We start from the raw sequence: 72,089 nt of genomic DNA, 5'->3' as shown, positions 1-72,089 counted from the left end.
ACGGAGTCAAAAGGTGCAGCAACATGTCATAATTACTAAACTGCACTTAACAAAGTGTGAGCTTTTCTAGAAATGCGGTCCCCGGATGCTAATAAAACATGAAAAAGAAACCTGTTTACTTAAAACGGGAAGAATAAAGACAACTTCGGATCTATCTTTATGCGCGCGCTCAAAACCTCGTACTGCGCGCATGTAAAGGGAAGGCATCCTTATAGACTGAAAAGATTGGTGTCTGTTTCTTATAAAGAAGACATTGCCCTAGAGGTGTCTCACATTCAGGGAGAAGACTTTTCTCACTATCAAAGGAAATTCAATGACAAAGGTGACTGTCCTGTGGAAACTTTTAGAACAATAACAATCTATAAATGGTTCATTAAAAAAGGTTCATAGATAATAAGGAGATCCAGGTCAGCTAGGTATTGTTCTCAACATAAATGATGCCACTATACCAGGTGACACAATATACACATAACAGCAAGATCTCAAAGAAGAAATTGAAAAGAGATCCTTCCCTCCCTGTCGACAGAGTGGTACAGAGGACTTTTGCGGGCATCCCATTCTTTACTAGCTAAATTCATTTTTCCTAGCATAGTTTTACCTCCTCATGTGTGTCACCCAAGCAGCGGATTTAAACCCTCTAATATTATATTCTATGCATATTCAGTAAAAAAGAAGTGGCTCAACTAAGCAGCAGAGGGACTTGGTTTGGGGCTGAGTAAAAATTACGCAACCCATCTACATTGTTACTTTTAATTTGAATTGAGATTTATATTGACTAGTATCATTATTGTAATTTAGGAAACATGCATTAAAAATAAGAGCAAGAAACTTTAATTTACTCGTGATAAACAACAAGTTAGCTAAACCATATTAAACTAAACAAAACCCATTAACCTGCACAAAAGTATTTCTAAATCCACAAGAACTAATCAATCTCGAGAAAACAAAGCATCAAAATCTTTACAACATCAACAAGGAGAATACGTTTAAATGCAAACACCTGAACGTAAAAGTGGAAAGTATTACTAAAATCAGTCTTTCGATCAAATCACATAATATTTTCACATTTCTGCGAGGGAAAGGTCTGGAATCTAAGGGGAATCACCAAAGCCCTACCACCTAACATTTCTGCACTTCACCCAATACAACGGGTACGCCACTTAAGTGGATGGACATTTCATCCAGACTCGGATTGGTACTTCATTAGGTTTTAATTGTCCTTTAAAAAAAATAATCCACTGGGGAAACTCACCAACTCCACAAAATTTCGAACACAGAGGAGTCCCCTGTGTTGAGACGTTTTGAGTATCCCACTACAATTTTCTTACCCAGAATTCACTTCAACACATGAAAATGTGGGTCAAATCACATAATTTCCACATATTTTTGTATTGGGAAAATTCTGGAATTTGTGAGGAACCTACAATGTTCTAACACTCAACATTTCTTCACTTTGTCCAATAAAAATGGTGCACTGATTTTGTGGGTTGGCTTATTGCTCTTGACAGTAAAGGCCCAGAAACTGCAAACGTCAAGAATTGTGCTTTGAACTTACGTCAGTTCTTGGGATCTGGATAGCTGCAAGATTTGGCTCCGGGGTATCCAGGCTACCAATTATAGCCTTATGTGAACATTGGAGACTGAGGGAAGCTAAGCTAGTGTGATTTGCATTAATAACCACAACAAGATGATGTGTGGAGTGCTGAAACTTTTTAAATACTCACCCCCAGTTAAGAGATCTGGGTTAAAATCCATCATTTTTTTGCTCACAATAACACCCCAGTTCGGACCCAGGCATATACAAATCAGCCTTGACTCTGTTCTTCATGCGAACAGTCAAGCCCAAACTGCCGGCCAGGGCCTCCCTGGACGAGAAACAAGCATCCTGGTATCAGTTTCTGGGTATCACTCCTCATCAGCCAGGCTAGCTTGAATCTAGTGGCACAGTGAGCAAGGGACCCACGTCAAATTACAATAATTTTGATACACCTAAAGGGCTTAGAGGGTGCGGAGATGTGAATCACATTTCTGTAAGGAATATCATTCTTGTAGAATGGTCCATTCATTGTAAGAATTTAACTTTTTTATGTTTTATTCAGGTTTCTCTTGGAAAATCAAGTCCTTTGTGTGTCTGCTTCCATAAGTGCAAGTCAGTATATTGTTGTTCACATATAGTAACTAGAGGATTCTTCCGAGACAACATATTTAAGGGACAGAGATAGGTGGTTTAGGGAATCCATTTTCAATTACGTAAGAAGGGGGTGTTGTACATTGTTTTTTGCATTCTGCAACTATGACAAAGTGGGAAAGAATGTAATAATTGTGTTATGTCTGCTACTGACTTCACTTTATTTTTTATTAGGTTAATCCTATTACTCAGCTGCTCTTCATTTTTAGGGAGTTGGTATTCTCCAGGATTATGATACAGTTGTTGGAAAACCATACCTTGATAAGCCCTTGGAGCTGAAGTTTGCTTTTTCTATTATTGTGTGCACTGTACAGAATGATTTGGCTCCTGGTTTGAACGTTTTGATGTGGGTAGTAGATAATAGTAGGCATGATTTGTTACAAATGAGTCAGGATTTGAAAGGGGCTGCCAGCCAGTGAGATGAGCTGTACCATAAATTCACACATTTTGGGTGGTGATCAGGTCACTGCTCTTGTGTGGAATCTGCAGGATGCCCATTTTGAGGAATATTCTTAGATAAGAGGATCACACACTTTGTGCATCTGTCAGTTATAGGGTTATCCTCCTGACTGGTTTCAACTAGGAGTGTGTAGCATAGATTATGGCATTTTGCCACGTTTGAATAAGGCATGTTGATTCTGAAGGACAGATTTTACGTAATGAGTATTTACTTATTCTCAGCCGGCGCATTGTTACCATTAATAAGAGTAAGCTGGCTTACTAGCATTGCTAGACCCAAGTGTAGAATTCGATACACTGGAATATATACTCATTCTTCTTAGAAGGCTGAGTTTTATAACAGCAGTAATTTTAAAATTAGGGCACAATTTTGCTGCTTTAATGACGTGCACCAGACACAAACAAGGGCAGCAATCCATATGATATATAATGTGCTGCCCTCAGGACAGTTGTGAACTCATGGCTTCCCTGTGGACAGTGAATTAATGAAAGGCAGAATAGCAGTTTGAAGCTGCCTCTCTGTTTTTCACAGTTCAAATTGGACCTGGCCTGAACTTCACAGGTGACTGCACCCACCTGCAGGAAAATGTCTGGAGATCCAGGAGAAACAACTTTCAGAATGTGCCCTAAGGGGGCGCACTGGCTGTGTGCCACTTCTTTTTGGCGCAACCTCGCAACCATATTATGATGTGGAAGCAAAGGCAAAATGTTTCTTTCATTAGCATGGGCCCCTTAAGAAAGTGAAATATGTGCACGAGAGCTATCTGTTTTGCAGAAGCGCCTGGACAAGCTTCTGTAGCCCCTTGTGTAATGATACTCTGCCCCTGGGGCACAGAAAATTGATGTGCATTCCGTTTACGACACCGGGTGCTGTATGTAATGAAGCCCCGGGTATATCGCTTATTCCACGAACCCCCACCCCTATTACACCAACCCCCTCACAAATCCAACCTCACCCCTCCCCCCTATCATCACTCCCCCGCCGAACACCAACCTCCTCACTAACACCACCAACACTCCAGTACTCTTGTCACTTATTCACCCTCAGTGTCCGTCCTCAACTCCCCATCTAATCCCACACTGGACAAGATTATGTCCACCCTCCTCCAAATAAAAGAGTATCTTCACACCTTCAAAGAGTTACTCCTTAGACACCCCAGACACCCCCCACTCACAACTATTTCCTCTTCTAACAAGTCCCCCACCCTTCCTACTCACCCTCTCACACAAAACACCCCACACTGGACCTCAATCCCTGCTTGCAATCCCACCAACCGCGCTCGACATACCATCAACACACATTTGGAATACGACATACGCACCCTCCTCCGCTCATATGACCCAGTCCCCCAAAACCACATATCCACCTCACACCTTTCCATCCCCACGATTCACTCAAAACCCCTTAGGACCTCCAAACACAACAACAGAGGCTCCGTCCCTAATAACCTTAAAAAAGTCCCCCTCACTCTAGAACCCTCTACCTCCCTCATCACCCCTCGGCTTAAGTGCACTCTACTCAACTGCAGATCTGCCCATAGACACTCCTCTGACATTGCTGATCTCATCAAAACACTGGACCTTGACCTGACCATTCTCACTGAAACCTGGCTAACAGAATCTTCTACACCAATCATTGACATTCTAGTTCCCCCCAACTATCACATCATTAGACTTGACAGGACCGGTAAGACAGGCGGTGGAATCGCATGCATTTATAGGAGCAATCTCTCGGTGTCTAGGGTCACTTCCCCCCCTGTCCTCCTGTGAATACATCTGCCTAGATATCATCAGCGAGGGCAAACCTGTATGCTCTCTACACATCATTTACCATCCACCTGGGGACAACCTCATCTTCACCCAACAACTCATGGACACGATCACAACCAACTCTGGACGGCAAAACACCCAAATTTTCCTTGGAGATTTTAATCTACATTGGAACGATCACAATGACGCGTTGGTAAATAGTCTCAAAAACTTCCTTGACGCTCTTGACCTCACCCAAATCTGCAATAGCCCCACCCATGACAAAGGCTCGATCCTCGACCTTATCATCTCCAAGGAGGACTCTACCTAACTTGAGTCAATCCAACCCTGTGACTGGTCAGACCACCACATTGTCACTTTCTTCATCAATGAAAAAGTTAAATGTAACCCTGTTCAACCCACCAGTTCCAAGGTCTGGAAAAGGGACCTGAAGAAACTCAACCCCAACTCTTTACCTTCGCCAAGTCGCAATCTCCTCCTTCCCCCCATGGGCGCCTCAGACGTTCAAGTTCTAACCGACTACTACCTCAACTCCATAACCTCAATAATCGATGAGGCCGTCCCCCTGCAGCTGAAGAGAGTTTCCACTAAGAACTCTAACCCTTGGTATGATGGTAGACTCAACAAAGAGAGACGTGCCATGCGTCTGGCAGATCGCACCTGGAGATCAGCCCCCTCGGCATTGCACCTTAAAGCTCTTAAGAAAAAGAGAAATGCCTACTTTAGGAAAATCAAACGCTCAAAAACCGATTTCTTTAGCCTCCAGCTCCACCAAGCAAAAAACCGGCCAAGAAAACTGTTTGAGTTAATCAAAACACAATCCAAGGAACAACCCCAACAATCACATAACACAATGGGCGATATACCATCCAGTGAAGACTTCTCTGCTTTCTTTAACCTAAAGTCTGATAACATCAGGAGCGATCTCCTCAATGACTTAAGACTTTACTCTAGCCCCCACAGCACAATACCCACTTAACCAAAAAACAATGCCACATGGTCGTCCTTTGACACCTACTCAGAAGAAACAATCGGCAAACTGCTCAGCACATTGAAACCTTCTAATCACCTCACAGACCCCCTTCCTTCTAACGCTGTAAAGGACCTCTCCCCACTGCTCCTCCCACTTTGGACCAAAATTATTAACAGTTCACTTCAACAAGGACTCATACCCGACTCCCTCAAAGTGGGACAAGTCACGCCTATACTCAAGAAACCAACAGCCGACCCTACTGACCTAAACAATTACCGTCCCATTACCAATATCCCCACCCTGGCCAAACTGCTGGAAAAATGCGTACAACTCCAATTGACAGAACACATTGATCAGTTTGACCTCCTCAACCCTCATCAATCAGGCTTCCGTGCAGGACACAGTACGGAAACAGCCATGACACACATAATTGACAACGCCCTCCAAATTCTAGATCAAAACGATAGCTGCCTCCTCATCCTACTTGATCTCTCCTCAGCATTTGACACCGTCAAACACGAGAACTTACTCGAGCTGTTAAATATCAGAATGGGTCTATCAGGGACTGTACTCAGATGGTTTACTTCCTTTCTACATAACCGGTCCCAGAAATTCAAGAGTAACAATTTGATGTCCCCACCTGTGCCTGTAACATTAGGCGTACCACAAGGATCTTTCCTTTCCCCAACACTGTTCAACCTAGTCATGGAGCCACTCACCACATTGTTACAGGCATCTAATGTACACTTTCACATGTATGCTGACGACACCCAACTCTATCTCAAATTACAATCCCCCGAAGACATCGAACTTCTGAACTCAATGCTCAGAAACACCCAATCATGGCTGGCCAAAAATCACCTCAAACTCAATGCACTGAAAATCGAGTTCCTTCTGATTTCACCTCCCGCGAAAACCTCCACCACTCAAACATGGCTTAAGCACCTTACTGCACTCAATGTCCAACCTACCATTGTGGACTCCGCGAAATCCTTAAGCATAACCCTTGATACCAATCTCAATATGCAACTTCATATCAGCAAAGCAACTAAGGGAGCTAATCTCCAAATCAATACCTTGAGGAAACTTAAACCCTTCCTCCCAGCTGAGGACTTCCAAACTGCAGTACAAGCCCTAGTCATTCCTCGGATAGACTACGGAAGCGTCGCCCTCTGCGGACTCCCCCTATCAACAACCGCACCCCTAAAAGCCTCCTTGAATGCTGCAGCGAGACTCATCACTGGATCAAAAAAACGTTCGCACATTTCCCCTGACATTAAATCCCTGACCTGGCTACCTTTTGAAGCCAGAATCCATCTGAAAATCGCCTGCATGACACACATGGCTGTACACCACAATTCGCCCAGCTATCTCACTCAGAATCTCTCTATCTCAGGTGGCTCAAGAGCCACTAGAAGCACAAAAAATCTTCTCCTGAAACCTCGAAGATTCCGGAAGGAAAAAACTTAGAAACGCTCCTTCTCAGGAATGGCACCCAGGATCTGGATCGCACTCCCTCCAGAAACCAGACTTATCTCCTCCACTGCATTTTTCAAGAAGGAAGTAAAAGCTATCCTCATGGGTAAATTCACCTGAACATTTACTTTGGATTTATTTGAGACTGTGCACCTACTTGTACCATTCATTTTGTCTGACCGACTATGCTCTATGATGTTCCTATCCTAATCTGCTACCCTCTTATTTTCTACAACTCTTTGATGTACCTACCCTCTTATTTTCTACAACTCTTCGATGTACCTACCCTATTTTGCTACCCACTTATTATCTACAGCTACTCTGTGCTCAAAAGACTGATTATCACTCTTATGTTTTCCTTCCGCTTGTTTTTGTAAAGCGCTCTGATATCTGTAAAGATCTTGTTCGCGCTATATAAAACTTTCAAAATAAAAATAAAAGTAAAATCCCACTGTCCTGTTCCATGCTATGTCTTGCACACAAATCCATAAGGATGATAATTTAAACATTCACCTCCATGTAAAATCTGACCTTGGCTCACATGTGCTGCAATACTTGGCACTCTATAAATAGGTCTTGAAAAAGAACTAGTTGAGACATATGGAGTCCATATTTCATGCCCATGCATATGTGGCGATGTATAATGAGTAGGGGTGGGCGATACATTTTTCTTCACTGGTGGAATTGGTGGACTTGTGGCCTCTCTGCATTATGCAGGTAGCACAGAGTTTCAGGCAAATTCCGTCAACCGCCTCATGGCAGAGGTTTTTTTTTGCACGCGGCAGGCAACAGTAAGTTGGCGAGTGAGTGAGATTTGGCTTCCCCTAACGTGATTTTTTGGGCACTAAGAGGGCACCTGACGAAATGTTACCAACATGGGCGGCCACGACCGCTCGCAGTGGAAAAAGAGGCAGTTCGAGTACAAAACCCGCTCAAGCTGCACCAAAACCAATTCGAGTAACAGTGCCCTCTGGGTCCGAGTGGTGCCCTTCATGCTGATTTTTCAGTGCAGAACAAGCTCATGATGCTAATCCCTAATAATAAGGTAATGCATACATCAAATCTTTAAAAAATGTCCAATGTGACATTTATTTGAATGTATGAATGCAAGTCTTCAAGGACCACGCTTGTGGGTCTGCTACCTTAGTTATAAAAGTGGCCATTATGGAAAGTCAAAGTATAACCACCCTCTATTAAAAGCCAAAGTTAAATCCTAAAAAGCAAATTCCATGGCTAGGATATAAGCTAATAATAACTGGTCAGACTGTGGTAATTCAAGTAGATAGTTAAATAAATTGAGTCATCCATACTATAAGGGGCTGTTTGGAACACATGTTGAAGAGAACAGATGCACAAGATGACATGTAAATTGTGCGCTATTAAAAGAAATGTTCATCAGCAGTTCGGATAGGCATACAGTGGATCTGTTTAAATTATAGATAATGTTAAGTGTATTGAATAGATGGATGCATTAAGAAATCAAAATGGCATGTGCATTTCCTTCCTACTAAGTGAATCTTAGTATCAATGCTACGGAGTAGATTCTAGAAAGATTCTAGAGTTCACAGATTTTTCGATTTAAGGCATTCTTACAATGGATTAAAGAGTTTGTAATTCTACTTAAGAAACACTTTGCTCCACTATTTGCATTTATGCAGGACTACCGATTAAAGATATCCCTATGTGAAATAGGAGAAAAAATGTGAAATTCTTAGTACATGCACTTAGTAGAAAACGGCAGGTTATGGCATCTGAGTAGTATGCTGCCTTCTAGTTGTACTTTTACTAGAGTGAATGACGACATTAGTGAAAAGAAGATTACATTATATTTTTCACTTTTTGCAAAAATGCAGCAGGCTCTGTGTAATTGTCGTGAAAGCATAACTTTAATTGTTAATATTAGCAAATTTTCTATTTTCAATTTTGATGTTATAGACATATGTATAGTAGCAGTCTCTGTCCTGTGTGTTTTATTCGTTTTAGACTTAAATGTAATATCACTTTATGATAATATGTTAACCTCAAGGGAAAAGTTAATAATGAAGTCATTGCTAAATGTGTCTTTATGTATTTGTGTATTCTATATGTATTTTAATCTTACAAAAATGTTACTGCTATATTTATTTTGTGCCCATGCACAACATTAAAGTCTTGGATCTGAGTATCAATAAAGGTCCCTTCCCGAGGGTTGCACCAATCATTTTTCTGGTCGTTCTGTGGCACTCTCACAGGACTCCTCAGAATAACAACGTCAAATGTCATGTCGCTCTTAGTGAAACATCAGTATAGCCTGTCATTGCCAAAAAAGCCTGAAACACTTAATAGCTAGGCTAGTCGTATACATGTATTACTCGCCTCTTAATGGGAGACATTTTCTTAGAGAATACTTAGTCAAATATTGGTGGAATAATTTGTAGGAAAGCAGGATCTGCTTCTTATGGTTACCCCCATTTTTTCTTCATGTGATGCTATTTTGACTAGTCTGACTGAGATCCTGTTAATCAGGACCCCAGTCTGCTGTCTCCCTAAACTGTTGTGTTAGTACCTAAGTACAATCCCAGATTGGATACTGGGGTGCTGTTATCGGTCCCCAGTATATGGTACCAATGAACCCAGGGCATGGGTACCCCAGAGGTCTCCCATTGGCTGAAGCATCCATTTTGCCACCTATGAGAGACCATTCAAAATGGTACTACAGGCATGCCATTGCAGCCTGTGTAAGTTGGTGCATGCACTACTTACTAAAGATAAAGGACTATTATATCTAAGGGTCACTGCACTTAAAACGTATAAGTCACCCCTATAGCAGGCCTTTACAATCCTGAAGGCATGGTGCTTGGTTCTAAGTGAGAGAGAGCCCCTGCATGAGTAGGACACCCCTGCTGTCTATGGAGTCCATTCTCCTGGTTTGTCAGTGAAGCAGCCATGTACTATATAGGGGGACACCAAGTAATTACGCGATGACCATCTTGAAACTGGCTGCAACTAATCATATCATGTTTGGTATCAAATATGTTAGAATCATACCCCCACACAGTAAGCAGAGTGGGAGATATGATTCTAAGCACTGGAAGAGCCCTCCGTTAGGCTCTCAGTGTTTCCAGTACCATCCTTCTTGACCGGACAGCACAAAATGGTTGCTGCCAGCCAGAGACACATTTCTACCCTCCTGCTATTGAGCCAAGCTCGAGCAGAGGAAGGTGGAACAATAGGCAGCCGATCACAGGGAGTTTGGTCACCCCCAGACAGGATTTACTGTATTAGGGCCAGGTGGGTGCGCTCGGCAGTGCCAGAAAGTCTGCATGAGGGGCACATTTTGTGTCCCTGTGCTTAGTCCAGTTCAAACAAGTCCTGGGAGATGCTGGCTCCCACTCTAGTGTGAAACTGGACAAAGGAGATAGAGTAACCGCCCCCCTGTCCAGTCTCTCCCCTGGGAGGGTTCCCTGAATCTTCCCTACCCTTTCCATAGGGTACTTAAGGCTTACCTGGGTGTAGGTCCTAGATTCATCATGGGATAAGATTCCTATCGGACACCATTGCACTTCTACCGTCTGGGCACTCTGGACTTCATTTGGGCTTCACTTAGCCTCCCTTCCAGTCTGCTGCATCGTCTGTGCCTGTACATAATACAGGAACCTTCCAAGACCTGTAAAGCATCAAGGACAATCAAAGTAATCTCCCTTGGAGTGAAGTAGTCACTCCCCTGCATTCGCAGGCACCAGAACTAAGTCGACTGGTCTGTAGATCCTGAGCTCCTCCGGAATCCGTGAGCTCTGAAATCCAGGTGGTAGTTTTCCACATCTTGGCTTGTTGTCATCTCTGTAAGAAGATCTTCTGGCTGCAAGTAACTCCAACCTCGAGCATCTCCAGTGACCAGAATCTTCAGCCACAACGCATTGCGTGCAAAGAGGCTTGCATCTTTTGGTGAGGTGCTTGAGGTCCTCTCGCGACTCCAGTGTCTCCCGCCTGTGGGTCCACTTGAGGGTCACTTTTGTTTTCTTCAGGGTCCCCTGCTTGCTTGGGGCCTGCTCTGACTCCCCTGCTTGTGGTGAGTCCTCTGGAGCTTGCTGGTCCTCAGCGAGTATATTTTTGACTTCCTGCATCGGTTGCATTTGCCAAGGCTTATTTGTGCTCCTACTGGACACCGACACCTCAGCACTCGATATCATTTGTGCAACAGCTTGTAACTGGCTCCTGGTTGCCCTAAGCATCGCCTGGTCCTCGCAGCTGCAGAATCAAGGTCATCAACATCTCTCCTGAAGCACCTGACATTGGTGGGCATTCGTCTACCAAGCTCCTGGTCACTCCTAAGTGACACAGACTCTGTCTCCTCAGCTTTCAGGTACTCTTCTTCAGGAATCCACATTTGGATTCCTACGGACACTTTCTCCTCTTCCAGCAGCTGCAGTTTCCTGAAGTCCTCCATTGGGTTTGACAGCATTTTCCGATGCCACTTCACATGTATGCACCCGGCTTCCCTGGCATAGGTAACTTGGGTCCCATTGCATCCACTGGTGGGGTGGCTCTCCAATATTTTGTCTTCCATAGGATTTCTTCAAGGTCCACTGGGAAGGCTCCGTAAACTTTAAAAATCCAACTGCGACTTACACGTAGAGTTGTACAGAGCCCGCAGTAGTGTTCCCACACTGCACACATCCTCCGTGGGTTCCCTATCTACTCACCTTTGGTGGTTCCTTGAGTTACAGTGATTCTACTTCCTCTCAACATTGTCCTGACTCGAGTTGTGGTTCTTATACCCCTTTCTTAGTATGTGATTTGGTGCCCCCTGCGGCCCACTTTGTATTAGTGCTATTTACTGTGAGTTCTTAGATGAAGTATTGTGTGCTTTGTGTCTATCTCTGTGTAGGAGATAATCTAACGTACTAGATAATGTTATATAATAAATGCGTATTTCTATAAATACTTTGTGCAGTTCTTTTTAATTTAATCTATACTACTAGATTGCATTCTGGTTAAACAAGCTGCTTTACACTCATTTAAGACTAAACCTAAAGCCTGCACTCCACAGCTACCACTTGGAAAGCTTTCTAAGGTTGTCTGAGACCTCCTAAAACACCATAAGGGTTGTCTGGACTGGTGCAAGATGCCTACTTACATTATTGGACAGCATATACCAGGCCAGCTTCTCACAGAAATCCATCCCAAATTTACAGCTAATTATCAGACACAAGATATCACTTAAATTTGAAAAGTAAGAATGCCATTTCCGAGGCCAAATTACAGTGTCATTTCTGTCAAGAATATACCGACTAGTCATCAGCACTGCCAGTTTCACTAATTTTTTCAGATAAGCACATATATACATTGCCATACTTATTCTTTGATCTGTAGTAGATATGGGACTTAGAGGTAAAACATATAAACTTAAGGAATTTGAACAGGAGCTTCCCTGGTTTGATTTTTAGGGTTTATCTCTGACAATGCTGTAAGTAATGGGACTCGATCTACATATTGAAATTGTATCGTAAATTAGTTTCAAGCTAAAACCGGCGGCATAGGGAATTGGTACAAGAGGCTCCATTGTGATGGGCAAGTAGTTATGATAGATTCCCATCTAGAGAAAATAAGTAGCCTAACGCAATGTAACTTAACACGTAAAGATTGGGAAACCATAAGCTTGTTGGGTTATAAATCATTAAGGGCCGCTAATTTTAAGAGGATGGCTTTCTTGTCCCGCTGGCTAGCATATTGGACTCCGGAGGCACTGGAGAAAAGGTTCCCGGAGGTTAGGAACAAGTGCTTCAGATGCCAAGCTGATGGTCAGGGTGGATGGCTTCATATTTTCTTCACCTGCCCTCAACTGAAATCCTTTTGGGAGGCCATTCTCTCAGATATTGAGGCAGCTATAGGGAAAACACTTATGCCTTCAGACGAATTGGCCCTCTTTGGTATATGCAATGACAGAGGGTTTCTCAAAGATGTGGAGGAAATGTTTGTATTTATTTCTTGTGCTGTTGCCCGCTCTCTAATACTCCAAAATTGGAAATCAAAGGAACTTCCTTCCCAGTTGAAATAGCTTAACAAAATGAGGAGGTCATGGAATTTTGAAAAAGCTTATGCAAGTAGAGTGGGAGCAGTAAGGAGATTTGATAGGAACCGGAAGTATTTTGAGAATTTGCAGGAAATAAGGGGAGGTTAAGTTAGTAATTAGATTGAATACAGATAAGAGGCCTATATTATGCTTAAGCAGTCTTGAAATGTTGATAGGTTTTATCAATAAGTCACAAGCGCACTTTTTTCTGTGGTATTTGCACTTATAGTAGTTTTTGAAGCACTAGCACTTTATTTCAGGTTGGATTGTACTGTATCGCATATGCACTTTATGACCGAACTTTGCTGGATGTTGCACATTGCGTGTATTTGAAAATTTATATATGTAGTTTTATTAACATTGACTGCTTACGGCTTTTAAGTATTCAGAATCCTCCCTTTTAATTAGCTTTTAATAGAAGAAGCTTTTAAATATTTTGTATTCATTTCCACTGTTCAAATTGTTCATATATGTATTGTACCTTATCTATGCTCTGCTCAATAAAATAAAAAATAAAAAAATAAAAAATAAATGTTTCAATTTGGTGGAACTTTCTTATCATTGCCAAAGAGTAGGAAACAGACTGCTGTGAATGAACTGTTTACTTAAAATAGTATAGTTCTCTTCACATACTATATGTTGTCTTTTAAAAAGTATCTGATTTTTGCTAAAGAAACTTATCTAAATTGGTGTTGATCAAAAATTGTTCTTGTGTTTGCTCTCTAAAATCACCTTTTTTCTTCTTGCTTGTTGGTTGACTCCAGACAATTCTCTGTGTTACTGTGTGCTTCTCAGTCTAATATTGCTTTGCCTTTAATTGCAGGTAGCATGATAACAATGCCTCGCATTATTGTTTTTTAATGAATTATTCCGTATTTAAATCACCTTTTTACCTGAGTACTGGACTGGTGTTGTCTTATATTGGCCTTCTAGGCCGCCTAGTTGTATCGTGCAACTTGTGCAGTAATGGCTGTAATGGGCAGAGCAGAGCTGGTGAATTTCGAAGGGGTGTTGAGTCATCGACACCGATACTGGAACCTGGTTCTTTTTTGTGGCTGAATTACAAAACTTTGTAAAGTTATTTTAGCAAATCGTGCACTTTAGAATATAAGACTTATACCAGTTTTAATAGCCTCATTTAATGAAATTGACATCCATAAAAACTCAGCAAACTGAGGTGATGATCCTTTACCGCACAGAGGCCAGTGCGCTAAACACAGCAAAGCCTATGTTCCTTTTGTGTTTATTTATACACATCTTGTTTTAATCAGACCGCGGGGCTGAAATTATGCATGGAAAATGGGCTCCATCTCCGAGTGCCGTCTGAGCATGTTGGCAGGACGAGAGCCCCAGAACTTGAAGGGACTGTGGGGAGGGGCATTCCACTTCTAGGAAGAAAGCTTCCAAGAGGCAGCAGATGTAAGGTTAATGTTCAATGACAGTTTTAAATCGCTGTAACTTTCGGGTGTGTTTCTTCTTTTATTCTCCGATTCACGTGCCGGGGCTGGTAGGTGAGAGTATATCTGCTCCGAGTCCGACGCATTGTCTCTGACATCACCACGACCCATGCAGTTGCCAGGAAACCTTGATGGACTAATGGTGGGCAATCAGTCAATTAAGGCAGGGTTCATCAGCTCTGTTTCTTAGTTAATAGGCAGAACTGTGGGTACAACTAGAACTATGACTGTGGATTGTGCATAACCTCATAAGGCTCGGATTGCTAAGGACATTAAAAAGTATTATTTTCAACAAGTAAAAATGACAAAATCACAAAATAAAAAAAATAAATAAAAAAACACTGCAAGCCTGGTGTGAATCTTTTGCAGACTGGCTAGACAGCATTCTGCGTAACATTCAACACGAAAAGGTTGCACAATAGGCCATGTTCTAAATTCTGCAATAGTTTGGCTTTTATAGATGAATGTGTGTCACTGTTCATATTCCATCTTTATGAGGCATTTCATGGCATCAAACTAGTATGACCATAGTGAATACATACAACATAAAAATGACAACCAAGTGGATTCGGTTGATTAACTTGGCAGTGTCAAGTCAAGTCAAGTCAAAGATAGCTTTATTTGATTTTACACTTTAAAAATCATAAAAGCAGTAACAAAAAGCAATAATAAATACATTACAATTGATTCCACATGAGTTTACCAAAAAAGGTACAAAACAGGGCAGTTTGTAGTTAAATACGTAGTTGGTCAGTTCATGGTTTGCCTACATCTAATCACATTTTTCAGAAAATTGGACATAAGATACATAGACATTTCGTCTTCCAACATCTGAATTTTCAGAAAAGCCGGTCTGCACTGTCTCAGACCCCATTTTTTCAATAATAACATCAAATATTTATTCCGGGCGAAAGAGTAAAATTTACAAAACAAAACACAATGAATTGTGGATTGTTGTGAAATATTGTCGCATGGGCACGGCGGTAGGTCTTTTGACCATGAATTTATTTCTGGGAAGGTTACCAGTCTATAAAAGCTCTCCCCTCTAAAACGCGCTAAGAGCATCCTAGAGAAGCTGCTCTGCACCAGGATTAAATACTTTTGTAAACCACACCCCTGCACCATTAAATGATTCTGAATTACAGACCTCTTTTTTCCGTCTATCTGCCACCGTTTGGATTCTAATAGTTCCAAGCACAGTTCTTTCAGCTTTTTTCTGGAAATGGAACTTAAAGTGTTGGGGTAAACAAAGTATTCAGGATGTCCAATCTCTTCTAAAAAGGACTTTACATAAGCAAACCATTGAATAAGCAATCCTGTATAATCTCTCTATTAAGGCCAGTTTCTTCTGAATTCCAGACTTTGTGCCAAAGTAAAACCGGGCTTACTTTAATTAGGCCAGTCACATAAGTCAAACCTAATTCTTTATGACATACATAGCTTGATGTCGAATTTGGGAGTGCTAACAAAAATCTCAGGAAATCATTTTCACAGATTTGGATGTCTCTAATGTCAGCAATTCCCCATATCCCCCCACCGTACGTTGCGGTGGAGACACATTTCGATTTATAAATGTCAATGAGAATATGCACCGGGCGGCCACCCAATTTATTAGCAAATTTTTTAACGGCTCCGATAGCGCGAGAGAAGGCTAATTTCCTCGCATCGGCTGCCGATGCCCATGTTCCCTTTTTATTAAAAACTATTCCTACATAGGAAAAATTATCAGTTGACGCTATCTTAGACTTTTTTTTAAAAGTGTTGCATGAGACATTTTTCTTTGAAGTACAACACATATTAAAAGTTTTGCCAATGTTGATTTTTAATCCTCTGGCTCCCATATATTCTGCAAAGGTAGAAAGTACATTCTGGAGGCCCACCTGAGTTCTTGACATGATAACCGCAACATCGGCATATAATAGAATGGGAGCTGGGGTACCTTTAATTTGGGGGAAATCCGTTTTAACCGTTGTTAAATGATTTGCCACGCTATTAATATAAAGATTAAATAAAAAGGGCGCAAGAATGCAGCCCTGCCGAACTCCTTTCCTTATAGGAAAAACGGATGTGCATTCCCCCCTATTCCCAAAGCGTACTTTTGCTCCCGCCCCTCGATATAGTTCTTTAATAAAGTTCAGAAGAGTAGTTTCTATGCCGAGTTGTGACAATGTTTCCCATAGAATTTCATGACTTAGGCAATCAAATGCCGAACTCAAGTCGACAAAGGACAAAAAGAGGTTGCCCTTTTTTGCCACCACATATTTTCCTACACAAATAGCCAGATGTAATCCTTGCTCCACAGTTCCTAAGCCTGCCTTAAAGCCGTACTGAAATTTGGAAAGGATTCCTGCCTCATCCGCCCATTGTTGCAACCTATTCAGTAGTGCTCGTCCTGCCACTTTCATAAGAGCCTCCAGAAGAGAGATTGGCTTTTAGCACTTAGGGTCGTTGCGGTCCCCCTTTTTAAAGATTGGGACCACTACCGCCTCCTGCCAGGTATCAATAAAGCCTATTTCATTACTACTATTAAGAACATTTGTCAAGAGAGGTGCCCATAGGTTTTTGTCGTGTTTATAAATATCTACGGGCACCCCATCTGGACCAGCCGCTTTTCCTGACGCGCTTTCTACTATAGCTAGCTCAATTTCAGGTAGAGTGAAAGTGATGCTCAAGGGGAACAAGGTTTGGATACTGGCCTCTTCTCTCTCCTGGGTGTCATTATATACTGCTACCACTCTCTCATCTTTTTTGTAAAGATCTGTTCAGGTCTGAAATACAACTGTTTGTGAAATAATACATAATTGCCAGAGCAGCCTCTGTATTAAGATGTCAGGAACTGTCTTCTATTTTGATCTATATGTGTTATTGTCAGTATTTCTGTGTCATACATGTTAAAGGTTCTTGAAATCCCCGATTACACAAAACAAAAAACAAAGCAGGAGAGTATGAACATCTTATTTTTACATAAAAAAAATAGAAATTCAATGACAAAAATAAAGATTGATGATATTAATCTTTATTCGATTATACAGAATAATCATACATGATGCAAACACATGTTAAAAAGGAGTACATAAACACATTTTAAAAGGGAAAATATAAAATGTTTAAAACCATTTTTAGACACATTGCAGTACAATTCATCCAATTTTAAAGTTCATAAACACATAAAATATGTTTAAGATCAGGACCCCAGCCTATCAGATATATATGGGATTTCAGTGGGTTGAAAAAACTGGGGGATCTCTCAAAGGAAGAAAAAAAGGTGACCCCGCACCAAGGTGCATATGTATATGATGTATGTCAATGTTGTAATACACAGAATACTCAAAGAACAATACAGTATAACAATGGATAACTTCTCAAAGATAAGAAATTCCAAAGTCTTGATTGAAGGTTTATTGCACTCTTTATTGTTCGTCAATTCATTAAAAAATTACAGAATTGCCTGTCGCCAACGCGTTTCGTCCCACCTGGGACTTCATCAGGGCTTAATTTGTAATATTCTGACCACTGATCACATCAACCTTCATAGAGTGTCTGCACTGATAGTGTCGTGTATTATTCGCAAGTTGTCTTGGTTCTCGTAAAGGCTTCAGTCTGTCAAACACAGGGGATGTCCCTCCTGCTCCAAGTATTTTATTATCGTCTTCTAACCTAACCTAACCTAACGTCTTCTGGTACAATCCAGTGGTAAATATTCAGCCGTCCGTTGTCACCCGATACCACACCGAACTCCGATCCCGTCAGCACTTCCCGGGATCTCTCAAAGGGGCGTGGCCAATGTAATTAAGGGCGTGGCTTAACACGTAAGCTAAAAATCTGTGCTTAGCATAGTGTGCCGTCCAACTTGTATTTTGCTGTTTTTGTCATTGCATCCAGATATTGGATACAACAAGTAACATCATACCTACCACAAGTCAGGACTATTGGCTTTGTCAATGGTTGTTAGTTGCATTAGAATAGTATTCAGCAACTATGGCTTGTATATATTATTAAAAAAGCTTCCACTTAAAGCCCTGGTGACACCACAACAATGTTGCTGCTCCTGAGCTTAAAAAAGAAAAAGAGAAATCCAGAGAGAAAATGACTCTCTTTAAAGGATTTCCCTTCCCCTACAACACTCCCCTGTTGAGAAGTGAGCAGTGTGAGCAGCGCACCTGGATGCACCTGCTGTCACTGCAGTCCGGAAAAAAACAGACAGCCTGTGACAGGGTACAAAACAGAGCCACATAGAGACCCATGTAAAGGCCCCCTTTAAAAAACTGCTGGTGCTCATATACATTGTTATCACTGTGCACACAATATTTTGTTCCAGTATAAGGCACCTTTTAAATAGCCAATGACCGCCGTCATCATCACCTAGTCCTGTAGCAGTTGTAAGAATGAAAAGGCAGGTCGAAATTGAGTTAAGCCCCTCTCTTTTAAAAGTGGTAATAGATATCTTCTGCGAAGAAATTCATAGTATTTACAGAATAGGACCAAATATATTAGAGTCTGGGGGTAACAGTCATCACAAGGACACATTAAAAGGGAATGGGGATCAAGCTGACCCAGAGAAAAAAGAATCATCATGCAGATAGTGCCCAAACAAAATTTAGTAAGTAAGGATCTATCCATGGAGTACTTAATTGCAGTGAGGTAATTTTTGGGGCCACTAACTGATTTCAGCAACAGAAAGGATCTAGTAGAGTGTTTCGTCAGCACCTGAGCTTCCCTTTCCTCATTGGCCTTATTTAAAAAAATTCCATAAGGACTTTACGATCACCCTTTTTCAGGAGGTGTAGCCCATCAAATATGTGAGTGTGATCGAGGGTGCGGGCTATCGATTTAATGTAATTTAACCACGGTATCTTTAGGCCATATGTACAATCCATGCAGTCCTCAATCAAACTCCTGTTGAACCACTGGCTATCATTAGACCAAACAGAAATCCATAGTAACAATGGAGCCAATTTAAACTGGTCCTCCACGTAGTTTAAATCTAATTCCTCATGGGTGACAAATGAACAACTGTTTGGACCCACCCCCACGAATTTCCTACAAAATCAGTCCTCCTCCAGCTCGATTCCTTTGCACTTACTGTACCCCCAAATAGCAGCTCCGTAAGTCAGGACTGAGAGCTCTTCATTCTAAATATTTGTAACAGGGGAAGAACGGGCTTGTTACCTACTGACATTGAAAATCTAAATAAGGTACAACAGGTGTGGGTGAATTTAGAACAGCGACTGAAAATACAGGGAAGCCAGTTATTCTGGTGGTTAAAAGAGATCCCCAGGTAAGGAAATGTGGAAACCCTGGTGATGTGTTGCCCTTTAATATCAATAGATAGGCCTCATATTCGCTATTCTCCTCCAACAGACCATATAATGCATCTTAGAGATGTTAGTATCTAGGTCCAAGTCATCCAAGAACGTCACAAACAGTTCCACAAAGAGTTTTAGCCCGGTAGCTGTACGGGCCATCAACACGGCGGCGGCAGCGTATAACAAGGACGGGACCCTGCTTGTCTTTACCCTTGGCACATCTGCGCCGTTTTTTACTCGAACATGTGTTTAGGCTGTTAATATATAGTAAAAACAGTAATGGGGCAACACGCATCCCTTCCTAACCCCTTGGGGTAAGCCAAAAAGTTCACTAGTTTCCCCTTCTGTGCCGTATCGAACATGTGCATTTACATCCATGTGCAGAGCTGTAAGGAAGTTGATCAGATCGGCAGGCAGCCCCATCTTCCCAAGAATGTCCCAAAGTTTGGATCGGTTCACATGATCGAAGGCACTACTAAAGTCCATAAATGCAAGTTAGATAGATCCTTACTTCGCCACAACATATTTCCCTATGATAAGGATGAGGTTCAGGCATTGTTCTATAGTGCCATCTTTCCCTGAATCCATATTGGACAGGGCAAATTATGTCTTTAGACTGAGCCCAAACTTCCACTCGCTGATGGACAATACGCCCTACCACCTTTATCACTGAACATAACAGAGAAATTGGTTGATAACAGGAAGGGTCCAGTCAATTCCCCTTCTTAAATACAGGGGGAAATCGGAGGAAGACCAAGTTGGGCTGCGGCTTTAAGAACATTAACCAGCGCTGAAGCCCAAAGATGAGGTTCATCCTTATAAAAATCCATGGGAATTTCTTCTTGCCCAAGTGCTTTATTGGACGAGCTGCCCGTTTTTGCATTGTAAACCTCTTCAAACTCACATCTAATCTCTAAAGGGTACAGATTATCTGCATCACCCTGATTAAAAGGGAGGTGTTTATCCAGCACATACACCTTTTGATAATGTGTGACCCAAGTGGCTGGAGGGATGGAGGAGCCTATATCATCTTGAACAGCCACATTGAGCTGCTGTCCATTATCCACTGCCCAGAATGCCCTGGAATCTCTAGTGGAGCATGTGGAAACCAGCCAGACCTAAGAAGCTTCTTTGAGCTCTGCCTTCCGCTTCCCTAGGGCAAGTTTATATGCCCTGCTGGCCTCATTATACTATCCTGGCTGCAGGGTAAGGTGTTTAAAACCTCCTGCAAATACTTGCCCGCGGACCTGCAGGTCTTATTGAACCAGCCCTGCTTGGCACCCCGGGCTTGCCCGCCATGTGCCTTATGGTGTTAACATTGGATTCATTTAGCTGGCCAAAGCTTCACCACAAGGGCGGGTGATGTATCCAGGGCTAACAAGGGCTCCAGGATAATAGTGATGTTCCGTGTAACCACTTGTTTGTTCACTTTGGCCATTGAGAGGTTACACCACTTAACCCTCCGACCCTTATCCTTGGTGGTTAAACCAGTCAGACCAGTGGCAGGAGATACACCTGGGCCGACATTGATTCCTAACACAATTTCTATGGGGTTATGGTAGCTGAAAGTGGTTATGTGGACCACTCCAGGGCTAACCAAACTATCAAGGGATCTTGAAATAAAGATGTAGTCTATAATGGTCCCTTTTCCCCACCCCACAGAGGTGGGCAATTCCCTGGACACATTGGAACCCCCGGGCCTTACGTTTCTTAGCCCAGCCTGACCAAGAGCCTCCGAAAGCTTCCGGCCCCGCTGGTCAGAATCAGAATTGCTAATTACAGGGTCTTCTAGCGCAAAAGGCTTACCCTCATAGTGGTATTGACCCAGCTTAGCGTTAAAATGCCAGCCTATTAATAAAGGTTCAAGTGACGTTTTTGTTAGGAATTGTAATGATATCAGACTTTAAATTAACTGCCTCACCATGCACTGCAATTTAGCATCCATATTACATCACTCATGACATGTTCTATGACATCCCTCATAATATCACTGCAATATCTCAAATTACATCCTTGATGATAACACTGTGCATGGCAGGAGTGCAAGCTATAGTTCATTTAGAACATGAGCCATAGCTACTTGAGCTAACTGTAAATGGTGAATGTCAGTGTTTTTGTTCATTTAAAAATTGCATTTTTTAAAATGCCATATATTCACCTTACTATAACATACCTTCAACCTATGGTTTTTTAATCACATATATATAGAAATATATATATGTTCACTTAAGAAACAAAGGTTGAAGGGTGAACACAACATTAAAGAAAGGTATGGTAATAATATCTCACTTTGCTAAAAAAAAAAGAACTGGTAAAGTAAAGTTGTAGTTAGTTGAAAATTCACCATTTATAGTTCTTTCAAGTATCTATTACTTTCACCACCGCCATGCACTGTGCTGTCATCAATTATGTCATTTCAGTTGTCATCAGTGATGTTATCAATGATGTTATAGAACATGTCATGAGTATTACAATATATGAGTCATAAGCAGAGCACTGTAAGTGCTTAAGTTATAGTTACTTGAAATAACTATAGCTGCTGAATTTCAGTTTTTAGTTTAACACCTTCAGCGCGGCGCGAATTTTCGCGCTGTGCTGAAGGTTCTAAGAAACGGGCGTGGCCGTGACAGAACGGTTCCATCATAAGCACAGCCCAACCGGCGCTCATGATGGAACCTTTCCGTCACAAGCATCGAAGGGGTTCAAATGTGATGTTTAAACTAACATTTTCTCCTTACTGTACTGTCACTTTAACCTTTGGATTTTTCTGTTTTTAAAAGCAAAGTCAGATATTATTATCATACATAACTACAATGTCATCTTAACACTTTGTTTCTTCAGTGAATTTCTAGTAACAAATATTTTATTACCATACATAAGTATGCAAACCTTTGTTGTGCAGGGCCTTTCGATATGTGTAGCATAGGGTTGACCGCGGGGCCTGGTGTGTGGCAAGGGTCTGTGTCCAACGCTCCTGAGGGCAGCCAAACCCCTGCTGCTCATGGCGTTTTCCCATGAGCACTGTGGAGTTGGCCGCAGGGCTGGCAGTGAGTCCCTGTCCTCAATCCCCCAAGGACAGCCATCTCCCTGCTGCACACTGCCAAAAGGGCACTACAATGTAACAATAGCTAGCACATAGGACCATTTTTTGGTGTTCTAAAAACTTTGGCACTGTTTGTTTGACAAATCTTGACAAAACTTTCCATTGCATCTCCTTCCTGGACAGTTCCATGGTGATCCATCAGGCACTGACCGAGAAACAAAAGGGTGTTCCCAAAATGGAAATTTCCCACTCAACTTTCCATAGAAAAATTGAACAGTGATACTGCGAAAACGGCTGAATGGAATGACACCAAATTTAGCAGAATGATAGATCTTGGTGCCCAAAAGACGCCCTTTTTGCAATTTGGTGAAAATCTGTTCAGTAGTTTTTGAGAAATTTAGGTTCAAAATCTCTGTATTTCTGGATAGTCGGGTTAACGGAAGATTGCGAGAGTCCAGCAAACATGCAACTTCAAGTATTAGCGCGATCATATTGGCCAAGGGGCCTTTTTTCCAACTTTAATTAGCTGGCTGCAACATGAAGAGAACTGTTGCAGCCCCCATTTCAGGATATAAGGAGATGGTCCTGTATTACATCAAAAATGTGAGATAGCAGGGTAGGGGTACCCTGAACCTGTGGACCTTTTGGAGGGAGGGTCCCAGAGGGACCTCCACTGGGGCCAAATGTTTTTAAAAAAAAATTGTTTCTTGGGAGTGTCACAAGAGTGCAGTGGCCATGCTGCCTCCTGCTTCAAAAAATGAAACATTAAAATAAAAAGGGGCCTTGAGTGTCTGCAGTGGATTGCCACAAACAGGTGAAAGCTGAGCGTGGAAGGGGGTTGCCTGCCTGTTGGTACAGGTCCTGGCCATAAGGCAGGCCCAAAAAGCCAATCCCATGGTGCTCATGGCCAAATGCTGTGTGCATCAGAGGCTGGCAGAGGTTGGCTGTCATCAGAGGGTTGGATGCATGGCCTTACCGCAGGCCAGGCCCTGCGGCCAACCATGTATGACCAAAGGGTGTGGATAGCGGGGGGATTGCCTTACATATGGTAATAAAATATTCCTTTCCTTTAAAAACCCTTAGAACTTCACAGAAAAAGCCAAAGATTGAAACCACATTAAATTTAGATATGTTAACTTCATCTTACTTTGAATGTAAAAAAAACTCAGGAATTCAAAGTTTAAAGTGTCATTATAGTTTGGTGAACATGTCTTTTTAAACATAATATTTTAACTGGAAAAAAAACACTGACATTCAACAGTTACAGTTATCTCAAGTGAAGTTATAGCTATCTCAATAACTATAATTCGTGCCCACGCCATGCACTGCTTATGACCAAATTTCACAGCAAGCTAGATATTCACCCAGAAAGCATATAACTTGCACTGCTATGGTGCACTGCTTATGCCCGCACCGATTACTTCATCACTAATGACATCAGAATTCCTCGGCGGCACAAGGTATTCTATTGTCAGTTATGTATAAGTCGTGAATTTCAATGCTTTTGTGTTTTTAAAACAGTAGTATTTTTGGTAAATATCTAAGATTCTTTTTACCAAAAACAAAATCACATATGTGACTCTACTTTACTCTTCATTTTTTTCAGTGAATCTATCCATCCATCCATCCATCCATCTACTATCTATCTATCTATCTATCTATCTATCTATCTATCTATCTATCTATCTATCTATCTATCTATCTATCTATCTATCTATCTATCTATCTATCTATCTATCTATCTATCTATCTATCTATCTATCTATCTGTGAAGATTCATCAAATGGTACGAAAGTTAAAAACAAAGCTAAAAAGTTGCTTTCTATGTCAATGCAGACCTAACTTTAGTGGCGAGCACCACTGCATAATAATAACAATATGGTAGGTCAAGCTCATTGTAGAATTCCAATAAAAAATATTTTAAAAGTAGTTCTCACTTCACCTTTCCATCACTGGTCAGAGCTATTCATGTTAGCTGATTATTTCAGTCATACTGATTTTTGTTTTTCATTTTCACCCAGTTGCTGGTTCCAAAGAACTTTTCGGAAAATGTTTTGAGAGAGATGACAGAACTTTTGTGGACAACTACACCTTCAAGATTTAAAGGTAAATGAGGCACTACCTTCGTAAAGTAAGTTGGGCATCAGATGAAAAGAGGTGCAAGGTTTTAACTTTTTCATGATTCTTTCTTTTTCACTTTATTCAGTAAAAAGAAAACTGATATATATATGTCATGAAATTCCAATTAAAATTACATGATCTTCAGAGACAGGTGGTCCTATAATTGTTGTGGATAGATACTATTTTAGGCATATCCATCAGTGGCTACAATGATGAGTCAGCACACTAGTTCCTGGTGAGTTCTTCTTTTCACACCCTTGCACATCAAAAGGCTCATTTGGAGTTTTTATAGCCACCTGCCACCTGCCTTCAGCGGGTGGTTGCCCTGCTGCCGAACATGCGGGTCACTCTGAGTTTCAGCAGAACATTTGCCGAATACGTAATCGGAAACACTTACTTGCCCCAGTGTCCCGTCTGCACTGGGCTGCAATGTATAGAGATGGTCATCCAGCCACATTTAGGGTGAGGTCGAAAGTTGCTAAATTTTTCTGCCCAGAAGTGCCATGCTTTGCTTGGCCGCAATAAAAAAAATCAATTATTCAAGATGTCGGGCAAAACTCTCCCTGTGTGTCAGCTATATTGCTTTTTTTCTTTTTCAGTGTGACACTCCTGCTACTGATAACCAAAAAACCCAGAAACTTTGCATGTCGGGAATGGCAAACATTGTACTTACTCAGCAATTCCACTGCCCTCAGTGAAACTGGCACACTGCAATAATGATACAGTAGCCTAACGAAACTTGAGGCCCCCCTCCCTGCAAAGTACATGAAGGAGGCCCCCACCAGACTCACTCAGGAGCTCTCAGGCCATGGTACTGTTTTGAGGGGGCCCCCTGAACCTCTTGGGCCCCCTGCACTGTGGTCTGCTGGTACCTTTGTTACGCCAATATGAAGGCATTAGAACTCCTCACCACGTAGACTGTTGTCAGTAGGTCAAATTGATAGTCCTCCATAGGGAGCAACGGACAAGGACTTTCCTACCCGGTTTGCATGGTATGGGGCTCAATAATCACCCTGAGTCCCCATCAAAATATGTTCACCCATCTTTCCACTTTACACACTTCCTCCCTATCAAGAACTTTAACCAAATGTACCCACTCTCCACGACACAATCACAGCAAGTGTGGGGGCAAACTATACTGCCAAGGAGAGCTTCAGATGAAATGAAGACAGTGAATTAATGTTCTGAGAATTATGGAGCATTAACTTTTAGGGAAATAACTTTTTAAAATCAAATTAAAGGGTTGTTATATTTTTTACCTTTTTGTAAAATGTGTTCCTGATTTATTTGTGCAGATATAACCCGAGAAGAGGAGTTACTTTACCATACCTGTTTTCCAGTTATTTGAGCCCATGATATTATGGTCCTCTGTCAACAGCTTATTGAGCGGCAGATTCCTCCATTGGGGAATCTATGAAAAATTAGGGGATATCAGTTAAATTCTCAAATCAATGTCAAGCCCTTCCACGTTTTCGGGAAAACATATTCGCTGCGTTACATCTAGTTAACAACAAAATACATCTTAAAGGCTGATTTTTTTCACCTCTAAAGTTACTACGATTTATACAGCGTTCCCCACTCCTCCCCTCCTTAATGACCTAATCCCCTTCCCTCCCCAAAACCCATCCCCCCTTCATTGCTCCATTTTGACATGGCCAGCGCTGATCAGATCAGCAACCTCATTTCATCCACTAGATCAGGGTCTCCATTAGACCCTTGTCCTCCTTCTATTCTCAAACTAATACCAGATGTAATCACCCCCCCCCCTCTTTTGGAAATCTGTAACACCATTTTCAGCTCCGGGATATTCCCCCCAGCCTGGAAACAAGCAGTGATCAAGCCATTATTGAAGAAACCATCCTTGGACCCTACTGCCTCCATCAATTACTGCCCTATAGCATGTCTCCCTTTTCCTGCTAAGATAATTGAACAATTAATCAATAGGCAGTTATCTGATTACATTGAGAGTAACCACTTACTAGACGATACTCAGTTTGGCTTCAGACAGGGCCACGGGACAGAGACGGCCTTGATTAAAGCAACGGACGAAATCAGGGTAATTATGGATCAGGGCGGATCAGCGGTACTTATACTACTGGACCTATCCGCGGCTTTTGACACAGTCGATCACTCTATTCTGATCGACTGTGTCGCATCTCTTGGCATTAATCATCTTGCAAAGGACCTCCTGGCATCTTTTCTATCGGACCGGATGCAAACTGTGAAACTGGGTTCCTACTACGCTCCCATATTTGAGCTCCCTTGTGGGGTGCCACAGGGTTCCTCGCTAAGTCCCACGTTATTCAACATCTACGTCTTGGACTTGGCGAGGGTAATCAAATCATACGGACTAAGCTTAACCACCTATGCTGACGATACCCAGCTGGTCCTAGCAGTTCACAAAGATGGAGCAGAAGTAGCTTCAAGAGTACAGGATGCGATGCTAGCCACCAGCTCATGGATGACCAATACCTGTTTAAAGTTAAACTCGGATAAAACCGAGGTCATGACGTTTGGAAATCCATCTCCCGTCTGGTTGTCCATCTGGTGGCCCAAAGATCTGGGCCTTCCACCTCAACCTGTCCCCAAGGTTAGGAACCTGGGAGTGATGGTTGATGACAAACTCCTTTTCAACCACCACGTTAATAATGTGGTATCCTCCTCCTTCTATCTTTTAAAGAAAATCAAAAAATGTATTCCCTATCTTCGTCGAGTAAAACCCTTGTCACGTCTTTGATTTTTTCGAAAATCGACTACTGCAACGCACTCCTTCTTAATGCTCAAGAGAAAGTGCTGAAAAAACTTCAGTCTGTGCAGAATGCTGCAGCGAGGGTGTTACTCCGGATTCCCAAATTCAAATCAATTACGAATGCCATTCGCCATCTCCATTGGCTTAGGGTCCAAAATCGGATCAAGTTTAAGGCCCTTTGCATCGCCTACAAGGCCATTCATAACTCAGGGCCTCAGTTTCTTGTGGATGCCTTTCGCATTTACACTCCCACTAGAACTCTTCGCTCTTCTACGGCCCTTCGTCTCCCTGTCCCTCGGACAAAAACATCATCTTGGGGAGACAGACGTTTTCTTGTGGCCACCGCAAAATTATGGAACTCTCTTCCTATTTCCATCAGAAGCTGTCCCACTCTCCTAATCTTTAGGAAACAACTAAAGACCTGGTTATTTAATCAGTAGCGTCCTCTTGTTTCTTAGGCTGGTACTGTCCTATGCGCCGAGACACCCTAGGGTAGTTGTGCGCAATACAAATTTCCCAAATATAAACATAAACATTGTTCATTCTTTTTCTGAACTGTGTAAACTTATTGAGGAATTATCTCACCACGTATTTACAAGTAGATTGTATGGCCACTCGTATGCTATTCTGCAGCGCAAATGTCTGTACCACATAGGTTATCCACTTTGAGTTTAATTTATTACTCTTAAATTCCATAGTAGCTCTGACTTTGAAGTGCTGGCGTGTAAGATTAGACAATATTTCAATCATCCTAAAATCTCTTTTGCCTTTATCTCAATTTCGTCTTCATGAAGTGGGGATGCGCTCATCCTCACTCTGCATCTCCATCTGGGGATTTTCCAATTGCGATGAGAAAAAGAAAATCATTTCAGAAATATTTCAAAGTGCTGCAGAATCTGAACCGAGAACATAAGGCAAATTTACAAGATGTCATCTTGCCTGTCAATGTGGCACGCATAGCATCAGCTTGTCAGGCAGGATAACCAGCTGTTGCTGGGGGTGGGAAAGGTGGGGGAGAGGCAGGGAACAGGAGGCTGCGCGCTCCTACTGATGTGTTCCAAGCAATCATCATGTGTTAAATATTTAATAATGGTGACACATTACTTTTAAGAGACATTGTGCATGGCTTGTAAAAGTAATAGACACTTACTAAAAATAAGATCGCGTTTTGCGATTGAGAAAGATTTATTGGATATACTTTGGGTGTTTCATTGCACAAATTGCAGTTGTGGAAATTCATATTTCACAGGGAACTGTGTGCTCAGGAAAATATTTCAGGATCCCTTGTGATTTATTTGATTCAGCTCCATAATGACAGTCCTCACACTACTCTAGAGTGCATTACTATTTTAAAGGGTACTCACATTTTGTGATATGAACAGAAAAAGTTATGTGGCAAAGTTATCTAAATTATGTGGAAAAAGAGAACATTATGAGGCAAATTCACTGGACGTTATAGTTCAGCCACAAAATAGCATAATTCCACAACCAGGCATCACTGTCCATCAAATTATCTGCAATTTATTCTTGCAATGCTAACAAAACCTAAACATTTTAATTCCAATCAGTGCCCATTGTTACCTACACTTTTGGTAAAATAGCTTTTTCAGGTTGATTTTCCAAAATAAACATGTAATGTAAAAAATACACATTGGATAATGTGTCATAGAGACCTATATTGCCATATTCTGTTTCTGGTTAGATAACAAAGTGATTGGCCTTTGATTTTGAGGTTTGAGATGTCACTAGGACACCAGGATGGGAATAGTGGACCCTATTACGAGTTACCAATTACTTAGCCTGCCTCGCTCTCTCTCTCTTGCTCCCTCTCTGCCCCATCCTTGATCTTTCTCTATCTTTTTAATCATATTAACTGTTTAACATTTAGATACAATTTCAAACTGTAGAGCATCGTGAAATAGAATTGTTTATTTTGTAAATACATGTATATTTCTGGTTTTCTTTTCTCTATTTCCGACAAGAAATAAATCACAATAAAGAAAAAATACATGTTGTTAGAAATGTGGTATCTAGTTGGAAGAGGTATGTCCCCTGTCCAAGTAGGGACCAAAAGTGTAGTCAGAGTAAGTGAGATACACACCCTAAATTAACCTGTGCTCACCCTCTGGTAGCTTGGCACAGAGCAGTCAGGCTTAACTCAAGGGGCAATGTGTAAAGTATTTCTGCATCACATTAACTATGGTAACAGGGGAAACACAAAAAAAAGACTCCACACCAATTTAGAAAAATAGGCAAAATATATCTGATTAAAACAGGACTAAAATGACAACAATCCAATAAGTACAACTCAAGCAATAATTTATTTAAGATTAAAGCGGTCAAAAGGTGTTTGTCCAAAGTCAAGCGGACCGCAATGAAGGTCAGGCCGGCTACAGAATCCACACAGGGTTTGCCGAAAAAGTACCTTGTATGGAGCAAAGTGTCAACGCCGAAGACTTGATGTGTTGCTTCCGATTCATGTAGTCGGGCCAATGCTTCATCATCTATTCTCATACATGGTGATGAAGGATTAGCGCTTCGTCATCATTGAGTCACACAGGGATGTATTTTGATCAGTGCTGCATCATTGTTGAGCCTCTCAGTCGTGACCCGCATCAATGTTGAGTCTTCATAGCATCGGCGTCAAAGAGCGAAGCCCCAACTTTTCTCACACAGTTGGATCAATGTGCTGGTTTTTTGCAAGGATAGCACTCACATATGGCAGAGTCCAACAGCACCTGCAGAGTTGCAAGAAGTCTTTTGTGTCACCGAGACTTCAGAAAACAGGAGGCAAGCCAGCAAGTCCTTAGAGAATCTTGGGTTCAAGGAAGTAGAGAGCAGGTCTAGTCCCTCTCAGTCCCTCTCAGACATCAGAGGTCTTTGAAGATTACAAGGTCCCTCCATTTCCTGTCTTAGTTCCAGACACACTAGAGGGGGGTATACATACCTTTGTCTAAGGGCAGGCACAGCCCTATTCAGGTGCAAGTGTCAGCTCGTCCCTCCCAATCTAACTCTGGATGGTCCATCACCCTGGTGATGGGCCAGTAGGATGCAAATGTCACACCCCAGCTCCCTTTGTGTGAGTGTCTAGAGGGAATGCACAAAGCCCAGCTGTCACGCAACCCAGACATGTATTCAGAGACAGGCAGGGACACAGAATGGTCAACATAAGAAAATGCTAGCTTTCTAAAAGTTGTATAACAACACAGGGTCTGGCTCTGATCAGCCTGAGCCTTTAATCAAAAAACAGCAACGAGATGGCCAATGCTGATACTCATTTTAATACCTAACAGGAAAAAGGCGCCATAAAAATCAAATAGTGACTACCTTTTGAATTCAATTTGAGAACATATGTTTGATTTATTTCAAATAATTACTTTATTTTTACAACTTCTCATATATTTGAACATATTTACACATTATACTACAAAACCAACAACATCAAGAGCTGTGAATGACTAAAAAAGAATGCACAACTGCTGGACAAAAATCAAGACAAATCACTCACTTACATGGACGACATAAAACATAGAACATATATAACATCAAGGTCTTGTTACTTTTTCCAAAAAAACTGAGGCAATTATTGATCAATCAAAGAATAACCACAGGTAACAGTGTTGAATTTGAACTCTGTGTTAATTACACTTGTTATACAGCCAAAATACAAGACAAAAACAACATCTATACTGGTCGACACGTTTCAAACCCTGTAGATTGTAAGGTGAGGTTCTCTTCATGACCAATCACTATTTCGGCGAAATCGGCCGTTTTCGCCACGTGACTAAACACTTAAATCACAAGGTTTTTGGTAAGTGGAAAACCTCAATATGAGGTTTGAGGATTTTATTTGAATAAGTAATAGCCTTTTATACGTCTTTTAATATTGCTTGATTTCGCCGAAATAGTGAGAAGTTGTAAAAGTAAAGTAATTCTTTAAAATAAATCAAACATATGTAATAAAATTGATTCGAAAGGTAGTCACTATTTGATTTTTATGCCTCCTTTTTCCTGTTAGGTATTAAAATAAGTATCAGCATTGGACAGCTTTCTAAAAGTGGCATTTTCAGACTTCAATTTAAAATCTGAATTAACCATAAGTTGTGATTTTAAATTATGAGTCCAGAGACACCAAGCTCCAAATTTCTATCTTCTCTTAATTGGAAAGTTTTCTGCAAAGGTATTTAAGGTAATCCCAATCTTAACCTATGGGAGAGATAGGCCTTGCAGTAGTGAAAAACGTATTCACGAGTATTTCACTATCAGGACATGTAAAACTTAAAAGTGCTTGTCCTATGCTTGAAATACACTGCACCCAGCACTTGGGGCTACCTAGGGCCTACCTTAGGGGTGACTTGCATGTAAGAAAAAGGATGGTTGGGCTTGGCAGGTCGAAATAGCAGTTTAATACTGCACAAACAGGCTCTGCAGTGGCAAGCGTGATCCATATTTAAAGGCTACTGAGTGGGAGGCTGTTAGACCTGGTATCATTGGTGTGAGTCTCCCTTCCATTTTTTACTGATTGCCTTTTGATATGTTTTGCTAGTTAGATGCTTTGGGCACTGTGCCACTGCTATTCAGTGCCACAGTGCAAGTGACCCCTATGTTAAATTGATGTATTAAATAGTGACTCTATGATTGGGTTATTTGATTTACTTGTCAGACCCTAATACAGTGCACCGTGTGTGCCCAGGGCTTGTAAATCAAATGCTGCTGGTGGGCTTGCAGCACTGGTTGTGCCCCCCACAGAAGCAGCTTGTAAAGTGTGTCATAGGCCTGCCATTGCAGAGCCTTTGTGCAGTCTGTGACTACCATGTCGACTTGGCAAGTACACCCACTTGCCAGTCCCTACACCTTCCCTTTTCTTCATATTAGACACCACTATGGTAGGCCCAAGGGAAGGGTGCATTGTAAGGATGAGGTAAGACATGCCCTGGTGTGTTTGGCATGTCCTAATAGTGAACTACAGCCATTTTGGTTTTTCACTATTGCAAGGCTACCTACTTCCCATAGGCCAGAATTGGCAGTTTGATTATTACATCTTATAATCCTAACTGACTCAGGGAACATGGTAGAAATTTGAGTTTAGTATGCCTGAACTCAGAATGATAAAATACATATTTTAGTGAAGTTGGTTTTAACATTCTGTATTTTCTTGCCTAACTATCCAAGCCTGCCTCTGCTAGGTTGTGAATTCCGTGTCTGGAGTTTCAGTGACAGGGGTTGGGGGATTCCAGGAGACAGCACAGTGCTGAATAGAGAGATCTGCATGCAGATGGGAGAGAGGAGTTGCACCTGGGTCCTGAATATGGCTGTGCCTTCCTCTACAATGCTGGCTCCACCCCTATACTGTGAAAGGAAAGAAGGAGTCTTGTCAAAAAAGTGCTCCAGGACTGACCAGAACTGGTTTGGACTAGGCAGAGGCCTAAGAGAAAAGTAGTACAAATATGGGGACCCAGACCCCAAGACTTTAGATCACTTCTGGGAACAAGATGAACCTTTTGCCACGGAGAAGAACCAAGGAAGCTGCAGGAGTTTGGACTGCCCCTCTGCCAGTGTGCTGTTTGCTGGGTTGGCCTGCAGTGGTTTCTTTTTTGCCAATGAAAATAGAAGGAACTTTCTAAGAACTTTCATCAACAAGCAGAATATTACTCCAAGGGCTTGAACTTGTGCTTGCCTCCTGCTGAAGTCTCAGGGACATAAGACTTCACCTCCAGCTCCTCTCAGAGTTTTCTTTCTGGGAATTCTCTCTACAAAAGCCTGCGTGTCGCTGGGAGCTGGAAGCGCAACGCATCGAGAGAAGTGCGTCGTAGTCGCAGCTGTTGCTGTCACTTCAGCGAAGAAGTGTGTCGCTGCCACAAGGTCGCCAGCGCATCGCCGGAGAAGCGTGTCGCAGGCCTGTCGCGGCTCCAAAGCTACATAGTTCGCCGCACGGCCTCCGGGCGTGCATGCATCATCTTCACATCGTTGCATCAAGGGCGCATCTTATCGCATCGCACCAGATTGTCACATCGCATCGAGGAGCCATCTTGCGTATCGCAACCGGGCTGCAGGACGAGAATCTACGCATCACTTCCGCTCCGGTATGAATAAATACGCATCCCGGACTCTGCACAAGCATTGAGGCACGACGCATCGTCTCCCCCAAAGCACAGAACCAACGCATCTCCCACTCTGCCAGCCTTTTGTTTGTTTTGCGTTATTGATGGAGCAGATTTCATCTGCAGTCAGGCATTGTTTTATTTTTTGGGCTTCAGACAGACTGCATTTAAATTGACATGCACATTTTGGTGCAAGTTAAAAACTGGCACATGAAAAATATGAAAGTGAGGCCTAGTCAGTCTGAAATGCTTGTGCTGAATTAACATGTGTTTTTGCAAGTTTAGAGAAAAGTGGCGTTTTTAGTTGTGAAGAATAATCATACAATTTGTTCTCTTTTCCCAGCCTTTTTCCTTATAATGTACACCCCTGTCCCTGTCTTAAAGGACTTTGGCTTGTTGCATATTTTGATAAACATGTTCAGTTATAACACCTCTTTTTATAATGTGTGTGAATTAATAATGCACCAAACACTACACATGGGGCTAAACGCTTTTTTGCATGGAAAACTATCTAAAACATTAAAGCATGTTGCTGTGTGCGCTGTTTTAACTGTGTGCGCTTTTAAAATTTACACTAGTGCATAATAATGCTATGTTGTACATTGCACATTTTTGCATGTTGTACATAACCAATAATAAAAGCTGCTTTAAACTAATAGCTTGGCTAAGTAAAAATAATACAAGGGTATTCGTATGGAGTTGGAAAACATAATGGCTGATTTACATTAAATTAATACTCTCTTTTGTTTGTTTTGTTTTTGGGCCTACAATTAAATGGCTGCCTGTCAATCCAGCAAGGCTGTGACTTGCATGAAAAGAAGAGAGCATGCGCAGAATTGTGCCAGCTTTCCTCATTACAAGAAGGATTCAAGGCTACTGTGAACTGTACATTCTTGTGATTGTCATTTGACAAAAAACAACCTAGGCAACTTGAAGTATAAAGGGACATAGATCGATGTAGAAGGACACAGGCTGTCAATTATTGTAAGGGCAGTATTTTATTATCAAATTTTAAAAACACAATGAGCAATGGCATAAAGCAAAATTAAATGCAAATTAGTCAAAAAAATTTTACAAAAATAAAAATTCATGAGTGGTGCATTATACATAGAATTATTTATAAAGTGATTTGTACATAATATGGAGACGATTAAATTAAAAACAGTCAACAAATCTAAACAATGGCAAAAATGGTTAAAAAGGTGGCACAATATTTCTCTACGCGCGTTTCGGCGACCAGCGCCTTCTTCTGGAGTTGCCACGTGAATTTCTAAAAAGTTGGAAAAAGGTCATACAAGAAAATACAATTATTTATAACAGATAATCTGACACATTAAAAATAAGCAAACATGTCAACAATAATTCAGCCATAAAGTGAACCCTTCTATTTTTCTAGATAACATCTTGTAATTGATAAAACTATTAGTCTTTGTTCATTTCCTTACTTATTCTGACCCTACAACAAGATGGGAGAAAGAGCAAGGGTTTTTTTTTTGGGGGGGGGGGGGGGGGGGTTGTTTTTTTTTTTTTTTTGTTTTCCCCTCTTTGGTTGATCTTTTATTCAGTATGTGGGGACTTCTCCATTCTCCATTTAGCCGATTGTAGATAAACCTATCGATAAGCCTATATAAATGGGATGATTTTTGTTATACATCACTACTCCAGGTTCTATCATTCCCAGTATTTTAGTAGGTGCTCTAGTCTTATAACTAGGGAGTTGGCTTTCAAGCAGAGAATAGCTATTAATGTATCGTATAGAAAGACAGTATCCCATTTTCTCAGTTCTTACGGGTCAGACGTAACTGCACAAATCTGGCCGATTTTGATCGACAAGCCTTAATAATGAGATCAAAATTTATAGAAAGAGGGTATCCGCATCGATTGGTGAGACACTCCTACAAACGAGCACGGTTCTATGACCGTGACTGACTCTTAAGAACTAAATCACCGAAACAGAACGAGCAAATAGTGTGCATAACTAAACACTCAACTGTTAATGCAAAAGTAAAGCACGTGATAAATTCAAACTGGCACATTTTAAATAGCAATTGCTCCAAGGAACAGAAAATGGTTAAGCCCCTCTTTGCACACAAAAGAAACAAAAATATTAAAGAATATATAGTCCACTCTCGTTTTAAAACTACTCTAACTGAAGAGAATTGGACGCAAAGATCAATCCTTACTAACAATCCTGTGAAAGGGACATTCCCCTGTTCCGCATGCATCTCATGTGGGAATATCCTGAGAGGAGAAGAATTCACCCACAATGGCCATACCACAAGAGCCAAAGAAATGTGGAACTGCAGATCAACTAATGTGATATACTTCATACAATGTCCCTGCCTTTTAGGATACGTAGGAGAAACGTCACGCATGATTCAAACCCGCCTAAGTGAGCATCGCTCAGCAATAAGAACTAAAAAGATTGCCTCACCAATGGTGAAACATTTCCTAGAGAAAGGACATAGTGTAGAAGACTTCAAGTGGAGAATTTTAGAGAGAATACATACCCCTGATGCTAAAGGAGGTACTGCGATTCGGAAGAAAAGAGAAGTCTTTTGGATTTTTGTTTTTAACTCTTTTAGCCAAGGATTGAACAGCGAAATCCCATGGGAACATGCCATTTGCTAATAATAGTGCCACTGATGGACTCCAGTTCACCTTTCAAAAATGAAGCCCTTTTACCGAATATATAATGTAATGTGGATACAACATAGCACCTTATCAAACTACATAAAGAAGTATATAATTATTTAGGCAGAATAGACATTAACTGTATAAATAAACAAATACACATGTCCTCTTGACTGATGTAGAAGCCTTACACCACAGGATAAAATTGAATTTCAATTTTTAGCCTTTTCTTAACACATTGTTATTCCCATAATTATATATGGTCTCTGAGTCTCCAAAATATTGCCTTATTTTGAGCCTTATATTCCTTTTCTCTAATCTCATTGATTAAATCGAAGTTATCATTTTGCTCCATACTTTTATATACATTAGTTTTTTAGAGTTAAACAATACCTAAATTTTCCTCTATTGTTCTAATTTTATTTTTATTTTTATTCTCATTTTTTCATTATTTAAAACAAAATCAAGAATGTTTATATAAAACTTCATAAAAGTCCATTGATGCCACTGACAAAGAATAGGATTGTATATTAATTCACAAGCTGCTAAGTCCTCCTTTTGTTTCTAACCTCGCATCTCTCAGAAATGGATGCCATGAGGTTTTTAAAAAAACAAGGAAGGCAGTCCTATCTCTATCTTCAGTTTCTAACCTCGCATCTCTCAGAAATGGATGCCACGAGGTTTCTTAAAGAACAAGGAAAGCAGTCCTATCTCTATCCTCAGTTTCTAACCTTGCATCTTCCAGAAATGGATGCCACGAGGTTTCCAAAAGGACAAGGAAGACAGTCCTATTTCTATCTTCAGTGAAAATAAACGTTAATCAAAACTTCCGTCACAAGGGTTCCTTAGAAAGGAAGTCCTATCTCTACCTTCAGCAAAATAAACAATCTTTCAGCTGAAATCCATTTGACCCGTGGCTATCGATATATAAACGCGGCCCCAGAAACATACATCCATTCATCATTTATCCCGGTCGAGACGCGAGTCTGTGCATTACCTCGAGGGAATCAAGGAGCCCTGCCGTCTATCTTCGGGTAAGTCAGATTGAACCTGCCTCGCTCCCCAAATTAGATCACCGCAATAGTATAAATGTATGCCCTTCCTAACCCTACCTCCCATGTGTTTTTTTAGGCAGGGAGATCTTTTAAAACATTATACTCGATCCAAATCACCTAACCAGATTCAAGATTCTTCACTATAAGTCCAACGAGGAGCTTGATTCTATTTCTTTGGTAAGAATGGCTATTTTTCCGTTTCCAATAAATAGCTTAAAGAAGAAATGGAAATAGTCTATTAGACAGACATCAGTTTTTATGTATTTCAGCGTTTCTGCTTTCACATATCAGAAACTATCTGCAACAGCAGTCGCACCTTTTGGCATTAAGGAGTCGAACTTTTTGAATTAACTAGCTATATGAAAATATTTATAAAACGCCAAATGTTTCTTTCTCTTAGATAACAATTAGATGAATAATATAGAGTGGTTGTCTGCATACAATGAAACGATATGATATTCATTCAACGCTAAAATACTAAAAGTGAAATTAATGGAACCAAAGAGCTTGTTTTATTATTATTTAAAAAAAAAAAGAAAATGCCCCTTTTCTCCCCTTGATCACCTTAAGAACAGACAGGAAAAATATCAACAGCCTGTATAGTATTTAAACCCCGCAGACTGTAAACATATCTTCTGCACCATAGGGCCTTGAAATAGAAGAGAAGTGGAAGATACCTTTATCAACATGATGAGATGACCGAATATCCAGAACGAATGTAGTAGAAGCGATATAAAATCTATAGAGTGTAAATCTATCAGGTAATTCTTTGAAACAATAAAACAACCGATTTTCGGTAACGAAAGAGAACATGAAGTACCTGTCTACCACAAAAGACAAGTAATTGATTACAATCTGAAATCTCTCTTTTTTTTCCTAAAGCCTTAACATAGCCTGCTACAACTATTTAAAGAGATTAAAACAAGAAACCTCAGATTACGGTGCACTATCTCCACTTCAGTGCTGCTTGTAAGTACATATACGATGCATTAATAGCTATTCTCTGCTTGAAAGCCAACTCCCTAGTTATAAGACTAGAGCACCTACTAAACTACTGGGAATGATAGAACCTGGAGTAGTGATGTATAACAAAAATCATCCCATTTATATAGGCTTATCGATAGGTTTATCTACAATCGGCTAAATGGAGAATGGAGAAGTCCCCACATACTGAATAAAAGATCAACCAAAGAGGGAAAAAAAATAAATAAAAAAACCTTTCTCTTTCTCCCATCTTGTTGTAGGGTCAGAATAAGTAAGGAAATGAACAAAGACTAATAGTTTTATCAATTACAAGATGTTATCTAGAAAAATAGAAGGGTTCACTTTATGGCTGAATTATTGTTGACATGTTTGCTTATTTTTAATGTGTCAGATTATCTGTTATAAATAATTGTATTTTCTTGTATGACCTTTTTCCAACTTTTTAGAAATTCACGTGGCAACTCCAGAAGAAGGCGCTGGTCGCCGAAACGCGCGTAGAGAAATATTGTGCCACCTTTTTAACCATTTTTGCCATTGTTTAGATTTGTTGACTGTTTTTAATTTAATCGTCTCCATATTATGTACAAATCACTTTATAAATAATTCTATGTATAATGCACCACTCATGAATTTTTATTTTTGTACATTTTTTTTGACTAATTTGCATTTAATTTTGCTTTATGCCATTGCTCATTGTGTTTTTAAAATTTGATAATAAAATACTGCCCTTACAATAATTGACAGCCTGTGTCCTTCTACATCGATCTATGTCCCTTTATACTTCAAGTTGCCTAGGTTGTTTTTTGTCAAATGAGATTCTTTCCCTGACCTAAGAACTATATTATCTATGTTTTCAGGGGGTCCTTGCTAAATATACGTTGTCATTCTTGTGATTGTGCCAATGTACCAGAGTTAGTTAAAGTCTCCGTCCAGCCTGTGCGGTGAAAGGACGAAAGGAAAATATGGAAACATTTTTCCTACTAAATGTTGCTAAACTTATAAATGTATTAATCAATTTGCACTTCTTTTGTTAAAAGTGGTATGCTCTAGAATTTTTTAATGAGTCAGGATCGTGAGACCTCATGCCATCGTCGCTGACCAATCAGGTACAAGTTTTTCAGAAGATGAAACATTTTTGTGTAGTCTGCTAAGAATTACAGTATAAATAATGACATCTTTAGAGGCGTGGTTGGCTTCTAGCCTCATTAGGCTTTAGGGGGGCATGTAAGCTCTTGAGAGAAGGAACAGATTAGACCAGACATTCTATGGGTTAGGTACGAGAAATGTCGCAGGAGGAAATTGCTGCAGCCTGGGTGAGATTGCGTCAGAGGAGAGTCAGGTGGGGGGTTCCCTTGCTCATATTTTTTTCAGAAAGTCCTAGCACGTAATATTTGGCACGGCAGGCCACATTCCTTTAAGGTGTGGTGAAGAAGAGGGTGCTTTCAATGAGCAGCTCCTATCAGAGTGGCAGAGATGCAGAGAGCAGCAACAGATAGAAAGGCTTCTTAGATTTAGATGCTAAACTTTAAGTTTATGCTTTGACTAATTAATTAGGTCTGAAATGATTTATTTGTCTTATGCATTTATTTCTCTTAATGGGAGATTTTTGCAAACTATTTAATTGCAAGACTATTTTTCTTAGAAACTCTTTAAGAGTTTTGACTGATATTTTGCGCCACATTTTCTTTTCTACATGTGATGCTTATATGCAGACTGTAATATGTTCTGTATTAATGCTACTTTTCCTGGTGTCTAAATTCTGTAACCTGATTGATATTTTACTAATGAATAAAGGGTCAGAGAAAAATTAACTTTTGACTAGAAAATAAAACCCTTTAAAATACTCAACAACTCTGTTCATTGGCTTAAATAATAATTGCATTTTTGTCTGTTCATGATCATTTAAAGTCTCCTGAAGGTAATACATGGTGTCAAGGGCCTTTTCAGCTGTAAATTAGAGGTAGAATGAGGCTTTTGCATTGAGAAATTACCAGAAGATATTAACCGCTGCATCATTACGCATCCATGTACTTTTGTGAGAACTGTGTCGCATTTATCATCAACTTGAACTAAGTAACTTCTACCACCTTTAAGCCAATTTTAAGTATGGTATTGTGGACTTTTTTCGTTTGTGGTCTTGTGTTAAGTCTATATATAGAATACTTATTTTTATAAAACCTGTGTGGTGTCCATCTGTAGTGTTTTCACTGTATTACTGTATATATTTAAAAATGCTTAACACACTGCCTCTGAGATAAGCTTGTCAGTTCATGCCAAGCTACCAAGGGGGTGAGCAGGGGCTATCCAGTAGCGTAATCCCCTTTCCTTGACTTAGAAGCAAGGGTCCCTATTTGGCCAAAGGTGTACACCATTGCCAACTAGAGACCCCCATTTCTATCAGTGGCACAATCAGTGCTGCATGTACCACTAGCACATTTACTTTACAGGCCCTGGGCACATATTGTATACTTTACTAGGGACTGATCAGTAAATCAAATATGCCAATTGAATTGTGGATACTATAGTGTTACCATGTTTAGAGTATAGAGCATATGCACTTTACCACTGGTTAGCAGTGGTAAAGTGCCAAGATTCCTAAAGCCTGAAAAAATGAAGTCAGCAAACCAGGTCCTCAGAAGGCAAAAAGTCAGGGGCAACCACACCAAGGATAAATGTGATAATATTGTTAAAAAAGGAGGAGTTGAAGACATTTTGAATGTACAAAATTATGAATTCTGAAAGTATAAATAAGTTGAGAGTGCTAATGTGTAATAAGGACACTTTGACATATGCTATAAGACAGAGTATGTATTATGATGTTTTTTAATTATATGTACATTCTTGAAAATGTGACAGGCGTTGATAAACATGTGTTGACTGTTCTGGCATTTGACATACAACAGTGAAGTGAACATGCTTAGAAGAATTATTGGAATGCCTGTTTTGTGAAATGATGTTTCATTTTAGAATAAAAACGAGTTGGTTATAAATATATTTGCAATTACATTTATGTAAATGTTCTAATAGAGTACTGTTATATTTGGACGGTCGAATCACATATACTTGATATTCAATATTGTCAATATTGTGAGAAAGATATGCAACTAAAAAGTAAGAAACTGCATTTTGCAGTATAATGCGGGTGCCTCTTACATTCTTTTTCATATTTGTTTTAATTGTCAGGTGGTAGGGAGGCAACTAGCATCTTGGAAAGCTCCAGTGCGCTGGACACAGTAACCCAAAATTGCTCGAAAAATGTATTTTTATTGATGGTCAAATATTAATCTTGATACTCTGTCTAAAAATATCTATTTTTAAATATACCATCTCCCATAGATTAAAACAACTTCTCTCTATTCTTTTACCTCCATCCTGTCCTATACATGATGAAGCTGTCAGAGTACATTCACCTATTGCCCCACATTGACTTGTGTTTTTGAGTCGAATGTCATAGATTTGTTTTGACAGACCTTAGAGTGTCATGGGAAGTGTGGGCAATGTAGTAGCATCTCAACCTCAAACTTTATGGTTTAAATACTGGTCCCTACATCATAATGTTTCTTGTCCAATACTAGGAGTTCGATATTCAATGAGTAAAGTGAAATATTATTGTCATATTTATTGATGCACAGCTATTATTCTTTGGTCCCTTTCTAAAAGAAATTTATTTTCAGTATAGCATGCCACAAATATTGACAACAACTTCTCTCTTCCTCCCTCCATCCTAATCTATAAATGATGTACCAATCAGTCTATACTCAGATGTGGCTGCATATTGGTTTGAGATTTTGGGTTGAATGACATAGTTATGTTTTGAAGCAGCTTTGGAAGGAGTATCTTGTGAACTTACATTTAAGGTTTCAACCTCTCTTTCTGAAGGTTACGTTTTTGAATCCTTATCTGGTGATATGTTTGGTCAGTTAAGAAGAGTACTGATGTACAACAAATAAAGGAGAAGGGAATTGTACTTTTGTTCATTGACAAATGTTTTTGCTGTTCTGTGTGAAAATATCTGTTTTAAAGTATATCTGGCTCCAAAGATCGAAACAAACGTCTTTCCTATTCTGCCAGTTTACTATGGATATCGCACACCCGTCACACTCCAAACGACGCCCAGAATTTGATATTTGGCAGCACAGGAAAGTAAATATGATATGAAGCCTTTACGTGGGAGGCGTGGCCAGGCCGGTGACCAAGATGGCCGCACAGCACTGAAGCTCCGTCAGTCGTTTCCAGCTCTACGGCAATATCCCTATACATAGCTGCGGCGACTGGCTCCTGCACGATGACAACGATGCCCCGCAGAGCCAGGATCATTTTGAGGCCCACGTCGTAAATTTTCATACTGCCGATTGGAGGTTCCGGGCACTTGTAGACCGAGGGGAGGAGCGATTAAAGACTGTGGCCTGCGACATTGCCTGCGCAGTTTTACTCCATGGCATCTTCTGCCCGGAACGGAACATCCTGTGGACCCACCAACTCCTCTGTGGGCAGTGCACGGGGTGCGGGTCCCCTCTCCTTGCTTTCTCCCCCCCACTTATGCTTTGGGTTGAGGCGGCTCCACCACGTTTGGCTTCCCCCGTTCTGCTATACTTGCCTTTGCCTGTTCCCTGAGGCCCAACGGGGACAGGGCCCGCGGGCGAGCCTGGGAGGCAACTGCCCAGTCGTTCAGGCATGTTGGGGTTTTTAGAAGGGGGGATCAGCGATTCCCGCTCCCCGGTTGTCCCCCGCACAGCACTGCATCCCCAGCGTTGGCCACACTGCGCCCGCAGCTTTACAAGATAAGCCGCCAGCTGCATACCACTGCCACAGGACCTGTGATGGGCGCCTTCACTGCGACGTATTAGGCAGCGACCTTGGACCCCGAAATTTTACTCATTGTTCTGCACGTTTTCACCTGGAATCTGGCACATCGCCCACATTTTGTATTCTATTCATTGAGGAGCAGGCCCGGTCACAGCGTAGCGACGCTTCGCTAAACTGATTCACTCATTGCTATTCCACTGGCTTGGCTGGCCTGAGGCAACATGGCTCCCATCCTTGTTGTTACTTGGCATTTCCTGGAGTTTCTTTGACCCAGCACAGTTTTGCTCACAGCTGTTGCCCCCACAGCCACATCTGGAGTCCCGGCGTGCACGTTTTCTTTATCACACACAAGTGGGCCTTCCTGCCCATGTTTGGGGCCCTAAACTGTCACATTACCCCAGACTCTTGATAGCTGGCCCTTACTATTCAGCATTACATCTGCTCCTCTTCCATGCTCGCTCGCCATGATTTGTTCCTGTTGCCTGGGCCTTGTTCTACATTGGCTTCCTCTGTGACATTGCCTCTCCCCGCAATCCATTTTTTCATGCTATTTCATCTCTGCCTTGTGATAGAGCTCTGGCGGCTGTTCATGCCTACTGTTAATGATCATTTGCTATTGGAGTTGGTTGCCTACTCTGTCATGTAAACATCGCTGCCTGCCTACATACCATTGCCTACGTTGGGCAATTGCATTGATTTATCATTAGTCTACAGCCTCTGTGGCATGTGTCCGCAACTCTTTGATTGTCCTTCTTTTTGCCACTGGGCGGCTCCCTCTCCCATCTTCTACGTCTATTTATTGGGTTGCATCGCTCCTCCCCCTCGTGTTTATTGACACTAAGTCTCCCCAGTTGCTCCCCTCCTTTTCCCTGTTTCTCTACTGTGGCATGGGCCACAAAGACCCTAAGCAAAAGACCCTCTCTTTAGAAAAACTTGATGAGAAGGTCCAGGAAGCCCGACCTGTTACTGTCATCATTCAGACCCATCTCATTAATAAACTCTGACAGCAAAATCTATTCTAAGATTATAGCAAAGCGTCTAGCTGGAGTCATCTCTGAGCTTGTCTCAAATGTTCAACAGGGGTTCATTCCCGGTCGGGGTACTTCTGATCATGTCAGACGCATGATATCTGTGTTAGATTGGGCACAAGCGACCAATACCATAATGGGGGTAACCCTGTTGGATGCGGAGAAGGCATTCGACAGGGTTTCCTGGCCATATATGTGGGAAGTTTTAAGATTGAAAGGGTTTGGCCCTCAATTTCAGCAAGCTTTGAAAACATTATATATTACCCCGGAAGCTTGTATTTGAATTTCTGGTAAAGAGTCCAATTGGTTTTCAATTGACCATGGTACTCATCAAGGATGCCGTGCTCACCGTTATTATTTGCCTTATATATTGACATTTTTTTAAATAAGCTAAATCTGGCTAAAGATATTGTACCAGTCCAATTACAGTATATAGATTGCAGAGCATTGGTCTATGCTGATGATATTGTTGTTATCACTAGAGATATCATCACAGCAGTTCCAGCAATAGACAAATTAGCGTCGCAGTTTGGCCGGTTTTCCGGGTATAAATTAAATATCTCCAAAACGCAGGTGCTCTATACCGGTAGTGAAAACCTAATAACTGTTCCGGAAGTTACTTATCTTGGGATTAAAATGATGCTGCCAATTAGTAAAATTCCAGAGCTAAATATGAATCCTGTGCTCATTAAGATGAACTCAACATTGGAGCGATTGGATCATCTACATTTATCCCTTTATGGTAGATCAAACGTATTAAAAATGATGGTACTACCCACGTTTTTATACATGTTCAGAACTATTCCACTCAAATTCCCAGCATCATGCTTTGAGCAACTAGAGAGGATTAGCTCTAGAATTTTGTGGGGATATAGCAGGCAGAGAAGGGCCTATAAGAAAATGGTATTGCCAAAAGATCGTGGTGGGTGGGGTATGCCATTCTGCAGCACCTATTGTTAATCGAGTGGTCCATAGACAAATTATTAAACATTGGTAAGTTTTGTTAAGGAAGAAAAACCACGAAAGATTATCATATGGGAGACAAGCATATTCTCTTGACTCAATACCACACATGACTGCTGCTGAACTTCATTGCATAATGAAATGTTGACATTGGGCTCGTTACATCTCAAGCATATGAACACATCTCTACCTTTTGATAGTATAGAACATGCTTAGATTGGGCTCACACTTTAGACGGAAACTTACTCTAGGCTGTATCAGAAACACGTTTTTTTTGGGTGAATTTTTCTGCCAGTGGGGCAAGAAATTAATTTTATATTTTGGGATGTATTTTCCATATCTTTCAGGTCTTACTGTCAAAGTATACTCTTATATGTACCATTTCTTCCGAATGTATATTTTGTATCAGAGGACTCTTAAGTTTAAGAACAGGTAACGGTAAATGGTCAAAATATCGATTCTAAAATATAGACTAACCTAAATATCGACTCCAAAATATAGAATGGACAAAATATCGAATGGACAAAATATAGACATCAAAAATATCGTTTTGAAGGTAAGTAATGTAATATTGATTTAAAAAATATAGACAGTCAAAATATTGAAGTACATAATATAGTTTATTAAAAATATCGATTTTTTTATAATATCATTTTTTTTAGTGTTGTGTATGTTAGTATATGTGTGAAAAGTGTATATATCTTTGTAAGTTATTTTAAGTAATTAATTTTATGTTATTTAATTTTTGCGTAATTTAATTCTGTAGCGGGTTGTGGGTTTATAGGGGAATAGGGTGGGAAGTAATTTAATTGGTATTTATTTAGAATAAATTGTTAATTAATTTGTAATTGGTAATTAATAATTCTTAATTGATAATTAATATTTATTAATTGATTAATTGATAATTATGTGAATTTAATTTATTTTCTGTAGCGGGTTGTGGGTTTATAGGGGAATAGGGTGGGATGTAATTTAATTATAATTAATTAAATATGTTAATTAATTAATTGGTATTTATTTAGAATAAATTGTTAATTAATTTTTAATTGGAAATTAATTATTCCTTAATTGATAATTAATTTTTATTAATTGATTAATTGGTAATTATGTGAATTAAAATTAATTTATTTTCTGTAGCGGGTTGTGGGTTTATAGGGGAATAGGGTGGGAAGTAATTAAATTATAATTAATTGAGTAAGTTAATTAATTTATTGGTATTTATTTTGAATATTTTGCATTGATAATTAATTAATTCTTAATTGATAATTAATTTTTATTAATTGATTAATTGATAATAATGTGAATTATATTAATTTATTTTCACTAGAGTGGGAATAGTGATTTTTACCCCTACGCTATCCAACGCTTTCCCTACTGTTGCACTCTCTGGAGTGGGAATAGTCATTTTTACCCCTATGCTATCCAACGCTTTCCATACTGTTGCACTCTCTGGAGTGGGAATAGTAATTTTTTTCCCCTACGCTATCCAACGCTTTCCCTACTGTTGCACTCTCTGGAGTGGGAATAGTAATTTGTACCCCTATGCTATCCAACGCTTTCACTACTGTTGCACTGTCTGGAGTGGGAATAGTAATTTTTACCCCTACGCTATCCAACGCTTTCCCTACTGTTGCACTCTCTGGAGTGGGAATAGTAGTTTTTACCCCTACGCTATCCAACGCTTTCCCTACTGTTGCCCCCTCTGGAGTGGGAATAGTAATTTTTACCCCTACGCTATCCAATGCTTTCCCTACTGTTGCACTCACTGGAGTGGGAATAGTAAATTTTACCCCTACGCTATCCAACGCTTTCCCTACTGTTGCACTCTCTGGAGTGGGAATAGTAATTTTTACCCCTACGCTATCCAACGCTTTCCCTACTGTTGCACTCTCTGGAGTGGGAATAGTAATTTTTACCCCTACGCTAGCCAACGCTTTCCCTACTGTTGCATTCTCTGGAGTGGGAATAGTAGTTTTTACCCCTACGCTATCCAACGCTTTCCCTACTGTTGCCCCCTATGGAGTTGGAATAGTAATTTTTACCCCTACGCTATCCAACGCTTTCCCTACTGTTGCACTCTCTGGTGTGGGAATAGTAATTTTTACCCCTATGCTATCCAATGCTTTCCCTACTGTTCCACTCTCTGGAGTGGGAATAGTAATTTTTACCCCTATGCTATCCAATGCTTTCCCAACTGTTGCACTCTTTGGAGTGGGAATAGTAATTTTTACCCCTACGCTATCCAACGCTTTTCCTACTGTTGCCCCCTCTGGAGTGGGAATAGTAATTTTTACCCCTACGCTATCCAATGCTTTCCCTACTGTTGCACTCACTGGAGTGGGAATAGTAAAATTTACCCCTACGCTATCTAACGCTTTCCCTACTGTTGCACTCTCTGGAGTGGGAATAGTAATTTTTACCCCTACGCTATCCAATGCTTTCCCTACTGTTGCACTCTCTGGAGTGGGAATAGTAATTTTTACCCCTACGCTGTCCAACGCTTTCCCTACTGTTGCATTCTCTGGAATGGGAATAGTAATTTTTACCCCTACGCTATCCAACGCTTTTCCTACTGTTGCACTCTCTGGAGTGGGAATAGTAATTTTCACCCCTAGGCAATCCAACGCTTTCCCTACTGTTCCACTCTCTGGAGTGGGAATAGTAATTTTTACCCCTACGCTATCCAACGCTTTCCCTACTGTTGTACTCTTTGGAGTGGGAATAGTAATTTTTACTCCTACGCTATCCAACGCTTTCCCTACTGTTGCACTCTCTGGAGTGGGATTGGTAATTTTTACCCCTACGCTATCCTACGGTAATAATATTGTGTATTTTTTATTAATATTATGTTATTATATATATAAGTTTTAACAGATATGATTGTATATTTTTTGTTATAAGTTAAATTAGTTATTTAATAATTTTAAGGTAATTTAAGTATTTTTAAGTATATTTTAGCTATTTATTTTTTATATTTTTTTTATTTTACATTATTTTTAAGAAATTTGATATTTTTACAAAGTATATATATATAAACGATATTTTGGGTTTGATATTTTGGTACTTACCTGTTTGTAGATAGAAATTCGGTATTTTGTCTGTCGATATTTTGGAATCTATATTTTGGGTAGTCTATGTTTTGTCCCTCGAGATGTAGTCAGTGATCCACAGGTAACATGGAATTTATACAAAATTTAATTTGCCCATAAGGGCCCTTTTTATTTATCAGTTTTGTCTTTTTTAGGTCTTGCCTGAGCCAGCGCATGCGCTGGTCTGCGAGACATTTAGTAACTGGGCTTTTGAAAGACCGACCAAACGCTTTTGCTGGCCTCAAGCTTGCGGTTACGCGCACATGCATGCACAAGGCCACCAGCTGGATTTCCTCTTGCTCTCCCATGCCTCAACACCCCTCCCCCTCCACAGAGCGCATCTCGCGCACACTTGTTTTTCACCCCTCTCACTCTTGTCCTCTTTTCTTATTCAAACTGCCTTCATTTCTCTAAACTCTTCTTTCTACCTCTCTGCCCCCTAACGTTCTACTCTTGCCATCTCTCCTTTTAAGCTTCCCTGTCTGCCTCCCTCTCTCGTTACCTGCTCCTCACTGGCTCCCTCCGGTGCTGGTCAGAGCCCGGTGCGCACTATGGATGGAGGGCAGAGAGCTAGACGCGCAGGCGAGATCCCCTGGGACCCTGAGATGTAGATCCTGCTGGTACTGAGGCCGTGCTGTAACTACACCTATGGTAACGACCCCCGGCCTTGCCTTGGACTCACCCCCGCTCCTGTGGTGATGCGTTTGTTATTGGCCATTTTCACTGAGAATTTGAACGGCAAACTCCAGGAGGCTAGACTTGTGTGCTGTAAAGGGATCCTAGAGGACGGGGCTGAAGGAGAGGCTTGTCAAGCATTGTTTCTGCGATATAACTGCTAGTACTGGCAGCTGTAGGAAGCAGCAGCGAGGGGGCGGGGTTTCTCCTCTAACCACTATATTCCTGTATGCTGAAAAGGGGGTTGCATGAAAAGGATGACCTGGTTGCATGGCTTTGAGAATTTTTGCTGACCTAGTCATTTGGGTCCTGCAAGTTTGAAAAATCCTTGTGCCACGCTAGCGCTTGCATTTCACTAGGCGCTTCAGACCTAGCATATGCACAGCAGCCTGATCGTACTGCCAGCCTCTCGCTCTCTTTATTAAAGCAGCAACGCATTTGGCGTCAATTTTGTTGGTTATTTATTTTTACTGTATTGTTTTAGGTTTTTCAAGGGGGCACTTTTTAATCACTGGAAACGCGAACAGTGTAAAACTCTGCAGTGTCGCTGTTCGGATAGTGATGCACAGACAGGTGCCACAGCGCAAACATAGGATCCCCGCCCCCAGAGCTGTGCACTATTGATATTTGGTGCAGAGGGTTGTGTAGAGTGGCAGCTGTCTGACAAAACCACAGGTGTCCAGTGCATCTCCTTTAAGTCTTTGGTGTGTTCTCACTGTCGCTTACATTTGTTGAATGTCTGTTTTGGTAGACGTCCTGCTTTAAGAGAGAAAACTGATGTGGTAGTACTTAGGTGAAGCTTTGGATTAATTTCCTTGTCTTGCTAACCCTTCTTTACCTCTCTACTTTCTGCCTGCCTCCCATTAATGTACTCTTAGCTCCTGTTTGTTTTGCCTCTCTACCTCCCACCTATACTCACATGTGCCTCCTTCATCTCTCCCTCTTCCTCTCTTGTTGTAAGTTAACTCTCTTTACCTGACCAGAGACTAAATCCCTGCCCTTCTCTCTAACTTACTTCTCGACATACCACACTCTGTGACTAGCTGTCACTTCTCTATACCACCTAATACAGTTCTTTCTCTGTTGCACCTTTCTGGCCCATGTCTCATTCCTTTACCTAAACACTCCCTTTTTACCTGTCTTTTTATAGATGGCTACGAACCTACCACACTATTGCTCTACCTTTAAACTCTCTCTGTACCTCACACCTCTCTTTCAATAAACCTCAGTGCCCCACAGCACTTACCTCTCATGACCTCAACTTGCCGCCTCTCTCCGATCCTACCTCTAGATCTCTAGCTCTTGGTCAGCTCTCTGTCCCTCTCTTTTCCTCAAGTGCCCCTCTCTCTCTCTCTCTCACTCTCTCTCTACTTTCTCTTCTTTCTGCATCTTGGTGCTCTGTTTTCTTGCCATCCCCCTTTATTTCTCTTCCATTTACTTCACCTCCCTCTTAATTTCATCTCTCTTTATCTTACCTTTACTATCATTTTTTCCATCTATACCTTACCTTTCTCTACCTCTCGCATGTCTCTATCTACCTCACCATTATCATTCATTTCTCTCTCTGCCTCACAACTCACTGTCTCATCTCTCTCTTCCCCACCTCTCATATACCATCTAGCCTCTCAATTTACCTCACCTATTGGCCTTCTATGTATCTCTTTTTAATTGATGTCCTCTTTCCTTAACCTTTCCCATTATTTTATTTTCACTCTACAATGCTCTCACTACCTCTTCCACTCCATCTATCATTCCCTTTGCTTTCATCTCTCTTTCTATCTCCTTCACTGTTTCCGTTCACTCTCTCTGCTTCCAATATCTCGCTCATTTAATACATCTGTCTTACCTCTGTCTCTCTCTCCCTATTTTACCATTCTATACTTCTTCCTCACCCTTCCTCTGTATTAGCCTCATCTCTCTACCTCATCTGCACCTCTTTTCTCTCTACCTCATTATAACTCACCTCTCTTCCTATCTTTTTTCTCTCTAGACCTTGCCCCTCGGGTTTGGCACCTTTCTTACCAGCCTACATTTAAAACTGCATGTCAGGCCTCTAAAAACAAGCATTGGCATAGCCAATAGGTCTCGCCATTGGGACCTTATACGTTTTTAGCCATGCAACAGTTGATGTTTTTGCACCAAGGATATTGTGCTGCATAACTAAATACTTTTAAGGTCCCAAAAGCGAGACCTATTGGCTATGCCAATGCTTGTTTCATCATGCTTCTTACAGCTATACTAATTTGCTCAACATATCCTATCTACGGTTTGCACACCTCAACAATTAAGTACACTGCTGTAGTTGTTCTTATATTTCTCTGATGGTCAATTTCTAGTGCTACATCTAGAGCACTTTCTTGAATAAAGTATATTTCTTCCTATTTCTCAAGAGTTCCCATGTGTACAGCATGGCTAAAATGTATAAAGTAGATAAAACAGGTACAAATATTTACTTTAAATATGTATTGGAAGCATTATTATGGGCTCCAAGGTACTTCAGGCCTCAGCGCATGCTATAAAATAATATTGTAAAATAAAACAAACACACACATATATAAATAAGTATATAAATAAATAAATAAACAAACAAATAAATATATACATAGAAGGTTTTATATTATAGTCACTGATGTAATTAAACCAAAATCATAGAGGTACTGGAAAGGACTTCACATGTTCTGTGATCCTACCCCTAGTGAAAGCCTAGGATGTGACATCACAAGAACTTTAACTCAAGTGACATTACAAAAAGTTACCTTGCCTATGTTTTGTCACTTAATTTCTTGTTTTCATCTATTCTCATTCTACCCCCTATTTCAATCTGAGTTAGTCTCTTTCAACATCATTGGAAGCACTAATGATGTCATCAAGTTTACCAAATATCTTGGTATCCTTTTTTTAATTTTTTTTAACTTTATTTATATATTTGCATCCAATATATATCTTATAAGGCATAGAAAGTACAACACAGAGACCACAAGCAATATTAGGTAAGCATATGTTCTGACAATTAGAGACAACAGTACAGGTACATTACATATATGCAAATGTATTATTGAGGTGCGTAGAACAGTACTCTAAGACCTCATCTTGATATGGGCCTGCGGGAAGTGAACTGCTGTGAGTCCAGGAGAAGGGTTCCCTCCCCTACTTGATATCCAAAGTACGTGTAGCGTCCGTAGGTTTTTGAGCGGCGGTGTAGGCGGGGGTGCATCGAGGGACTCAGTGGGTTAGTGAAGCTAGGCTAGGTCCCTGGTAGAGGTGGTGTAGTGTCGTTGAGGTTTGTGAGGTCAGGCTCGTGAATTGTAGGGGTCAGTGGCATGTTGCATGCAGCCGCCCATGAGATGAACGGGGCCCCAGATATCTTTGGGCCGAGACGCCATGGTCATTAGTTCCTAATATGCTGCCAATATCTCCTGGCAGTAAGAGATGTCCTGTATCCACCTGTTTACGTTAGGTGCACCTTGTCTTCATTGTATCACATTGCGTCGCTTGGCCAGAAGTAGCATTATGGCCATCAGGCATCCTGTGCCTGGAGGTGCCTCTGCCACGTGGCCTAGTAAGCTGTGAGGGGAGTGCGGCTGAATTGAAATCCTGTCACTTCTTGGATAATATCAAATACTTTGTGCCAGAATTGCATGATGGGCCGACATGTCTTAGCTAAATCAAGGAAGGAAGCTTGCACAGCAGCGCATCTCCAACATGTATCATCTGGTCACAGTCCGATTTTGTGCAGTTGTATGGGTGTGCGGTACAACCTATGTATGTACTTTAAATGAATGAGCCTGAGTTTATAGTTGGGTGAAAGACGGTGGAGCTGGGTTCAGCAATACGCCTATTGTTTCTCAGTGGGGGTTGGTGTTAGATCCCTACTACATTGTTCCAATGCCGAGGGTGTCGTGACCGGCGAGGTGCACTGTGTCGTGTTGTATATACGAATAAAGAGTTTCTTCGGTGACGGCTGTGTTAGAATGTTTTCAAGCGTGTCTAGTGGTGCCGGCGCAGCTGGAAAGGTGGAGTGGAGTCGACTGCAATGGGCTCTTAATTAAAAATATAAAAACAGTTCCAGGATGGGGGTCTGAGCACTCATAGAGCTGTGCGGATTCCTCAGGAATGTAATGTCTGGCTAGAGGTCATTAAATGTGTCTAGTCCCATCTGATGCGCACTTTGAATAGCGCTAGTGTCTTGCATAACTAGAATACTGGGGTGGTGTGCAAGCTGTGTCAAAGGAGTATATAGTAATGGCAGTTTTGCTTGGCGTCGGAGACCCTCCCATGTGAAGCGCAATGTCTCCACTGTGTTGATTTCTTCTCTCGCCTTTTGTAAAGTGCTGCTGGTAATGGGACAGGTGACGCAACAAAAAAATAAAAGGTAGTGAGGCACACTATTTTAAATCTGTTGTGGATTCTTCTGTTCAGTAAAATTCTTGGGTGCACATGGGTATCCCCCTCTGGCCTGAAGGGAGTAGTTCAGTACACTGGATATAGCACTAAGTTGGACATCACTTAGTGTCCCCCAGTTGCACTTGTGGTGGCCTTCTCAATTTCAAATAAATTCAACAATTGCTGAATTTATTTGAAATTGAGAAGGTCTCCACAACCAAATCAGAGTGCAACAGAGGGACACTAAGTAATGTCCAACTTAGTGCTATTTCTAGTGACAGGTGACGCAACGTCATTTCAATCGCAACATGATACTGAAATGGAGGAGGGTGCAACCAAAAGGTATTGCGCCTGTGGGCTTAGCATGTAAAGTTCAATGTCTGGTGTTCCCAGTCCCCCTTGCTTGAGCGGCAGTGTCAGTACCTCCCGGGAGAAGTGTGGTTGTGTACGAGCCCAGGTGTGGGTAGTATGAGGGGTATATTGACAAACAGATACAGAAGTTTGGGCAGAATTATTTTTGCGATGGCAATTCAGCCGGTCGAAGACAGCGGCATCTTAGCCCAGATGGCTATTTTGTTCTCAAGCCAAGTAATCAGCCTGCCCTAGTTCAAGCGCCATATCTCTTGTAGGTTCCTGCTAATTTTACTGCACCGCCTCACAGGTTAGGAGGAAGTCCAGTGAAAGCGTTATAGGTGTTGGCGTTAGGGCAAGAAGCGTTGATATGGCCCAGTTTACCTGTATGCCAGACATGCCACCGAACAGCAGGATCCCCCACAGCACCGGGTTGAGGTTAGACTCTGAGTAACGTGTTTAGAGTGTGATGTCATTGGCATACATCGATACTATCAGTCCCCTATCTGAAAAACCAAGTCCTCTAGCTGTATGATGTTGTCTCAGCCGGGCCGCAAGGGGTTCCATCGCTATTGCAAATAGCATGGGTGAAAGAGGACACCCCTGTCTGGTGCCGTGGAATACAGGGAATGGGTCTGATATTAGATCATTTATCTTAAGTCTTGCTGTAGGCCGCGTGTAAAGTAGTTGTAGAAGTTTGAAAAAGTTCACGCTTAAGGTGATTCTGGGTAGTATAGTAAAGAGAAATGGCCATTCCAGAGAGTCAAACGCCTTGGTGGCGTCCAGAAAAGCCGCCAAGACAGGTAAGTCTGGGTTGATTTGGTGCACGACAGAAAAGAAAGTGTGCAAATTATGCGAGGTTGAGCACACCGGTATAAACCCGATTGGTCGGGCCTGGCAACAGTGAGGAGAAGCGGTTGCGGTCTGTCTGCGATCAATTTAGTGAGTATCTTTGTGTTGATATTTATCAGAGACAAAGGGCAGTAGGCGTAACACATATTGGCTTGTTTGTCTGGTTTTAGAATAGTGATTATCACTGCCTCGCGCATTGTAGGGGGGAGGGAGCCACTGTCAAGTGACTCCTGATATACTGCCAATTAATGAGGGGCCAGTTCTTCAGCATACGTTTTATAAAAGGAGGGTGTAAGCCCGTCAAAGCCAGGAGCTTTGTCACACTGAAGGCCTCTAATTACTTGAGTAATGTCTTCTAATGAGAAGGGTTCATCAAGGTATCCACAGGGAGAGTTGCTCAATCAAATTAGCTCTCTGGAGTCCAGGTAGTCCTGCAGCACAGGGTTCAGGCTGGATTGCGTGGCAGTGTAGAGAGTTGTATAAAACTCCTTCATTCTTCCTAAAGTAGCAGATTGACCACGAATCGGATTAGAGTCTGCATCCAGCTGTTCAGCTATGTATGAGGAAGCGTATTGTGGTTTGAGTAAGCAAGCTAAGGCCCTGCCTGGGCGGTCCCCCTCCCCATATCTGGGACTGTGAGCATTTTTACCCCGGAAGTGTGTCTCTCAGACTGCCTCCACTTCATACTCGGGTATCTTTTCCCAGATAGTGGGTAAATGTGCAGGGACACCAGTGTGGCACTATAATACTTCTTTTTGATGTATATCTCCTTCCAGTTTCTCCAAGATGGAGCTAATAGATTTTAAGACCCCAGATTTGTTTAGCTATGCACGTTTCACTTATGACAACTTTAAAAGCTTTCCACAGGGTGGAGGGTGAGTCATAGTTATTCACGTACCTCTTCTCTAAAGGCCACATCTGACAAGGTGTGTGGCAGGAAACACCAGCTGAAGGCACGCAGTAGTTAGAGCGGTATGGTCCAAGTGAACATCCCTGGGGCGTGATTGGACAGGGTGTGTGGTAAGTGTTTGATGGCCATGGTCCAGATGGCCACATTCTTGGATAACAGCCAGTAGTCAAGTCTGGATCCTGCACCAGGAAAGGCGGTAATGTAGGTGCCTTCTCTGGTATGTGGATGCCAAGAGTGCCAGATATCTATGAGATCATGTTCCTAAATTATTGTTGTAAGTGTGCTGTTTGCTTTGGGGTGCAGTGCACGGGTGCTTCCTACCCTGTCTAAAGAGTCTTGTAAGATGATGTTAAAATCACCACCCAAAAAAATCGATTCTTCTCCTAGTATTGTGATTTTAGAGAAGATAATCTCAAATAGGGTTGGGTTGTCAGTGTTGGGGCTGTATACAGCAGCCAGGGTTACGGGTGTAGTGTACAAAGTGTCTTTCACTATGAAGTAGTGTCCTTCAGGGTCAATAGTCGAGCCAGTTTTGGTCTAACCTATATTGCGTCTAATCAGGATTGCTGTCCCCCTTGCTTAACTTGAATATACAGCTGAGTGTATCTCCCCTGAGTATCTGTTGTGGAGTTTGGGGTCATTGGCGTTTAGAACATGTGTTTCTTGAAGGAAACATATGTCATTCTTATGCCTTACCAAGTAGGGGTGGACCAGCCTTGCCTTCCTATGGTGGCCTTCCTATGGTCATTAAGGCCGCGTATGTTCCATGTGATGCATGTAGCCGTCGTCATTGAGTATGACACCTCAAGTTGGGCGTATCTATATGTTTACATGCAGTGTCTGTGCCTGAGATGCAATGTGCGAGATAGATCACTTAGATTTGGGTTTTCACATGGTGGAGCATATGTAGCCAATGCCTTAGTGACAAAAACAAGCTGACCATTTAACTCATGAAAACCCAGTAGCCCTCCCCCTCCCACATCAACCCCCCAATCAGGTTGTGAAAAATCCCCCCACCCCAACAGTCCCACAAACGAAAATGTCAATTGGAACCAAGGGAGTTCTCCCTGCGGGGGCATGAGTTGCCGGTGAACAACCCTGCACGTGTGGCAGGGTGGCCGACCTGTTCTCTAGGTTCAGGGAGTGTATGCAGGATAAACGAGTGAGCTACAGGAATGGGTGCATTAAAGTACAACACCTAAGTGTGAGATGAAGGGCGAATCACATGGGTCAGTGCAGGCAGGGTGGTGTATTGCTTCGCAACATGGTAGCATTATGCCATCAGTCATTGTCGCTAAGACCTGCTTCTTTTTCGGCTGTTTGTGACGAGCGAGGCAAGTGTTGTCCGGAGCAAACATGTTTGGCATATTTAAAAGCTGATTTGGCATCAGTGAAGAAGTGGGGCTGTACGTCTTATGAAATATTGAGCTTGGCCTGATACAACATTGCGGACAAGATCTCTGCACACTGCAGAAGGCGTTTAGTGGGGAGGAATTCCTTGCATGCAGCCTGGACCTGGGGGGTGAAATATGGGTAGATGGAAATGTTATTGTCCTGGTGGTTGATGGGGCCATGTTCTCTAGCTACTTTTAAAATTGAGTCTCTGTCTCAGTTGTTCAAGATATGCCCCATTATGGGCCTGGGCGGGCTGCCGACTGGAGGTCTAGGACCCAGTGTTCTATGTGCTCACTCCACTACGAACATGGCCGATAGTGCCGTTGGGAATAAATCACGCAGCAGTGCTTCAACGTACGGCTACATTTTAGAGATAGTTGGGGTTTCCGGTATTCCAACTATGCGAAGGTTGTTGCACCTAGAGTGCGCCTCCAAGTCGTCCTCGTTCTTCACTTGTATTATGGACAGGATTTTTTTTCCATATTGAGAAGATGTTTCTTGGACTCAGCTTGGAATTTGTGAGCTTCTGTCGCATGATTTTCTAAGGCTTCTAACCTGGTATCATGCAGGTATATTTGACGTTTCACTGAGTCCAACTTGGACCGTAGTCCGTCGAGTTTAGTGTAAATAGACTTTAGATTCGTGCATATTTAGCATTATGGAATGTAAATCTTCCTCTTGTGGATCTCTGCTAGACTGGGATTTAAAGTCGGGCTCAGAATTAGAGTCCATAGTGCAAGTGTGGCGCTAATACTCAAATGTGATCTTGGGTTGTTTTAGGTAATTTTTCCCCATGGTGTACACCAGCAGTGCTGTCCCCAGCAATTAATCCTGTTCCAGCATCGCAGGGTGCATCTATGAAGCAGCCAAGCAGACAAGGGCCCTTTCGGTCGGGTTCCAGGTGGGGCAGACGCCAGCACCAGGCCTTAGGCAACGTGCAATGCGGTGGCACATGGACCCCAGTTGCAGCGGGATCAAGAGCACCCAAGGGCCCATTGCGTCGCACGCTCCGTGCCTTGACCCAACACCCTCAACCGCCCCACCTAGTGCCACAGAACATCCCCCAGTATAGAGGGCCCACAGGCCAGCGCACAATGTGCAGCAGCCTCGGCCCTCAGGTAGGGGCATCAGCTCGTATCCCGGTAATGGTCAAGGGGCCAGCACGCACTCACACAGGTCCGTTGGGGCCCGCAGGCCTCAATAGGTACTTATTGTTGGTCTCGGAGGCCTCCTGCTCAGTGTCCTAGTCAATTTCAGGTGGCAACAGCTCTCCTCCGTGATCCGCCTCTCCACCGCGCAGGCACGCAGTGAACAACCAGTGTCCATTGAGTTGGCCGACGCACTTTACTTCTTCGGCAGGTGCCGCCACTGTCAGGATGTGTCTCGCTCATCGGCAGAGCCCTGCCAAGGTGGGCCTCAGATATCTTCTCACTAGCGCAGCAGGCCGCTCGGGTCTACAGCAGCAGCTCAGAGTGGCGTCCACAGTTGCGATCCCCGCCCCAGCTTCCCAGATCGTGCTGGTCTCACCTCCGGGCGCTTGGGGCATGCTGCTGCTCAAATCTATCAGGGCCAGTGCCAGTTGTACAGCTTGATGATTACTTGGCTGCAGCCACGAGTCCCAGGCATGTAGGCCTGAGCCGTCACGCGGCGCCACGCGACCCTCCCCATTGTCAGACTCAGGTACAGCTCTCCCGGTCTCGCCAGTCACCTCACAGGCCAGTAGACGCACACCGCAGTTGAAAGATGGGGATGATGGACGGAGTGTTGAACATTGCAAGCACTCACCCCCAGTGAACTGATCTGGGTTTAATCCATCATCGTTCTTTAGCTCACTCCGCCATCCCAGTCCAGACATGGCAATATGCAAATCAGTCTGACCCTGTGCCTCATGGGAAGGAACAGTCCAGCCCAAACTGCCAAGCCATGTCTTCCCTGGACCGGAAACAAGCATCCTGGGACCGGTTAGCGGTTTCGGGTTCATAACACTCATCAGGCAGCCTATCTTGAATCTAGTGGCAAAGTGAGCAAGGGACCCACGTCTGGGCATACCCTGCCAACTTAGTGCGAACTTAGCAAAACCAAAGGGGATGATGGACGGAGTGTTGAACACTCATCATTCTTTAGCTCACTGTGCCACCCCAGTTCGGACATGGCCATATGCATATCAGTCTGACCCTGTGCCTCATGGGAACAGTCCAGCCCGAACTGCCAAGCCATGTCTTCCCTGGACCGGAAAAAAGCATCCTGGGACCAGTTTCGGGTTCATAACCCTAAGATGGCAGGCTAATAGTAGTGGCTCGAGGTATCTGGCGGCCCCGGTCGTCAGTCTCGGAGGGCCTGGCCGCAAGGTAGGGCCTCAGCGTGTCTGCACTCACAACTGGTTCAGTGCGTCATAGGCCGTATTTCGCATTTTGAACGTCCCTGAGCCCCCGAAGTGGACTTGTTAAGTACAGCACAGTGCAGGGAGTGCAGCTCCGATCGTTTTGGGGCACGATTTCTCCGCAGTTGGCAGGATTATGTAGGCTCGAGAGCCTGGTTGGCAGAGCTCGCTTAACAAGCGGCCATCTTGCTGCTCAGCAAAGCCACGTCCCCATCAAATGTCTTGGTATCCATGTTGGTTCTGGGCTTGTTGTACTCAGTTGTCCAACTCATGTCAATATGTCATGTCAATAAAATGGGTGAAAATACACTTCATTAGTTGAGATTCTCAGATGTCTGAAAAACATCCCACCTGTATATGACTTTCACACTGTAATTCAGTTGTACTCTCCAAACTTGACTATCCTAACTTGATTCTCACTGGCACACCGACCATTTTGTTCCTAATGTAACCTACTCTCCACACTGCTGCTCAACTTGTATCTGCCAGTAATTGTTTAGCCCACATTACACTAACGCAAAACTCTCTTTGGATCCCTGACACAATATCGGTAACTAGATTATCTTGTAACAAAAATATTGCGTAAACAATATCATTTACAAAAGCATTGTCTCCCTATACTTATAATGGTAAGTCCAAAAATATAAAAAATTAAATATTCTTTCTCACTACTATCTTTAAAAACAAACACAAATATCGTTTTTTAATATATATAGTTCAAAATAGTATATTTTCAATATTTTAATATGCAACACTAATATTATGTAAATGTAATAAATGTAAATAATATTTAATACTGTTTACACATATTAACTGATATAAACACACACACATATATGTATGTTTATATATACATATATATAATGTAACACTATTAAGACAAATATATATCTCACAATATATTAAATGATTTCATCAAATTTGTTACTATAAAACCGTGTGTGTGTGTGTATATATTTATATATATTAAACATTAACAAAAGTAACAAATAAATCACAAAACATTCAAAATGTACCAAATTAAATATAACAAATCCCTCAAAATATAGCTGCTAAAAATATTATGAACATTAAAAATATATATACATATATGTTCATAGTTCAAAGCAGTAAGATTTACTATTCCCTTTTCTAAAAATTCTATTTTTGTATTGGTTTTTGCGCCTGTGCCACAACAATGTACACAGTATTAACAAGCAAGACCTCAAATCAGACAGAGATACACAATCAATTACATCAGTACAAAATAACTCTTGTGGATATCCATGGAATTCTTTCGGCCATATGTTACGAAGCTGAGTCATTCTTCTAACAAGCCAAGTATATATAAAGCCAAATATAAAATTCTATATAATATATATACAGAATAAAATATCTCATTACATTTTGGCAAGATGCTGGATAAAAGTGCAAATGCATAATGTAAAACTGGATATAAGTATATTAACATATTTAGGGCCTAATATGGATGTCGGTCAGTGTTTCAAATACATGAAAAAAAAATTCTGTAGCATATCCATGAAGTGCCAATGCAAACTAATACATGATTTATCCAGTAGCTAGGAAAAAAACACAAATAAAACCCCCCACTATGAGATCATTATTAATCCCCTACAGATAACTATGCACCCACAGGCTGGGAGAAAATTGCTATATCAGTTAACTGGCACTTCTGCATCCTGATGTGCCATCAGTGTCTCTGTTGACTTAGTTATTGAGAACCAAATCCTACCCCCAAACACTGCTTCTTGTATCCCATAAGCATATAGAGATGTATTTGCATATTATATAGAGCCAAGGATCTTGACCTCCACATTGAAAATGTTGGGCTCTGGATTCATCCAGTCCGATACAATGCAGAGCTGAGCTACACCATAGCGACAAATAACAGATAAGATTTCCTCAATAATATAGCAAAATCTTCTGAATCATCCACGACACTCATCATTAATGGCGTAACGTGAACCTGCCCTTTGGTAATATAACTCAGAAAATTGCCAATCCTGTGCATCAAAGGCTCTAACTTAGGGTATAAAAAAACATATTAATTATTTCAACCTGCTCTGGGACACACCTACAGTCGGAGCCACCACCACACATAGGAACTTTGGTTGAAGTATATTATAGATTAAAAATTGTCTTCAAGTGTTGGCTTCTAGAGATCACCATTAATAAAACCTTGTTGCTAAGTTTCAATGACATTTGTAGGTATAGCCCCTCCATATCAAGTCTAAGACCCCATTTAGAATTCTGAGTTTCCAGATTTTCTTTTTGACTGCCCAACAACAATTTATATATTGAGACCATTATATCCCTCCATCTCACAACCTCAACTAAAGGGATCCTCCTGAATGAATGAATGAATGAATGAATATTAGTCTTCTAAAGCGTAAACAGCCCAAGGCATCAAGGGCCTGCAGGAAGGACTGTCAGACAGTAATAGAGTTGAGGCTCAGACTAATGTACCTGTGAAGAGCCATGTTCTCAAAGCCTTGCGGAAGAGACAGTGAGACACTTGTCCGGAAACATCAGCAGGGAGGGAATTTCAGAGCCTAACAGCAGCAATGGAGAAGGTTCTGCCACCCCATCTAGCTCTCTGAAACCTGGGAACTGCATCAAATTTTTACTGGCTGATCTAAGCTGTTAAGTGGGAATATAGCGCCTGAAAAGCCCTTTAATGATATCTGAACCTAGGTCATGGAAGGCCTTGTGTGTAAGACAGAGAGCCTTGAACAGAATTGTACGGTTTAAAGGCATCCAATGCAGCCTGAATGGTATTTAGGGAGATCCATCACCAGCCTGGCTGCTGCATTCTGCACCAGCTGTAAAGGACGAACAAAGCCCTTGTTAATACCCAAATAGAGAGCATTACAGTAGTCCAATCTGGACACAACTAAGAAACAACAGCCTGCTTTCGGGCGGCAAAAGAGAGGTCCTTTTTTCCTCTTAAAGAGAAAATCTCAAATCTGCTAAAATTAAAAAAATTCCCCCTTCAGCAAACTAAAAGATTCCAGTATTTCTGAAAAAGAACAAAGTTGAGCATCGCTATACAAGTCGTCTACTGTAGTAATGCCTTTCTGTCTCCAACTTTTCTCCCCTTTTTATCATTTATAGTAATTATTCCTTTTCTCACCTCCTTGTGCCTAATCCATTTGTCTAATAACCTGGCAGTGCCCTCCCCATATTCATAGCAATCTGATATGTATGGGTGGAGCTTCAAAGGCACCTCTTACTGAAAAATACTGGTTGCTTTTGGCCTTTCAGATAGCTATTTCCTGATGAGCCTCTTGTTAATCATGACCCTCAGTCAATTTCCAAGTCAGTTTCCCTTCTATAATAGGTAGCTACTTATACAATCCCAAAATCTCCATCTGGTTTGTTTTCTTCAAATGTAGACCAAAGCTAAGGGTCTCCCTTCGAATTCAAGCCTGTAAAGGAGCGCTCTACTTCTGAATACGTGACCGCTGCCACTTTCAGACCCATACTTTCCCCTGACGAAGGGCTATTTACCCGAAATGCATTGGGAGACGTCTCTGAATAAACAGATGGATTAATGTATATTCAGATGATCTACTTTTGATATGGACAACAGTATCTCATGAATAAAAACAGCTAAACAAATGATTATTTCATCAGTCTTCATTCTTCACAACCTCCATCAAGAATTTTAATTCCTGCTTCCAGCAGGCCTTAGGCTGTGCTCAGGGTATGTTGCTTATCTAAGTGACACTACCTACTCGCATTTGTATCTACACCCTGATCAGATTGTGATACTCCCGAAGCACGCTACAGTGCATGTTCTTATATATATCCCACACATCCATAAAGCCATTATCCTTCACTACACATTCCAAAGGCCTAAAAACTATCAGTTTCCAGTCTGAATAAGTTTTTTATCCCTGGTTGCCTGTTCTTAAAACCTAGATGGATATTTAAGTCCCCACAAAAAACAAGTGGTAGAGGCCGCGAAGGCAATTTAGTATCCAGTGATTCAAAGATATTCGCCTTATCAATGTCCGACCCATAAACCGAGCATAATGTAAACAGTTTGAAATCCACACAGCATTCACGGGTAACCCATTACTTCAATTTGTCCAGTAGCATATGGCCAAAGGAACGAGAAGAGCACTTAGCCAGGGCTGCCACCCCTCGAGATGTTAAACCCTGCTGCGTATATGCTAACAATGTCAGGCCTATATCTTTTAAGTTCCTGCTTATCCCTGGGAATGTGAGTTTCCTGAATAAAAAGTATATCTGGTCGCATCACTCTTTAGAGTCACCCTACATCTTTAATTACTATCATTAAGGTCACAGATATTAATTGAGCAAATTTGTGACTTATGTTCTGTCATTTCGTATTCTGCAAAGTGCCAACTTCCCTTGCATGATCTTATTTAATTTCAGTAAATCACTGCAACAGCAATTAGCTGTGCCCCAACTTATCATCATATACATATAAAACGGGGAGACATTGCAGGATGAAGGACACGAGCAGCGGCTGGTGCCCAATCTAGGGCTTTATTGCCGCCAGTCATCTGTGCACTGAATTTTGAAAGAAATAAACTCCAAATCCTATAATAACAAAAGATGACAACGCCCCCATCCAGGGGCAGGACATTAAAAAAACGCTTAGGGAGGAGGAGACGAGCACACACCTCTCCTTGGTAGCCTTTGATAAAGAATCATTCGAAATGCGTCAGGCTGTAAGAGAGGCTGCCTTCAACATACCGCCTGGATTGAACGTGTCCGTACCTTAATTGAGGCTGGTTACCTCGCATGTCTCCCGAGTGCTTCTTGAGTGAGTAACCAGTGTTTTGCCTATTCAAGCGGCCGCTCAGCCACTGAGGATGCAGCACCCTGCAATGCTAAGGGGGCCGCGAGGCAGGATACACATACTGCAAAACATGGAGACATTGCAGGATGAAGGACGCGAGCAGCGGCTGGGGCCCAATCTAGGGCTTTATTGCCAGCAGTCATCTGTGCACTGAATTTTGAAGGAAATAAACTCCACATCCCATAATGCCAAAAGATGAAAACGGCCCCATCCAGGGGTGGGACGTTCAATAAATGCTTTGGGTGGAGGAGATGAGCACACACCTCTCCTTGGGAGCCTTTGATAAAGAATCATTCAAAACGCATCAGGCTGTAAGAGAGACTACCTTCAACATACCGGCTGGATTGAGCGTGTCCATACCTGAATTGAGGCTGGTTACCTTGCATGTCTCCAGAGTGCTTCTCGAGTGAGTAACCAGTGTTTTGCATATATGTGTTGTACTCATACAAAACCATTGAAATTCCCCTGTTATAGTTAGTTCAGCTAACTATAACTCAAGCGCCCGTAATGCACTGCTGATGACGTCACATATTACATCACTCATGACATGGTCAGTGACATCACTCATGACATCACTGATGACATCTCAAATGACATCGCTATAACATGTGTGAAACCTACGTTTTTTTCAGTGAATTTGCAAGGTTTTTTAACACCTTCAATGCTAAAGGTATTTTCCTCCTGTGCTGCATTCCCATATTTACCATTGTTCATGACAAGCTCAGCTCGTCATAAGCACCCTAGAGGTATACCTCATGACTAGCTGAGCTCGTCATGAGCATGGAAGGGGTTAAATGCTAATTCCTAACTATAACGTGTGTGAAACCTATGTTTTTTTCAGTGAATATATATATATATATATATATCAATCTGCCTTGAAGACTGAGTGGATGTATAAGTGCCTGAATGGAGGATTTAGTAGCAATGTGATTGACTGTTTAAGTGACTAATTTAAAGTGTCTCACTAAATATATGGGATAGTGATTAAACTGTGTAAATACCTGTATCACTCTATCTCTTGTTGTGTAAACTACTACATAAGTTGGTTACTAGTTAAGTTAGTATTTGTATGGAATAGTGAATGTGTGTGTGGTTGAGTGGGAGGTGTGTGACTGTCCAAAGATGTGTAAATAGTTGATTTACTAGGTATATGAGGTTAAGACTGTATGTGGAAACAGTTGTTTGGGTGAGTGAATCTCTTTATGGGTATGGTGATGAGTAAATATATTTCTCAATGATACATGTCTAACAAACTAGAAATATAAAAGGCAGTGTATGTGACAGTTGTATATAAATAAGTATACATAAGACTTAGTGATTGTATGAGTGACTATCAAAAACTGTATACTTGTAATAGTAATTTTATAACACACTAAGTATAAGTTACTATCTATATGAATAAATAAAGTGGTATTTGTATAAGTGTGTAGCTTAGTAAATGTAAGTATGATCAATTGTTTGCATAAGTGAGTAGAATGACTGCATAAGTGAATAGGATGTATGCTGGTGTGTAATGTCGATGTAGGTGTATAAGTATATTTAATAGTGTTCTATTGATCATTGACAGCATGTATGAGTGAATTTATAGGTAAGTGTTTAGATGTGTGTGTAGATGTAGGAATCACTTAGTGGGTTTCTAGAAACTGGTATTGGTGTGTCAATGGTTTCAAATATGGTACTCTGTATTTTACAGTGAGTGATGAAAGGTTATACTTGTGTATGATGAGCTGTATCAGATTGCCACATGGATGATGTCATCAGTGATGTCATTTGAGATGTCATCAGTGATGTCACAGACCATCTCATGAATGATGCAATATGTGACATCAGCAGTGCATTGCGGGCGCACAAGTTATAGTTAGCAGAACTAACTATAACGGAGGAATGTCTATGTTTTTGTACAAGTGAAATGGCCAACTAACTATAACACCCGTGAAACCTATGTTTTTTCTCTGACTTTCTATGGTTTTTTAAATGCTAATTCCTAACTATAACGTCTCTGAAACCTATGGTTTTTTTCAGTGAATTTCAAAGGTTTTTTAAATGCAAATTTTTAAGTGTGATAGTAGTTATACCTATTTTTTGTACTGATTTTCTACAGTTTTTTAGCTGTTTATTTAGAAATATTTTATTAATTAAATAACATTATATATTTTTCTCAAAATTGCCCCAAAAAACTTAAAAAGAATTCAAAATGAAATATTGATAACATTTTTTGTTTTCATTTTTATTTTAATATATTTATTTTATTTTATTAAAAAAAAGTACCCAAATTTTTTTCGGAGTCGCGCACTCAAAGCGTACACATCACGGTGGGTGCGTGGATTCTAGACGCCATTTTAGAAAAGTCGTGAAGGATCCACGTACGGTGTGCGAAGGCTGCGTGTTTTCAGTTACATCACATACATTTAATATTACATGATGTGCGCGATTGGTATGCGACCAGCCGCGACTCCTGCTCACGCGCATTCGCGACACATGCGTATTACGGTACGAGACACTTGCACGGTGGCAGGTCCCGCGTGACGTCTTATACATGCTGGGGCACGCTGGGTGCGCAACTCCCGCAAAAAAAAATGATGTTCCAAAATTATATGTATGTGTCTTTAATATACATATTAGCCAAGAGATTATCTAAGACATTCATAAAAATAATATATTTGTACTTAAAATAAAATATTATTTTTAAATATATTTTCGAGAAGTCGGGTGCGTGCATCGTGAGCGCAGAGAACCAGGTCAGCAGAGCCGCTGTAGAGCCAGAGAAACGAGGTCAGCAGAGCCGCTGTAGAGCTAGAGAACCAGGTCAGCAGAGCTGCTCTAGAGCCTAAGAAGCAGGTCAGCAGAGCTGCTCTAGAATCAAAGACCCAGGTCAGCAGAGCTGCTCTAGAGCCAGAGACCCAGGTCAGCAAAGCTGCTCTAGAGGCCGAGAACTAGGTCAGCAGAGCTGCTGTAAAGCCAGAGAAACCAGGTCAGCAGAGCTGCTTAAGAGGGAGAGAAACAGGTCAGCAGAACTGCTTTAGAGCCAGAGCCAGGTCAGCAGAGTTGCTCTAGAGCCAGAGAAACAGGTCAGCAGAGCTGCTTTAGAGCCATAGAACCAGGTCAGCAGAGCTGTTCTAGAGGCAGAGAACCAGTCAGCAGAACTGCTTTAGAGCCAGAGAACCAGGTCAGCAGAGCTCTTTAGAGGGAGAGAACCAGGTCAGCAGAGCTGCTATAGAGCCAGAGAACCAGGTCAGCAGAGCTGCTCTGGAGCCAGAGAACCAGGTCAGCAGAGCTGCTTTAGAGCCATAGAACCCAGTCAGCAGAGCTGCTTTAGAGCCAGAGAACCAGGTCAACAGAGCTGCTTTAGGGGGAGAGAACCAGCTCAGTAGAGCTGCTTCAGAGCCAGAGAACCAGGTCAGCAGAGCTGCTCTAGAGCCAGAGAAACCAGGTCAGCAGAGCTGCTTTAGAGGGAGAGAACCAGGTCAGCAGAGCTGCTTTAGAGCCAGAACACCAGGTTATCAGAGTTGCTCTAGAGTCAGAGAACCAGGTCAGCAGAGCTGCTTTAGAGCCATAGACCAAGGTCAGCAGAGCTGCTCTAGAGAAAGAGAAGCAGGTCAGCAGAGCTGATTTAGAGGGAGAGAACCAGGTCAGCAGACCTGCTCTAGAGCCATAGAACCAGGTCAGCAGAGCTGCGTTTGAGCCAGAGAAGCAGGTCAGCAGAGCTGCTCTAGAGCCTGAGAAACCAGGTCAGCAGAGCTGCTTTAGAGGGAGAGAACCAGGTCAGCAGAGCTGCTTTAGAGCCAGAACACCAGGTTATCAGAGTTGCTCTAGAGTCAGAGAACCAGGTCAGCAGAGCTGCTTTAGAGCCATAGACCAAGGTCAGCAGAGCTGCTCTAGAGAAAGAGAAGCAGGTCAGCAGAGCTGATTTAGAGGGAGAGAACCAGGTCAGCAGACCTGCTCTAGAGCCATAGAACCAGGTCAGCAGAGCTGCGTTTGAGCCAGAGAAGCAGGTCAGCAGAGCTGCTGTAGAGCCAGAGAAACCAGGTCAGTAGAGCCGCTTTAGAGCGAGAGAACCAGGTGAGCGGAGCTGCTTTAGTGGGAGAGAACCAGGTCAGCAGAGCTGCTTTACAGCCAAGGGACCAAGTCAGCAGAGCTGCTCTAGAGCCAGAGAACAAGTTCAGCAGAACTGCTTTAGAGCCAGAGAACCAGGTCAGCAGAGCTGCTTTAGAGCCAGAGAACTAGGTCAGCAGCGCTGCTTTAGAGCCAGAGAAACCAGGTCAGCAGAGCTGATTTAGAGCCAGAGAACTAGGTCAGCAGAGCTGCTTTAGAGCCAGAGAAACCAGGTCAGCAGAGCTGATTTAGAAGGAGAACCAGGTCAGCAGAGCTGCTTTAGAGCCAGAGAACCTGGTCAGCAAAGCTGATTTAGAGCCAGAGAACCAAGTCAGCAGAGCTGCTTTAGAGCCAGAGAACCAGGTCAGCAGAGCTGCTCTAGAGCCAGAGAACCAAGTCAGCTGAGCTTCTTTAGAGCCAGAAAGCCAGGTCAGCAGAGCTGCTCTAGAGCCTAAGAACCAGGCAAGCAGATCTGCTCTAGAGCCAGAGAACCAGGTCAGCAGAGCTGCTCTAGAGCCAGAGAACCAGGTCAGCAGACCTGCTGTAGAGCCAGAGAAACCAGGTCAGCAGAGCTGCTTTAGAGGAAGAGAACCATGTCAGCAGAGCTGCTTTAGAGCCAGACAACCAGGTCAGCAAAGCTGCTTTAGAGCCAGAGAACTAGGTCAGCAGAGGTGCTCTAGCTGACACTGACTGACTGACACTGACTGATTGACACTGACACCGACTGACACTGACTAACACTGATTGACTGACACAGACTGACTGACACTGACTGACTGACACTGATTGACTGACACTGACTGAATGACACTGACTGACACTGATTGACTGACACTGACTGACACTGATTGACTGACACTTACTGACTGACTGACACTGACACTGACTGACTGACACTGACTGACTACTCTCTACTACTCTACTACTCTCTACTACTCTCTCTCTACTACTCACTCTCTACTACACACTCTCTACTACTCACTCTCTACTACTCTTCTAATCTCTACTACTCACTCTCTACTACTTTCTACTACTCACTCTCTACTACTCACTCTCTACTACTCACTCTCCACTACTCTCTCTCTATTACTCTCTACTATTCACTCTCTTCTACTCTCTGGTACTCTTTCTCTACTACTCACTCTCTACTACTCTACTACTCACTCTCTACTACTCTACTACTCTCTACTACTCACTCTCTACTACTCTCTACTACTCTCTCACTAGTACTCACTCTCTACTACTCACTCTCTACTATTCACTCTCTACTACTCACTCTTTACTACTCTCTACTACTCACTCTCTACTACTCTCTGCTACTACTCTCTACTACTCACTCTCTACTACTCTCTACTACTCACTACTACTCTCTACTACTCTCTACCACACCCCCTTTACTACTCTACTGCTCTCTCTCTACTACTCTCTACTACTCTCTCTCTACTACTCACTCTCTACTTCTCTTTACCACTCTCTACTACTCACTCGTTACCATTCACTCTCTACTACTCACTCTCTACTACTCTCTACTACTCACTCTCCACTACCCAATCTCTACTACTCATCTCTACTACTCTACTGCTCTCTACTACTCTCTCTACTACTCGCTCTCTGCTACTAGCTCTCTACTACTCACTCTCTACTACTCTCTACTGATCTCTACCACTCACTCTCTACTACTCACTCTCTACTACTCTCTCTCTACTACTCACTGTACTACTCTCTACTACTCACTCTCTACTACTCTCTCTCTACTACTCACTCTCTACTACTCACTCTCTACTACTCTCTACTGCTCACTCTCCACTACTCACTCTCTACTACTCGCTCTCCACTACTCTCTACTACTCACTCTCTACTACTCTCTCTACTTCTCACTCTCTACTACTCACTCTACTATTCTCTCTCTACTACTCTCTACTACTCACTCTCTACTACACACTCTACTGCTCGCTCTCTACTACTCCCTACTACTCACTCTACTACACACTCTCTACTACTCACTCTCTACTACTCCACTACTCTCTACTACTCATTCTCTAATACTCTACTACTCTCTACTACTCTCTCTCTCTCTCTCTCTACTACTCTCTACTACTCACTCTCTACTACTCACTCTCTACTACTCTCTACTACTCACTCTCTACTACTCACTCTCTACTACTCTCTTCTACTACTCTCTACTACTCACTCTACTACTCACTCTCTACTACTCACTCTCTACTATTCCACTACTCTCTACTACTCATTCTCTAATACTCTACTACTCTCTAATACTCTCTCTACTACTCACTCTCTACTACTCTCTACTACTCATTCTCTACTACTCTCTCTCTCTACTACTCTCTACTACTCACTCTAATACTCACTCTCTACTACTCTACTACTCACTCTCTACTACTCACTCTACTACTCACTCTCTGCTACTCTCTCTACTACTCTCTACTACTCACTCTACTCTCTAATACTCACTCTCTACTCTCTACCTCTCTCTCTACTACTCTCTACCTCTACCTCTCTACCTCTACACCTCTACACCTCTACCTCTCTACCTCTACCTCTCTACCTCTCTCTACCTCTCTCTACACGCACACATATGTACATATATATATATGCATATGCATTTATATATATGTATGTGTGTATATAGGTTTCCCATTCTATTACAAGTAACATCACCCAATCTCAAAAGAGAGCCTTACAGGAACTATTAAGCGACACACAAACGATCATAAAACCTTCGGACAAGGGAGGTAATGTCGTCTTAATGACCAGAGAATATTACCACCAAGAAGCTGTAAGACAACTCTCTGATACAAAATATTACGCAATCACGACCAAAGAATTGTATGAAACGAGTATCAGGGAATATGACAACTTGATTTTAAAGTGGTATAACCTTTCTATGCTTGATAAGGATGAACATATCTTTTTAAGAAGCAGCAATCCGATGACACCTACGTTTTACCACTTGCCCAAATTGCATAAGAACAATGTCACTCCACCCGGCCGACCGATTGTGGCATCTATCGGTGGGCTAACAGAGAACATGTCTAAGTTTGTGGACAATTACATCTTCCCTTTGGTTTTGAGACTTGATTCTTATGTTCAAGACACAAAGGATTTTTTGAGTAAAGTGGACAGTATGGACTGGCAAGCGGATTATCTATTCCTTGTGATGGATATTACCAGTCTATACACCATCATTGAGCATCCACATGGACTAACTGCTGTTGAACACTATCTTAACAAACGTCCAATTTGGTTTGCACAACATAATGCTAATGGAATTTGTGCAATTCTGGTTAACGAACAATATATTTTTGTTTGAGGATAGTTTGTATCGACAGACCTCTGGGACAGCTATGGGCACCTGCTTCGCACCCAGCTACGCGAACTTGTTCGTTGGCTGGTGGGAGGAGCGGGTGCCCAGAAGCTATCATGAAGGCGGTGAAAGCGGGAAAGTGGTATATTGGTACCGCTACATAGATGACTTGTTCATCGTGTGGCAGGGGACTGAGGATATGGCCAAGAAATACATCCATTCCCTCAATGATAACATCTATAACGTACACCTGTCTGGTACCATTAGCGGGGTGGCAGCCAACTATTTGGACCTACGGGTGTACATTGAGGATGGTCATATCCAAACGTCTCTGTATCGCAAAGAGACGGCAGGAAACTCTATTCTATTTGCCAAGAGTGCCCACCCACCTAAACTCATCAAGAGTATCCCGTATGGGGAACTGTTAAGAATAAGAAGAAACAGTACCCAAGACAAGGATTTCGAGGCGGCTGCTTCGGAATGCCTATCCCGCTTCCAACACAGAGGCTATGATGAGCCACTTTTATCGAAAACTCTGAAAAAAGTGAGAATGATCCCGAGAAAGGACTTACTAGTTGAGAAAGCGGGGGGGTCGGATATGAATACTAGGGATGTCTTCAGAATGATTACTCCCTACT

The sequence above is a fragment of the Lissotriton helveticus genome, chromosome 12 (assembly GCF_964261635.1).
Source record: "Lissotriton helveticus chromosome 12, aLisHel1.1, whole genome shotgun sequence".
Lineage (NCBI taxonomy): Eukaryota > Metazoa > Chordata > Amphibia > Caudata > Salamandridae > Lissotriton > Lissotriton helveticus.
Note: the sequence above shows the minus strand (reverse complement) of the source record.